General features: G+C 36.6%; 2 protein-coding genes and 1 non-coding gene across 3 annotated transcripts; all 3 read right to left on the bottom strand.

Moving 5' to 3' along the window:
- Window positions 1–17,982: 17,982 nt before the first annotated feature.
- LOC106059292 (homeobox protein slou-like) lies at window positions 17,983–33,861 on the bottom strand. Its single transcript, XM_013216864.2, has 3 exons — window positions 32,462–33,861; window positions 20,175–20,485; window positions 17,983–18,281 (listed from the first exon to the last, which is right to left on the bottom strand). Exons 1-3 carry the CDS (start codon window positions 33,801–33,803, stop codon window positions 18,015–18,017), a joined length of 1,920 nt encoding a protein of 639 aa, XP_013072318.2. The 5' UTR covers window positions 33,804–33,861; the 3' UTR covers window positions 17,983–18,014.
- An 18,416-nt stretch (window positions 33,862–52,277) lies between these two features.
- LOC129924310 (uncharacterized) lies at window positions 52,278–53,382 on the bottom strand. The gene is made up of 2 exons (XM_056018570.1): window positions 53,285–53,382; window positions 52,278–52,851 (listed from the first exon to the last, which is right to left on the bottom strand). The coding sequence occupies exons 1-2, from the start codon at window positions 53,380–53,382 to the stop codon at window positions 52,278–52,280; spliced, it is 672 nt and encodes a 223-aa protein (XP_055874545.1).
- A 2,270-nt stretch (window positions 53,383–55,652) lies between these two features.
- Trnad-guc (transfer RNA aspartic acid (anticodon GUC)) lies at window positions 55,653–55,724 on the bottom strand. The gene has a single exon. It is a non-coding gene; the product is annotated as a tRNA-Asp (tRNA).
- Window positions 55,725–72,089: the final 16,365 nt, after the last annotated feature.

Raw genomic sequence — 72,089 nt, 5'->3', positions numbered from 1 at the left:
AAACTGCTGAAATGAAGAACTATTAACATTACCTGGGGAAAAGGTTCTTTATTTGGAACTTGGATGAGAATTTCGGTTTTTGGTCATATGTCAGATCTTCATTAAATCGTAAAATGTTTTTCTATCGAATTTAAAAGATTTGCTGAACAAGATTCAAAGCCAATCATTTGTAACGTAGGAATCACTTTTTTTTTTCAGAAGAATAATGACCTATATAGTGACACACTTTAGCATTACGCACAGCAATATGGTTCCTGTCCAGAGCTTATGTGAGCTCTTCAAACCCTCGCTCAAAAGGAGCTCAATGATGATGAAGAAAAAGACTGGGCCCAGGAGCAGAGTTTGGTAAGGGTGGGGTGAAATTGCAGAGAAACTATCAGGAATGATAAGTCTTGTTATCAGGATAATTGTGTTTCCAATACATAATCAGAGGTCATCCTAATTATGCTGAGGACCTTGTCTTTTCCCTCCACGCACTAAGAGTCCTAAAGTATTGCCAAATATCATCTCAGAATGTCAACAGATACATTCGGTGTAGGTGAAATAACAATTGGTGCTCCGCACCTTACAGCTCAGAGTGAATTGGTTGAACCCAGCTGGTTCATGTTCAGACAACTCTTCCTGTCAGTAGATTTACAGCGACGCGAGTTGTTTCTCCCCTAAAGTAGCAAGTGGCAGTTAATTCTACTTTATGTTGTTCTATGTCGAATCTATGAAAGGTCAAAAAACCAAAATATTCGTCCAGTTCACAAAGAGAAAAGAAGAAAATAGAGGCAGAGTTAAACGCTGGAATGAAAGAGTGCATTGAAAGAAGAGTCAAAGAGGGGAAAAAAAAGAGGGGGGGGGGGGTGGAGAATTTTTCGGGGGCACGGTACTGTATCATCGGCTTGGAAACCTGTTAGAACCATCTTTAAGACTTCCTATCCCCTCTGCTCCCGTTCTCACGGAAGGCTTTTGAAGGCAAGTGCTCACTGTTTTCCTAGACACGTCCGTGAGTCGCTCAAAGGAAACTTGCAAGGGTGGACTCATTACAGACAATTTGTTCCGTCTGTGCAGTCGGACGTCTCGCCTCACAAAGCTCACATCATTCGAGGATGCGGTCGAGGTCCCAGATATGTTGAGCTTGTCTAAACAAAACTAACTTCTTTTAATTTCTTCCCTTCGCGGTCTTCTCCTTATACCCTCTCCTCTGTTCTCCCGATCTGCGAGTCCCCCGACCTCAAAAAAAAAAAAGCGGAAATTTCCCCCAGTTTGTTTTCAACCAGAAGGCCATGGTTGGGTAACACAACGTTAGGGCGCCCTTCTTCAAATCTGTTTGGCGTTGTTTGTTGTGTGAAAGCCGTTTGTATCTACATGATTTGGGGGAGGGGGGGGCGTTGTTAGATAGTTGGCCCCCAGTCTTCTACTCGGCGGTGCTGAGAGACACTGGTGTTATTCTGCCTGCACGTGACACGGTGTCCGACACCAGATTGCATGTAACTTCGCCGTGTTCACATCAAAGCTTTCTGTCGGCTCATTTCACCTCTGCTACTTTTTCCCCAGCTTTTTTTTTTAGCATATATACTTCAGAATTTGTCAACTGTTAGTTGAATTCTTCTACCCCCGCCTCCTCATTTTCCCGGTATTTTTTTTTTTTTTAGCTTTTTTAAAAAATTCTTAACTTATTGAAGGACTCGTTTAAATTGTGTGCCGGGTTGCTTGTGTTTTTAGGTTTTTTTTTTATGTTTGTGCATGTTTCTCGACGAGTCCATTTGTGTGGCGTTTATTCTCGGCTTGTCATCTTATCTCAGCAATTAAATCCAACACGTACTTCGGGAGGCTATTCGGTAAAGACGTGATGGCACCAGACAAGGTTCAGGGTTTGAAACTACTAACGATCCACGTGCCGTGGCAAAATAACGAGACGCGGCAACAAGGATAAGCTAGAGAAGGGGAGGGGGTGGTGTAGGCTTACGTGTCAACGAGACAACCAGATTGACAAATAATTTTTAGAGGCCCCGATCCCTCTTTGGCGAATAAAAACATTCTCTTGATTGTTATTAATTGGATAATTATGAACAAGTACTTTATTTTTTCAAATTACAAAAAAAATTTTGTATTCAAAAATGTTACTAGAATAAATGGGACCAATGTTAGAAAGTAATTTCAAAGAATCAACTCTGTAGGTCGCTTTTCTGGTACATTTATTTACTATGAACATGTTTCAAACCCTTCAAACGGAGACTTTTACTTTAATTTAGTCTGTGCTCATGAAAGTCGAAATATCATTTTAGATTGTTTTAAATATTTCAAATTCAAAGTAGTATTTTTTTAAAGTGTTTTAAACTCTCTGGTAGAGACAGGAGGATCGAGAGTCATTTAACTACAACAACAACTTATTGTTGTCCGCTGACTGGCCCTAAGAAAAATCTTCTGATGATAAGATCTCCAACAGTGCTGCCATCTGACAAGAATAAAAATCTTAGGTGAATTTTCAGGGTATCGCGGATGTCTGTGGGAGATATGGAAATCTTTCATTGAAATTATTCTTAAAATGTTCCAGAATTCTGATCATTTGTTAAGCCTTCCCGTCTGCTAATTGAGGAGTTGCAATTTCAGCTCTTATTGTTCATGAAACGGCATGTCCCTTGCAGCTGGAGTTGATCTCATTCAACTGTGGCGTCATGTCTTACAACACCGTCCAATCCGACGACCATGAGAGTCCTGTGCATCACTGTTACATAATAAGGATCCAGCTTCCACCTTTGATCTGTATTCAGCTTTAGGCTTGGTTGCATTTCTGTCTTCGTCTCACTGGACAACGTATGGCACGGGGATAGTTGAGTTTAAATACATCATTTATAGTTTAAATACATCATTTATAGTTTAAATACATCATTTATAGTTTAAATACATCATTTATAGTTTAAATACATCATGTACAGGTTTTAACACGTCAGGTAACATTCTGTTTTATTTTATTTTAACTCTTTTCTTTTTTTCCGTCCTCAATTCCATCAGTTTTGGCCGACACCTACCGCCGATATTAATAAGAAACTGTTGATATGGTAGAAGTTAAGTGGACATCTGGAAGTCATTACAAACACATGGATATTTAAAATACGTGATGTCAACAAAAAGTGTAACATTTTAACAGGTAGAACTGAGACAAATATAAGTATTGTAACCAATAATTTATTGACAGTAACTTATCAATTATTCTAAGATCTATATTTTATATTTCATTATATAAGTAGAACAATATAATTTTTTTTTTTTTTTAAATAGACTTCAATATTTTCAGAAAGAATATCCGAAACTATGAACTACCAAAACTATCAACAACTACATTTCCCCGCTTCGAACTCTAGTCTCTGGTCAAGTACAATGAAGGACCATGTAGTTTTGGGAACACTACTTTTGGAATTATTTTCTTTATATAGCAATCGGGAAGTTTGTGTTTTTGTTGTTTTTTGTTTTTGTTTTTAACCTTAACAAATGAAAATTATTATAATTTTTTTATATCTCTTTTAAACTTCAAATTAAACATGAAAATAACTTCATTGGTGCTTGAATAAACGATTGAGCCATTACAGACAATTACAGTTCATATTTAATACTATCGAATTGATTGACTTTCAATTAGAAAACAAAAGAAGTGAACTCTTAGTTTTTAATGGATGTCTGACTCAATCTAAAAGTGCTACCGGTAAAATAAATGAACATAAAATAGCCCGAAGTTCTGCTAATTAATTATTGACTCTTCATCCACACACACAAACAACCAGCAACAAACTAACAACAAACAAACAACGCATGCATTCAACAAAGACAATATCTCCATCGAAGAAATAGCCTCGAGTGTCAGCCATTAACGGACTTTCAAGGGAAGTCTGGACGAGGCCAAATGAAATTAATCTCTGCCACGCATTAACGCGTCTTCATTCCAAATATATTTATATATAAAATAATAATACCTGCGTTTTGACATTGACGTCATCAACATGGAGGCCACAACACCTGAGGTCTCCGCCTCGGGCCGCCTACATTTCAAAGCGACGTATAACATATTAATAAATAGAAAGCAACTTCCATAATCAGTGACATTAGCTTCCCATTCGCACTGTTTCCATTGATCTTTATTTTCTTTCTTTCTTTTTTTTTTTTAACATATACACTTCTTCTTCGTCTTCTTTGGATGATTTAATTAAAGACCAGCCTCGATTTCGTTAATGTGGATACGGAACAGGTGTGATTTGTATGGACTTTGGGGGGAGGGAGAGCTACGAAAGGGGCTGTTGCACACGACGACTGAGGTGCAACTTCTTCTGCTACCCCCTCCCCCAATCGACCCCCCCCCCCCTATCCTTTAAAATAAAAAAAAATCTGTACCTCTTGCACCCTCGAAAGCGGCTTCGCATTTGGTTTTAAAACCCTTGGAGCGGATCGCTACTTCCTTGCATGTAACTGCTGTCTGAATGGAAGGGACACTTACTTCATACTAAGCCTTTCATCGTAGGGCCTCGCGACACTACCTTCATTTAAAGCGGCTTGAGTTTTTACTTTTAACCTTTTCCCGCTGAGCAGCAGGTCCATTATAATTCTAGTCAAACATGAAAAGATCAATTTGTCAGTAAATTGTTCAAGGTCTGACGACTGTAGAAAAGGGAGATTACCTTTATGTCTGTCCATGTATTTTACCTCCCTTTATGTAATTATTTTTGGAGGGAAAATTTTTTTTAATGCAGTTAAAAAAAAATAGTTTTGTTACATAAATATCAACTGAAAGAAACTTCAAAGTCATAAAAATCAGGGAAAGAGTAAAAATCACTCCTGATTTATTATGTTTTTGTGAGATTAAACCTCGACACATTTAGTTCAAATTAGAGTTTCATTAATGCTTAAGTTTTGTGAAATATAAATAGACAATGAATGTCTGGGAATAAAATGATTTTTTTTCCTCTTTTCTTTGAAATAATTTCTTAATTTCTCGTAATGTCTGGTGTTTGTAAAACTTCAGGATTTTAATTACTAAAGTTGCATCTTACGTTCTATTGTTCTCACCTGGAGGGTTTTCTTTTGTTTCTATCCTTTCTTACTATTAAAAAATAATTATTATATAACAATGTAAATAACCTTTCGGTAGTGGCAATGGAAGTTTGGAATTTATATCTCTGTATTTTATTATATAAAACCATAAATGTGGTATTACATAGTGTAATAAAAAGTTCTCATTTGTGCAGATTAGCGATAAGAATTAACGCCCCTGACACTCTCTAAGTGCCACTTCTGTTCCTTCCATCGTTATTGTCCAGGTCTGTGTCTGCGACAGAATTGAAAAAAAACAACAACATAAAGACGAAAGTCTAGGCTCATTTTAAGTGGCCTTATGTTTAAGAGTGACCTAAATAACAAACAGAACAAACTACGCTGGGCATGTCTCCTAAAACAAACAGAAGCGAAAAAACAATGTATCCGCAAGAAAGGCCAAAGATGGGAAAACCCAGAAATATAAGGGCGCGAGATTCGAATGCATTCGCCAAGTAGATGGGCAAGGCGTGGGGACAGTTGTAGAGACTTGCCCAGAAGCGAGTAAGTTACTTATGTCCCAGACCAGAGGCAGAGAAGAGATGATGAAATGAACACCCAAAAGCAAACGACAAAAAGATGTCTTGAAGACAGGGCCGGCCCTAGCCATTGCGGGGCCCTATGCGAAACGGATCGCGCGGGGCCTAGACTGGGTAGGGATAAGCATAATGTCAAAATTATTATTTTTATTAGAAAATAGGCCTGCTTTCGTCTTTGCAATGCAATTTTTTGTTTACTGGCACCCCAAAATGTCAATTTCGTCTATTTTTAATTCTATTTCGTCTATTTTTCAGGATTTTGCATTTTCATGAGATTTCCCGAAGGCCCTGGAAAATCTTATATAAGTTACAATGGTTTAATTGAATAATGTACACTTAGAATTAGCGCGGGGCCTATGAAAGCGCAGGGCCCACTACGACCACATAGGCTGCAGTGGCCTAAGGCCGGCCCTGCTTGAAGATTTAGACAAAAAGTTCCGTGGCTGAAATTAAATAGAAAGATGTGTTGAAGCACGTCATGGCCCGAATAGAAAGGTGTGTTGAAGCACGTCATGGCCCGAATAGAAAGGTGTGTTGAAGCATGTCATGGCCCCAATAGAAAGGTGTGTTGAAGCACGTCATGGCCCCAATAGAAAGGTGTGTTGAAGCGTGTCATGTCCAACCAAGGGCTGTAGGGCCATTTTGTGCTAATTTAAAAACAAAAAATCTGATGTTAGCTAAACAGAGTTGCCAAGCTTTTGTGACCAAATCGCTTTGTCTTTGACATCCATGTTGGTTTTGAGAAGGCTGGGTCTGCTGAAAGATTTGTAACAAGGACGAGAGTTAGTCAAATTTCTTAAAGCCTACCCTACAACTAGAAGAATGACTGTCCGGTGCTATGTTTGAACTTTCCTTTCAACTTTCAACACGATGGTCCTGAGTTCAAACCTTGCCCGCTGCCATCCTCTCTCGTTCTACAGGAGATTTGATCTAGACCCTAGATTGTAATCATCATCTTTTATTGAAGGAACGCTCCAAACTTGTAAAGCAACAACCAACTTTGTGACAATACAAACACTACATTATACACCGGCTTGTTGATATCTCGAGATACCTCGCCAAGAATAAGCCAAGGGCACTAACTCCTAACCTATGCTTGTGAACATTCCCTCAATGTCTTCAGTGACTATTAGTTGCAAATCCATACAACCAGAAGTCAACTCCTTCGGGTAGGGTAAAAATAAAAGAATGGGTCCATGGAAAATCATTTGTCGTAAATAAATTTAACATAAGGGACACATGTTCTTGTTCTAATCTTTTTTGTCGCCATAGTCGTAAAAAAAAAAAAGTTAATTTCAACCTCGATAACACTCAAATTTATTTTCATTTCATTTATTCCATTTAATAACAAACTCCATTTGTGTAAGAAAAAAAATTATGAACAGTATAAAAATACAGTTCTTCCTATAAAGCAAGGGCCCTAAACACCTCCGACATATCTTTGTTACCATGATTTCTTATTCTTTTCATTGGATGAAATAAACTTGTCACTGCCATTAATTGGTCGTAAGGTGCCGTGTGACTGAGTCAGCCAATCAAAATGCAGGAGACGCTAGAAAGACACATTGTGATGTCATCTAGCGCTAGACAATGTGCTGCCACATCAGACAAAGTGTATGCCAGTCAGTTGTCTTTGAACTCTGAAGTGTATTTAGTCTTTAGAACATTCTAGTCTTCTTTTTCTACTTCTTGTTTAAGTGCTGTTTGTCTGTTTTTTTGTTTGTTTGTTTTTTTTACTCATGTTTTTGATCTTGTTGTTCTAGTTTGTTCATGTTCAAGCTTATACAGTAAAGATGTAAATGTCTAATCTGAGTCTGTATAACTTTGTACAGTTCAGCAAATAGGTTGCGTGTTTCTGTACTCGTCAATTACTAGCGAGTTCTTGGTTACAGACATGCAGACGAATAATACAACTCCACAAAAAGCGTGAATACCCAACAGGCATATGAAGTCTAACTGTTTAATTCACAATGGGAGTAGTCTAGTCTCAGTCACTAGCACATACGATGTTACCTTTATGGAAGCCTAGCCTAAATTTAATCTAGGTAGGCTAAAGTCTCGCTTTGGATTTATGTCGTGCGTTGACCATCAGGCACCTAAAGTGAGTCTCTACAATATCAACTCTGTCTGTCTGCCTGTCGGTCTGCCTGGCAAAAAGTTTGTACACGTTATTTCTCCGACAAACTGAAATTTTGCACATTTTTTTTCTTTTACCTGCCTACACAAGAATCAATGAAAAAAAAAAATTAGTTAGTTAACTATTGATAATTAATTATTTTGTTTGGTATTTTGAACATGGGAAAGAAATTGTACTTGACTGTAGTGGTGGAATAAGCTGAATTAGTCCCCTTTATAGGTAGCTGCTCTAAATTAAAACAAGCAATATATAACTATACAATCTTCACTAGTCATAAGTACTTCACTAGCAGAGTGGTTAGCACGTCTGCCCGAGAAGGCTTTAGCCACGAGTTCAGGTGATTGCCCTTTTTTTTTTGTAAATACTTTTAAAAACCAATTATGGTAAAATTCGCCCCAGATATTCTTCCCCCTCCCCCTTCCCATTCCCCCAGCTGGTCCAGACAAGTGATAGGGTCATAGAGAAGTGAGGAAGCTAAAAGCATGAAATAGCACTAAACAAATCCAATTGGTAAAAAAATATTATTAATCTCACAGATGTATTGTTGTTGGTCTAGATGTCTTACAAACGTTGTTACATGACTGATCCAAACTCATTGATATTGAATACATCGACATTTCGTACAAGCTTTGGGTCGTGAAGAAAAAAGTTTTGTTGTTGTTGTTGTTGTTGTTGTTGTTGTCTGCCTATTGTTCGTGTTGTTTTTGTTTTAATTTAACAGACGAACTATTTTAGGCACAGACTAGATTTTCATGGGAATCAATAGTCAAAGAGTTTGTGGGGCGCCTTTTTCAGACGTAGTGTCTCTGAACTCATTTCAATAGCTGCAATAGTAAGTGTCGTATGCAATAACATATCTGTATTGCATTTTTGTTTATTATGTTTTTATGTTAATAATTATGTTAATAATGAAAATTAAGAATTAAGAAAGAACAAAATATAATTATATCACAACAATAATAATAGTAATTTAATAGCATATTAGAAAACAACCAAATTAGGCCTATTATTTTTCCTTAAAAAGAAAATTCAAAGTCTACACTATGGACAGCCGGACTGCTACACAAAAGCGACCAAGTTCTGTCTCTTCTCTAACACCATTAGAACATAGAACGGCTTGTCTGATGTTAGTGGCTTTTCCACTTTTGGGAGACGCTAATTTTCACCTTTCGGGGCCGACTAATCTAAGAACGAATTAGCTAAAATTTCATTTCTCTTTTGACTAAAAAAAAAAAAAATTTTATTCGACCTAATAAATTACAGATGCGCTTGTCTCCCCCCCCCTTTCCTCCGCCCCTAGGCGTATCCATGTGTTACCTAGTTGTTGATTTGAGTCTTAGTTCCATTACTTGTTATATAGACAGTTGGGAAGAGGAGGTACTTTTATATATTGGTCCTAGCATATGGAATAAGAAATATGTCTTTAACATTGTGTCATTGTGTGTACTTTTTGTTTAAATTTCACTTTTTAAAATTTCTCTATTCAGATTTCGAAAACGGCTCCAACGATTTTCCTAGAAATTTGACAGTTTGTGTATATCTCTGGGAAAACAATAACTAGCTAATTGTTCACACATTAAAACTTTGCTCTGACCGTTATAAGTTTTCAAAATGTAATCCTCTTGAATTGAAATGTGTCTTTCGTCTTCTTACACTGAACCGAGACTTTCGAGGTCACGAAGGTCACAACTGAATATTCTTCAGCGGGAATTTCCGGATTCGCCTCAAATGTTTCGTTGTATTCAGTAAGGAGTTGAATGAATACAGAATAGACGTTCATGAATATTGTACGTAAGAGCTAATGTAGAAATGAGCTGGACTGTAATAGAAGAGCTTGATTGTGTAAGCTCATTACAGGAATGAAACTTGACAACAAATCAACAGATTCAGAAAGTCTACACACCACCTTCATAAAGGAAGAAGTGACTTTAAACAAATATGTTGCTTGTTTTTTGTAAATATATTTTATGAAAAACAAAACTGTGTTGGTTGTAGTTTTTAAACCAATCTAAGTTTAGTAGAGGTATGTAGCAACCCTGTAGCATAGGATGTAATGCACTTTCTTCTCTCGACATAAGTCTCGCGTTGCCAAAGTTTCACGGACAGAGCCAGACTTCTCTCCCTTGTCTTGTAAACGATTCGTCACGCTATTTTACTTCCTTGTTCTGGATGACAGCTTGTAAAAGCGAAACAAGAAGGCCACGAGCTTCTGGATATGTGTGTGTGAGTACGTAAGTTGGCTCACACACACACACACACACACATGTGCACACGCTCATAAAGTCCTCCCACCCCCACACTCCCCCATGCACACACGCGCACACACGGACACGTCTTACGAAGCGATCAGTTTCAACACCCCACTAATTAGCCCGGTGATCAAGGTGGTAAACAATCCGCGCCCTCGGGTGTCGGGGGAGGACTACATCAAGTCTGAGCGGATCATAGACTCTCTAGCTTATGTTTTTGCAAGTGATTGGCGCCCTTCTCCTGCTTAGCTGTGTTTCGCCCTTCGTTTAGTTTCGCCAGGCAATAGTGTTCATACATAATGCCGTAACTAATAGACAAGAAACACTCACACATACGCTCTCACGTATACACACACATACACACACACACATATTTAACTTTTTTTTAAACCTCGTCATTACAGCAATAAATAAACAAAATATGTGCTTAATTGAAAACTTCAAAGACTTACAAAAGACTTTTAATGTCTATCTACAAAGAGTACATAAGGGAATGGGGTATAGATTATGTGTTCATTGCAATGCTTAAATATGCCTATAACAAACAAATAAACAGAAGCGATTACTAAAAAAAAATGCATACCAGAAACAGACGCTCCTTCACAGCTAATAAATATAGACAAATATAATAACCAATGAGTCGAGAGCATCACTAGACGTTTCTAATAACATGCTCACACCAGGGACGGTGCAAATCAAAGGGCGAGCAGAAATAAGGAAACAATGAACATGTTGTTAATAACGCAAACAAATTAGGTAGGCCAAAGTGGCAGAGTTTTCTCCCATTAACACGTTTGAAGGTAATTATAGTAACATATCAACTTCCGGAATAGCAGACGTAAACATATTTTAAGGAAAAATGTGGTGTGTTTTTTTTTCTCTCTCTAATTGCATTTTTTTTAAACAGACCATTTAACAGAGTTTAGAGGTGAATGTCTGTTTATTTTTTTGATTCTATGATTCAAAATAATCTGTATTTTACTTTTATTCCAAACAAAAGATGAAATAACCGAGTTACCTCGTGTTGGGCCCACCTGTTCACTCAAACATGGTTCTACAATGTTTTCTTGTTTCGTTGACTAGAAGTAAATTTAAACGCAAAGCCTTATAGAATGGAATTTTTTTTCAACTATTTTCAAGTCTTAAAGATATTTTTTTTCGGCCTATTATTATCGTCATTTGTTACTAATTTAGTTCTTTTTCTTATTTTCGTCTCTATTTTCGTTAGCGTTTTGTTACAGTTCTTTATTATTTTCGTCATCAGCCATGACAGTATAAAACATATAATAGTTTGATCTGGCTCTTTACAGCCTGTAGAATATTAGACTTCTAAAATAATTGCCCATAATCCAGGCACATTATGAATAAACAATGTGCCTTTTCTTTTTGTAGCTTTTCTACAGCAGACGACAAAAAAGAAAAATTACATATCCATCATCTGCATAAACAAGCTATCATCTCGGACGGTGTAACCAGAGAATTTTAATTCCAGGCGCAAATGTACTGACCTCAATGAAAACAACGAAACTCTCAGACAATCGTTTATCAGATTCCGTCAACTTTGACCCCATATGCTAGCGCTAATGCGTTTAATGGAGACTTGGTCGAAAAAAAAATCATTTAACCAGCGGTCAACGGGAAGGAAGAAGAGAAATTTTAGAGGCAGCTTTAGTTCCGAATGAAGGGAACATTGGTAATGTAGTCGTCCTCTCTTCCCCCACTATTTACCTTTGCTGGCTAGGCGTAAGCCGAGAGGCCCTAGTCTCCAGTGAGCAGTTTTTGTGCCGCCGAGATGAGAAAAGGCTGAGCTGAGAAATGCTGATTATCTCCCTCTTATCTCGAGCTTCTATTCCCTCCCCTTGGATGACAAAACAGCTCAGCGTGAAGGCCTTCCGTTGTTCCTCGAAATGGAGATAGTGTTTTTGCTAGTTGGTGTACTGGCGACCCCATCTTCTGGTCCATTGTGTACATTCATAACTGATATTATACTCAGGTTTCCTGTAGTGTGTGTGTCTGTGTGTTTCCACTTTATTTCAGAAAAGTGAATTTGAAAAAAATATGGTTATAGCGCCTCCCGTTTTTTTTTTCTTCTGAGAATTAAGAATCGGTTAAGTTTGGGAACATGTTATTTTTTAATTTATAAGTGGAAAGCAGTTGGAATTGATAAATCTTCAAAGTTTTTTCGAAATCATAACTGATCGACGCCCCTCTTAATTTCTATCCTTTTTCTCCTTAAGTTTTTCAATACGCGTATATGGACTTCTTCAGTCACAAAGCGACTATGGATCATTATAGAAATGAGATGAATGCCTGGGCTTTAGCTATGGTTGGAACGATATCGCCCACACAGCAGTCCCCCCCCCCCCCCTTCTCTCCACGCAGCTATTGTACTAAAAGGAACAGCAAGTGCCGGTACAGTTAGCAAGTAAAACTTATTATAAAAGTTAATATTAAAATATTACTATTAAGAAGCTGTTGATTGTTTGTCTCATTAGATTGTTGCTGGTAAAGGCCTTGTGTCCCAAACATCCTGTGATGTTGTTTTTACTTTGGTCCAACAGGGGTTCCTAACTTCCCATGTGTAATCCTAGTGTATTTTTGTTCCTATAAGATATGACTGCCATGTCTCTTGTTCCTATAAGATATGACTGCCATGTCTCTTGTTCCTATAAGATATGACTGCCATGTCTCTTGTTCCTATAAGATATGACTGCCATGTCTCTTGTTCCTATAAGATATGACTGCCATGTCTCTTGTTCCTATAAGATATGACTGCCATGTCACTTGTTCCTATACACGACGTTCCATCAATCATGCTTCCACTACATCTTAAACAAAGGGGAACGGGGAACGCGTGGAAAAAAAAAAAGGACACGTTATTACATCTTGAGAACATACTATTTCCCCCCCACTCCAGAGCCGCCCCTGGGCTATCATGTTTTTGGTGTTCCGGTCGGTTGAAAAGAAAATTAGCAAATCACTATGTGCTTTAGAGGTGGCTCTCCTCGTCTTCCAGAACACTGGGGGTTTATTACTTAGTATTTGCCTTTCATTACTTAGGTCTGCGTTCTACGAGCCTCCGATAACAGTCAAAACACAGGAGCGCCGGAGATGAGGGAGGGGGGAGGGGGGGGGGGGAAATCTTGTAGCTCCAAGCCAGCATCATGTTCAATGACCAACATTTAGGAAGTTGAAAGAATGAACAACACACAAACACTCACACACTCACACACACACACACACACCAGCTTGTTCTCTACATAAAAAAATCTCCCAGGAAACGTTTAAAATTAACCTTCTGACCTTGAGTTTTGACAGAAGCTTATTTTCTCGCTAGATTCAAAGAAAATTGTTGTTACAAGGGACGTAACTCGGCCGAGTTCCGGTAGAAGTTTGTAACAAATAGTTGTTGTTTTTCATCTCTTCGTCAGAGAGAGAGCTCCATGTCAGGGGAAACAATCTCTCAACAGAAACTAATGCATTTAAGTGTTAATTACCAATAGGTTCTGTGTTGTTGCATTCATTGTTTATGCTTCCAAAGTTATTTTGTTTCTTTTATTTCGCCACTCAAATAAATGTACACCTCTCTCTCTCTCTCTCTCTCTCTGCAAGCTTGCTTCTGTATGAATGTGCATCTCAACTCTGAATAAACAGACTGTTAGTAACGTCTTCCGTATATAACGGCATCGCTATAATTGTTTGTCATTTTATTTCATAGATGTACTTGAAGAATCTAATGCTGTGATGCGTAACAACAATTTTAAAAATGTTAGAAAAATCACTTCATTTAAGAATTGTTTTGTTTTTTGGTTTTACGTTTTGTCAATAGAAGTAGAAAAAAAATTACAAGCGTTTTTTTCCGATTTATTAAGATATAATTTATATATCTAGATCCATATATTTATGATTAACTAATAGTAGTATGACCTATGACCTATTAGCTAAGATGTTAGAGCTAATAAAGGGTAATGCAAATAATGTAGAAAGGTTTTAGCTGTAATAATCTGATTTCACTTTAATGTTTTTACAATACCTCTCTTCAGGTCATTCCTTCTGGGAGGTTGGGCGGACAGCTGGTCTCAAAAAATGGCTCAAAAAATTTTCATAGAAATTTAAAAGTTGATATATATTACTAGCTAGTCGGCCATACGGGAAAAACTCTAGTTTGACCTTTATAATTTTTCAATGTAAGAATTACATTTTTATTTGGCTATAGAAAATATAAAAAAAATATTTATATTGAATGGACTTTACATCTTCAAGTATTTCCGCATGTAGGCATTATATTATTCAAGATTTTAGTAAATTTATGTTCAGGAAAAATGTGTGCATCTTTTTCTGTGTCTAGATCTAAAGACCTATCATTGGAATGTTAATAGAACAATACCTTCGCTTAAAAATAAATAAATGTAAATTTGGCTTGAGACTAAATCTAGGTCTAGATTTTGCATCGGTTTTTAAAACGAATATCGCGTTCGGGAATTTCCGAATGTAGGGCTTTATTGATTCATGAGTTTAATAAATTAATGTTCGGGAAAATTTTGCGCATTGTCTTCCAAGTCTAGATCTAAATGCTTATTATTGGAATATTCTAAAGTGTACTAGATCTATACATTCACTTGACCAGAGTCTTTCTCGGGGAGAAGGTGGAAGGGGCTGGGTAACAAAAAATGTTTTTATATCTAACATTCATTAAATTTTCAGAAAAATACAATCGCTCTTTAAAAAACAAATATTTTTCATGTTTTTCTTGTTTCTTTTTTTCAGATCCATGATTTTGTTTTGTTTTTGTTTTGTTTTTTAAAAAGCTTAGATAAAAAGACAATGTGGTGAACATTACAAAAAAAAAAACTCAACAAAAAAACTTAATTTTAAATCAACAATTTTAAATCATTTTAATCATAAATAATTAAACTCATATTTTGAAAAAAACAAAAAAATCAATCCAAGTGAGAATTAAAAAAGATTATCACAAAATACAAAATGTATAAAACACAAACTATCTTCTAGGAATAACTCTTTGATTGGAGATGTTTCTACTCTATCAGATAGAGCACACTGCAAGAAACTGATACAGCCGATAAGAAGTTATACAAATTAAGTTGACTGATAAATTGTGTTCAACCCAATGCTGATTAGTGGGTCAAACAACTGACCGGAAGACATACAACAGTATTTTTATATATTTTTTTTTAATTGTATCATTTTCAATTATTTTTTAAGAAATTTGCAAAAATATAATTAACAACAAACAAACAAATATATATAATTTTTTGCAGTCTGACGCATGCGCAAGTATTTGAGCATAAATACAACTATTATGACTACAGGCACGCTATGACATATGAAAACACACTCATTTACACAGAGCCATATAAACAATCAATCTTTACTGTAGACTTTCCACTACATCAAATGACCAACTCATGTACTTTTCACAAAATATGCAGTATAAGTATCAATAGAAAACAATATGTCTCCAAAATGTTTGATTTTAATGATTGTTGGCTTTTTCCTTTCGTCATTTTCAGTGGCGTCTCTAGGCTACGTGCCTCGCGGTGCAGTCAACTCATCCCATAGCTCAGCGCTGATATTTTGAGAAAAGTCAACTTAACAATTTGCAGGTGTTATACATTTGAGTATAACATGTTCAACATTTTGATGGAATTTCAATCCAAATTATTTGCACACAAAAAAACGTATTAAACATTTAAAAAAACTATTTTGTATGGTATCTATATAGCTACCGTCAATTCTTGAAATTATGATGTTGCGCGCGCATACACACACACAAATCTTTTTTAGTATCCCCCATAGTGGGTGTCCCCAAGTTCGGAATAAAAGAAATTGTACATTTCGCGCTCTTCCCAAAATCTCACCACAAACTGGTTTATTGATTTATTATTGTTACATGTTTGTTATATCTTCCTTTCCTAGCGTCTTGTCAACATCGGTTGTATGTAATATAATCTGTAGAGGAGTCTAGCTCTTTGACTTAGTGACGGAGACAAAGCTAGGTTGTTGTTTTGTTTTACATTTCATTCCCTAGTGTTTCTTTCAAAGCCTGCATCCCCATCCCTTATTTTGTACCCCGACCCCCCCCCCCCCGGTGTTTCTGTGCTGATGCTGATGTTAAGGCACGCTCCTCTCACTCAGCAGACACACGCAACGTCAGCGTCCTCCGAACAATATCGTGGGACAGAAGTTATGAGTTGAAGTGTTATGATAAGCCAGCCCAGGGGAAGTTAACAGTGGCGCCATCTACTCAGGTCATTGCAACGTTACTGGAGCTATCAGAACCCAGTGTGTTTGTATATGTATATATGTACATATTGTTGATTATATGCTTAAATTCACTGTTGCTAACGACGGTTGGAATGACCTTTGACAAGTCTGGGCATGTTGTGATGTAAAAAAAAAAATATTTATAAAGAACATTTGAAACAATAATTCTCGGACAAGCTAGAACTGTATCAGCTAATTTGTATAAATATTTTTAAAATTAATATAAATAAATATACCCCCGCCCTTTTTTTTTCCCTCTCAACAGACGTAGGAAGCTAACATCTCTCGCAAAAAAAATAAAAAATATGCGCATTCCAAGGCCAACTTTAGCAAACATTTAACAAAAACAAAAACAGAAAAAAAAAACTTTGTAAAAAATCTTCGCCACAAGACATAAGGGCTGCGTTGCTGTCTGAATCCTTCGTGGCTTCACATATGCTCACTACAATGGAGGGGAAGGGAGGAGATAGGGCGCGTGAGGAGAAACATGGCACCCTGTCCAGCTTCAAGATGGAACTGAAAACAAACAGAAAGTAAATGTATTGACTACCTGTAAAGTTACGAAAATGCACACGTTTCGATTCCGTTGTGGAGTTTGTAGTTTGGTGTGAAACCACGGAGAGGTTGAAACAGAAGCTGACCGCGTTCATTACGTCCCCGGCTGCCTTACGTCTCAATATTTGCGGCCACTCTTTGTTGTCCAAGGTGTTTCTTATTGTTCCAGTGCAAATAAATTTTAACACATTTCACGTCAAGCCAGCTGCCTTGCTAATCCCGTCCCCATAGTTAAGTGCATGATCTATGCTAATTTTTGAATGTTCGTTTTCCTGTTATGTAAAGTTTCAATATTAGTATTAAAAATATTATCAGATACCAAATAAGAATAATATCCCTCTCTCTCTCTCTCTCTCTTTCTCTCTCTCTCTCTCATTTTACATCAAAAAAGGATTCCCCCCCCCCCCATCGAAAGGTCGAAAGTTTAAAACAAACAAAAACAAATGCCACACATTCGACTTTGTACAAATGTAGACAAGAAGTTCATATCACAATAATCTATCTTCGATATGCTATAGTCATACAAATAAGAAAATGTTCTTAAAATACTTTTGTGTTCATAGAGTTGGCTAAACAAATACTTCGCAGTACTTCAGAATATGTAGTCAACATTTTCAACAATTCAAAATGTGGACAGACTCTCATGACGATTTCACAATATTTACAATTTTTTAAGTTCAGAAAAACATTGTCAGAACTGAAGAATAAAGTGTACTTTTTGTCTGACAAATAAATCGTTCAAGTTTCAAATTACAAATTTTGATTCAAAAAGCTGTTTTCTCATGAATGCGAACTTTGGAGTCCTGGTGGGTGATTTCAGAAAATTGTTTGAAGGTAGAAAAACATAGAGTTTTTTTCTAAACAATAGTTTCTGAAGATCAGAGATCAGTATTTTGAAACCTTTCAGAAAGTAACGCTCTGCGTGAGATGTCAATGAACCCTTCATGGCACTGCTATATGTTGCCCCTATCCAAGGAATCGCTGCTGATGAGATAGGTATGTACGTTAGGTTTATCTCTACTGTCTGTTTCCGAGAAGCGGATGACGTCGTTGGAAACACTGGAAGCTGCTCTGAAGATGTTCTGTTTTTTTATGTTTCATTCAGCGCCTCAACTCTTCTTGAAGAAGCTGACTTAACCCGACGACTTCATCTGAGACTTACTTTGACATGGGGAGGTCAGCTCACGTCGTCTGGTTGAAGTAGGGATAGTACACTGCAGGGTTTTGTCCAGAGGCATAGGATCCATGTGCTCTTAGTATGCTCAGTGGGCTCATAAGTCCGGCAGACGGAAGGTAAGGGTGCAGGGATTGACCGTACAGCATGCTAGAGTAAGGGCTAGAAAAAGATCCGAACCCTCCAGATGACGGTGGTATGGTCGGACTATTCACATCTAAGCCTGGGTTCTGCTTCTTCCACTTTGTGCGTCTGTTCTGGAACCAGATTTTTACCTGTTAGAAGAAGAATGCAACTTTCATCAGAAAACAATATGACGTGTATAAGATAACACAAAAACTCATATTATAGAATGTTTATATTTTAGGTTGCAAACGATTTGTGCTCATAATACTTCGTTACATGTTTTCATTATGACGTTGGTAAAGTATTAATGTTGACCATAAATAGACTAAATAGATAATTGTGCTTGCATAAAACCTTTGGGAATCAATTGTTATTTATAGGTGTAGAAGGAAGACATTTGGATGTATCAAGACAGAGCTGAACCTGCAGGGGCATCTTTCGTGGTTCAACGTCTTGATTGAGACCTTCAAATAGCGGGTCAGCTTGGCTTCTAATTATTGAAACATTAAAATCTCTTTTCTCTTTACACCCGCCGTCACCTCCCTCTTGCCCACCACCCCCGCTACAACATTCTGTGGAGCCCGCGTTCCTTGTGTTACGATGGTTATGTTGGTGTCATTTATCTCCCTTGAGCATAGCCGGGTCCGAAGAATGAACAAGGCCTCCCGATGGAGTTTGTCACATTCATTATTGGCGGGTTTTGTGTTGGTCTCAATTAGGTCAGCCCCCGCATCATGGTTAGGTCAAAAAGGGAGCCTGGGTCTGTTTTTATGTAGGGCTCCTTAGTGTACACAAAACAATCAAACGCTAAGAACATCACATCACTTTTAATATAATAGTTAAGTGGGAATACTTTTTTTTCGTTGATTGTAATAAATATGAAAGACGATGGTTAAATTTCTAATGTTGAAAAAGAATTAAAAAAAAATGTTTTTTTTTTAAAACGACAATACATCTTACAAAGCGTCTTTGAATAACTAATGAATGTTGGATTTTAAAACATGGAACATTTTTATACCCCACCCCCACTCTTGAATGCCTACATGCGGAAATACTAGAAGACGTATAGTCCGTCCAAGATATAAATATTTTGTATTTCTTTAGCCAAATGGAAGTTTATTTCTTAATTTCAAAAACTATAAAGGTCAAACAAGATTTTATCACTGTGGTCAACGAGCTAGTCATTATTTTTCCGATAATATATATGAACTATCAAATTTCTCTCAAAATCGTTAGATAAGTTTTCGAGAACAGTTCCCAGGTTTCACCCAGAAGTTTTCTCCATGAAGGTACAAGTTGAATAAAGATAATATTAAAAAAAAAAAACTGTGACATACCAACACGGTGTGATTATTAGTTGACCAATGACACAAACAGCATACAGACAGACATACCAACACGGTGTGACTATTAGTTGACCAATGACACAAACAGCATACAGACAGACATACCAACACGGTGTGATTATTAGTTGACCAATGACGCAAACAGCATACAGACAGACATACCAACACGGTGTGACTATTAGTTGAGCAATGACACAAACAGCATACAGACAGATATGTAAAGATTGTGTTGAAAATAATTCGGAGACATTTTCTTTGGCTCCTCTGACTCGTAACTTTATATCTTGATGTGTATATTTCATAAAGACAGGTGTATTGTGCTAGATTTAATTAGATTATTAGAAATATTTTCTAAGTTTTAAGATATAGAAGATGAATATCAAAGCAAACATTTCTGTCTGGTCCTGTCATATGAGTTCTGGTCTGGGGCAAAGGTGTATACAAACTCTAAACTAATCTACGACTGTTTAAAAAAAAAGGCGAAACTTTCCTACTCCGCCTTCAGCTTAGATCTAGATCTAAAGTTTTCATGGACGGAGTTTTGGCAGCATTATTTTTAATTCGTTTTTTTTCCTTAATATTTTTTCCCCAGCTTGTCCCCAACCTCCCCCCCCCCCACCCTCCCCAATTAGTCCGTCAATAAATCTCAGTTGACATAGTCATTTGCTGTAGAATGAAAGAATGGTCATCAGTTACCTGTGTTTCCGTTAGGTTCAGACTCAAAGCCAGATTCAGTCGTTCACACACGGAGAGATATCTTGTGGTCTTGAACTTATTCTCCAGGGCCACTAGCTGCTCATACGTGAAGGCCGTGCGGGCCCTCCTGGGCTTTCCCTGCTTGCTGCTGTCCCCGCTGTTGTTGCCGCTGTCGTCCAGGTTCCGCTTCTCGTCGTCACTGTCCTCATCCCCCAGCGGTTTGCCGTTTTCGTCGCACATGTCCGCGTCGTCGTCAGGGTCAAAGTTCTCTTGCGAGGAAGTGACTGATATGTCGTCGTCATGGTGAAGACCTGCGTAGGTGAAACAGAGAAACAGTTTAACTTGAGAAACAACGAGGAAACAATTCAATATAAGAAACAACGAAACGAGGAGAAACAGAAAAGAAACAGTTTAACATGAGAAACAAGAAATCATAGGGAAATAAAAAAAAAATAAACAGTTTAATATGAGAAACAACTAATCATGTGAAATAATAAGAAACAGTTCAACACGAGAAACAGTTCAATATGATAAACAATGTAAATCTGAAAAAAAAATAGAAAACCAGTTAAACAAAGAAACAGGCGAAGATTGAAATAGCATGCGAGCTAATGCCTCTGAAGTTTTTGATCGTTTAACATAATTGTAAACAGATTACTTAATATTTGAACATTGAAATACAGAAAAATTGGAAATTATTAAATGGGGATTTTTTTTTTTCCTTTTTCTTTTTTTAAAAAACAATATAACGCCACTTTGTCTGGTGGTCTTGGAATGATAGTGTTACACGACCAAAGTATGTATCAAACATGTAGATCTGTACATGAAGGTAAGTTACCCAGTCAATCAGGAGAATGTATTCGGTCTTCTATTTTAATCTCAAAATCTTAATTTTAATTTTTTTTTATTAGTATGAAGAACATCTCTACTTCAATATTTGCAATCCCCTGACAATATGAAAAGAGAAAAATAAAATTTTATTAAAGGGACTTGTTTTAAGGAATGTGAATCTTACTAAAATGAACCTGATTTTATGTTTTAATTATACAAATGCTAAGGGCAATATGTTTAAATTTTTGTTAATTACTCTAAATGTCTGTCTGGATTATGGATTTTTGTTTCAAAATTTTATTGCAACTCATAAGATGATTTTTTTGGATTAAATAAACTATTTTATATGTTTATTATGAAAGTTATACAAGATACTCTGTGTACATCATATGATGAACATTATATATGTTGAGTTCTATTAAACACTAAAGTTTGAAATACAAATATTCCTTCTATAATTTAATTAAAACTAGTGACGAAAGAGATCTAGCCTAGTCAGCATTCTGTGAAGATTGTACAATTATGCCTCTTTTAAAAAAAAACAATTATACTTATTTCTTATATTTATATAAAAGTTTTAGATGGATCAGTGCAATACCATTATCATTAGCAGCTGAATCATCAAATTCGTGTGTTTGTGTGTCTACATTGGTGTGTGTGTGTGGGTGGGGGGTAACTTTAAAGATTGTTTAATTTATTTGTAATTCATTGAACTAAATTTTAAAATAGGTCTTAGAATGTTTAGAGATACTTTGAGAAACAGATAAAGAAACCAGAAAACCACAGTAAACTAATTGCATATGACATACTATGATCATACGTGTACAATATAATGTTCATTTAACGAGATGGATGACTGGTCGAGACGGTATGCTCATTGGACAGTCATCAAGAAGGTCTAGGATATCAAGTTCGAGCCCGGTACGCTGCAGTTCTGCAAAGGATTTGTACTAAGACAAAAAATGTTCATATCTGAAGGAACATGTTAAAGCACTTTCAATGTTTGCCCACTTGCCTATAAGAAGTAGTGGGCAAATGTTGACCTGAGATTGACTTTTTCAAAGATTGCCTATAAGAAGTAGTGGCTAAATGTTGACCTGAGATTGACTTTTTCAAAGATTGCCTATAAGAAGTAGTGGCTAAATGTTGACCTGAGATTGACTTTTTCAAAGATTGCCTATAAGAAGTAGTGGCTAAATGTTGACCTGAGATTGACTTTTTCAAAGATTGCCTATAAGAAGTAGTGGCTAATGTTGACCTGAGATTGACTTTTTGAAAGATAGACACCTGAGAAGAAGTGAACTGTGTCTTCAAACTACAAACTCTAAATTTAATATCATTTGAACAAAACTTGACAACTTCAAGGTCAAGAGTTTGTGACCTGCTTCTCCGTGCGATAGAAATGTCAGAAATTTAGGAAACTATTAGATCAAAATTCTCGATATCGCAATCGCTCAGATAGGGACTAAAACTATTTGTAGTTTCGTATAAAACTTTGTATTCATTCAATAACGTACAAGCGAGAAGGCAGTACGTCAATCTTCCTTCTTCTTCTTCTTCGTTCTCGTGTTTTATTTTGGAGGGTTCAGTCCATTGAGTTCAACTGCGCTGTGGTTTTCAGGTCTGGCAGCTCTCCATATAGTTTTTGTTCTATGTTGGGGGGTTTGTGCGCCAGTGTCTTGTTCGGGCCTATCGATACAGTACGCAGCTTTGATGGACATGGTCAGCATTCTCTGGTGATGCTCCTCAAGGGCCAATCTCAAAAGTAACTTTTTTTAGCTTTCGGAACATGTGATGTCTCATTCGGTAGCACCCTCTTCTGAGACGAAATGTTGAGACAGCTTATAATAGGAATCGTGTTTCTTTAGTAAAAATGTTCAAGATTTTTTTTTTTTTAAATTTTAGACAAATCTTTTGTTTCACCAGACAGATATTTCACGCTATTTTTATTTGTGGAGTTTCCATAAAAGTTTCATTACAGGAAAGCAAGACGTATAAATGCAAGTCCTGATTAAAGCCAAATTATCTAGCATTGCTTTGTTTTAGTATATAGGATGTATCGGTTAATCAGCTTAATTTTAGCAGTATGGTTTACAATGCAAGATATATTCATTGATTTGAGGATCAAAATTCGTCCCCTACAACGTTTGTTGCAGTGATAAGTGACAGACAATCTTATTTAGTTCCCAATATATAGTCTCAAGATTGAACAATATTGGAGGATAGTTTTATTATTATTATTTTGGTTTACTCTATCTATATATATAGTGTGTAATAATTGTAAGTAACAACATATTTGTTCCGAGCGTCAATAGTCCTTAGTTATAAATTGTTAGTTTTTAACAAGAGACTTTTTAGAGTAATATCAGAAGGAGGCTAGTGATGTTCAACACCTGTAGGCCAGGGAGTTCAATCTATTTCTGTCACGCGGCGATTCAATACTTTTTTTTTCTGATTTGTTCTTTGCTGTGCCCGATTCCTTGGTCTGTGGCCAGAAGTTTTGAGGGCCGGAATAATTTAAAAAAAAATAAAAAATAATAATACTTTTAAGAAAATGAACTAAAACGAATTCTGGCCGATAAGGTCCTAAAGGTGTTCGGTAAGGTTAACGTTACTTTTGTTGATCGTGTGGATTGTAACAATGTTTTACTGCTGCGACTCTACCCGTCCATTAATTGGTTTCCACGTCATCTTTAATTACACATTGCACTGGTATATATGTCCTATGTATCTCTACTAGTACAGTTGTATCTTATCTAATAAGTTAAGTCGGGGAAAAAATGGTATGAAATTTTAAAATGTAGTTTTAAATAAACCAAAACATAAATCAATTTTCTATTTAATGATAAACAGTGAGAAATATTTCGAAAATCTCAGTACTACCATGCAGTGTTATTAAACGTCATCACAGTATATGTCATTATACTTACGTTATTACTGTAGAATGTGTACGTGTAATGTGTAATATGATCAATGTGCAATTAATCAACGATACCTTAAATGTGTTGATCACATATAACCCACCTAGCATAACTTTTCCAGCTTGGACTCCCACGATCAGATGAAATTCTACAACTTTATATAGTTTTTATAAAAAGTATTTTTGTATTATCATATACTAAAGTAAAATTCCTTAAAACACAGCCTTCATTCTAAGATTCCAAGATCGGGGATATTTACTTACTAAAGTATGAATAAAATGCAAAGACGAATTTATTTTCTAATACAGTTTTCTTAACTTTCACTTATAATCCTTATCCCTACCCAGAATGAGCCCCCGCGCAATCCGAGTCGCATAGGGCCCCGCAATCTGTAGGACCGGCCCTGGAGGTACTCTGTCATAGGCTGACATAATATGCTTTGTTTGATAAATAGAGACACACTATTATAATATTTGTTAGCTTATCAGAACTTTAACATTTTGTGGTCCGTAAATTAACAATTTCTGAAGCAGATGGTGGTGAATTCCTTCGTTAATTGTTAAATCTCTAAAGCAGTTTGCAAACATAAATAAAGGAATTGAGGAATGGTAGAACTATCTTTATCATTTTTTTGTTTTGAAGGCTAGATAATGGGCGTGAGGTGAAACAAACGAAAATAAAACCTGGAAAATTTGTGCATCTTTCTTTTTGGGGGCTAATGACGACACGCTGTGGTGTTTGTGTTCCGAGTTGAGGAACCGCAGCACCCACTCTCGCCACTTTTCTTAACACTACGGGCTAATTACTTGAAGATATTACCCTCCCACCTCCACACCCCACACACCCCATTTCTGCTTCACCCTTCTCTCATAACGAGGCAGTAAATCTTCCACGCTTTCTCTTTCCATCGGGAGTCTGCCGTATGGGAAAAGCAGCTCAAAGTTTGCCTAGCCTCCTGCTGAAGATCTCGAGATGAGAAAATCAGAGACGTCCTTAAAGTGGCGAGGCTTTGGGTGGGGGGGGGAGCAAATGATGAGGCTCCTGTGATGTGTATATGCACACATGTGACGGCTCGAGTCATGCGTCGTAAATGGGGAGGCAGGGCACCTGCGCTGACGTTACGCCCCTGCACATCTAGCACGGTGGCCCGGGGACCGTCTACTTTAGTGTGCAGGTAATTACGATTTGTCAGTCCAATTATCTTATATCGTTTTTTTTTTAATTGTTTTTTTTTAAGTCTGTCTAGAGTCTAGGCAATGATAAAGGAAGTGGTAATTTAACACATATACAATTATTCCATTATTTAATTATGATACCTAAAAGTATAGGCCTTGTTTGAATCTTCAATTAATTTTATATTTCACTATTGAGTCTTTTCTTTCTTTCAATCTTAAATGTGGGCGCGGGTAATTACATAAACTCGAGCTGCGAGACAACACAATTTTCTTATTTCAGAAAGATCGCTTAATTAATTACTTCTATTATCAAAACATTAAAATTATGTATTAAAAATAAATACTAAGGGACGTAACTGCGTGGCATAAATATTTGTATTTTAATATTTTGTCTAGGACTCTAAAACATTAAAAGTATTCTCCCTTACATGTTTATGCTACAACGGTACTGAAATGATATCAGTCATAATGAAATGAGTCCTGTTTAAAAAGAAATGAACAGAATGAGAAAGCAAAGACCACTAGCAGCGTCGCAAATTAAAACAAAGGGGGAATAAGCATAACGATAAAAAACAAAAGACAAGAGTTGTTCTCCATGGACAAGAGACAAGTCTAGGAAATTGCATTCTATTTTGTGATATTTATTGTATACTGACGTTGTGTAGATTATCATGCAGTGTATGCCAAATTAAATCTAAATGTTTAGTTTACTATATTATTTAGACATAAACTAATGTGGCTTTATCTGGAGTGATTTTTTTTTTATAAACTACATCAGTAGTTTCTGTATGGGTGATTGCAATACATCAATATATAGGCACATTTACTACATATCTAACCGTTTTTTTATTATTTGTTTTTATGTTTAATGTGGTTTCCATACATAATGGAATAATTGTGGAAACTGAACTTTACAAATTGTAGTCTAGTCCCATAATGAGTTTATATTGAGTTCTATATTTAGATTTTTTTTTATATTCACCCTTCCAATGTTAAGATCCCGAGAGTTATGTGAATGACGATACATCGAGTCAAGAAAAACATTCTCCTGAATTCATGTCATGTCATCGTTCTAAAAAAAAAAAAAAAAAAAGCTTTTTAACCAAAAAGAAAAATGTTCAGGATTATTGTATTTTGTTGTCGTCTTCAAACGTTTTAGGTGGAATTTAAAACTTTAATCCTTGGTTCATTGGCAGAGATTGGATGGAGACAGGTAAGGGAAGGGCCCGGAACATGTGAAATATTTTCTTTTGTTAGTATTTATCTTTCTTTTCTTCACCTCGCCCGTCCTTAACCTTTGACACCGAGCCACATATTGCATCAACGAACCGACGATGTGCAGACGTGAACATTGGACGACCTTGCCAGGATTAACATTCAATTTGACCAGATTAGCCTGGTATGAACTGATTGGTTTCAGACGAGTTCAAAATAGGTCTGCCTTAAATGTAGGCAAGTGACAAAAAAGAGAGTTCAATGTTCCTGTGGAAGGTTTGAAATTATAAAACACTTACGGACAATGCACAGAAATCTATAAGAAGCCCCCCAAAATAGGCCATCAATCACACTATTAAAACCGACACCTTGTTCTGCTCTGTGAGAGGTTTCACTTGAAGGAGATGCCCCGATGAAAGTTTTATTGTACATAAACAGAAGGCGGTTGCAGTGATGTGTTGGAATGTAAAAATTGATTTGAACTGACATCGTAAATTCTTCTTTTTCTCTTCACTTATCTTTCTCTCCCTCCCTCTTTCTCTCTCTCTCTCTCTCTCTCTCTCTCTCTCAGTGTATCTTTCTGTCTTTCTTTCATTTAATCTTATTTTTATGTAGGGCTATGTTACAAATAATTTTTGTTTTTAGAGGATATATATTTTTTTTTTTTTGGAAAAACCGTTAATGTGTTTGCGATGTCTGTCTGTCCAGTTTAAATCTGGTAAACTAAAAGTGAAATTGAAAATGCTATTTCACCATCGCCCATGTCATGCTCTAAATACATGTAATTGCAACCACTACATTTAATTTAAGACTTAGTCTGTTTTATTGATACTTATGGAAATTTGTTGTGATTACAAGGACTCTTTTCTCATTTAAAAACAACAGAACTGAAACATTCACATAAATAGAACAGATATTACATTTGGTCTTCGGAAAGAGATTGCTATCGTTTCTGAACTGAAGTAAGCATACTCTATGCACATACAAATATACCGTTTTTAAAACAAGTTTAAATATCAAGATGCAAATCTACAATGGAGAGTTCTACATACCAAAATAAAACACATTTATATTTTACAGTGCTTGTAAGAGACCCTTTTATTTTTTTAATTTATTGTAATCAGAGTATGTCTTTTGATTAACAGATCAACATTTTATAATTAAGAGTACGTATTGTTACCTCGCAGTTGTTTGAAATTTAGAATTATTGTTGGTATAGATATACGTTTTCTTTTTGTTTTCACTCTCCATAATTTTATGTTATCATTTCCCTTTGTTCAGAAAAAGTTATTCGAATTAAAAAGATCTGATTCATTTCCGAAGCACTCATTACAACGATCTGACTCTGAATCCAGGAAGTTTTAAGTTTAAGAGCATTTTCGATTTTTTAAAAATTGGTTCATTTAAATGTTAAAGTATATATGCGTTTGTAAGACTAGCATAATACTTCGAAAAGAAACTGGTACAGACACAAAATAGAGCAGTGAGATTCATAACAAACGAATATTCACATTTCACTAGAGTAACACCTTTAGTAAAATCACTAAATTTAGAAAGCCTTCAGGACAGAAGACTCAAAAGTAAAGTAGCAATTATACATAAAACACTGAACCATAATCTTCAAATTCAAAAACAAAATTTAATAAAATACTCAAAGACACAAAGATAAAGGCATATTCCTCGTCCCATATGCTAGGACAAATTTGTACAAATACTCCTTCTTCCCTAGTGCTATTAGAGCATGGAATGGGTTGCCTGTGCTAGCCAGGAAAACCAGTGAGTTGGCAGAATTTAAGTCATTGGTTAATATGCATAACTAAATGCATGACGCGTAGGACGTAATCATCTTCTTTTCTGAAGTAACGTCTGTATTATATAAGATAAGATAAGAAGAAAAGAATATAAACTACGCTTAGAGAGATTGGTAAATGATTTTGTCAAATTTGAAGATAAAATAAAAATATTCAAAAGTGCTATATTGATAAAGTTCTGGAGTTATTAATGATAATAACAACAATACGAGCGGGTAACTAAGATTAAACAAATAAGCAAGTTATTGAATAATCCAAATAGTGTCTTGACCTCGACAGCTGGAACAATTGTTACCTCTAGCTGTTCCATATGTCTTTTATCTACAGACATTCAAACAACAATTACTGCTTATAACTCCAAGCAATTAAATAACTTAAACTCTTTCTCTAGAAATAGTGTCACTAGTGTTTCTATTCAAGCCGTCTAGTGATAAGGCTTCAATCAATGAGAATAAAGGTTTTGATGCAGGTTATAGGATGAATGATAAATTTACTGTGTATCTTTTCCATTTAGAGATACGCATTTAAAATGTTTTCCAATGAATGACTTTTTAAGTACTGAGAAATCAACAAGACCTTTACTTGTTAGAAAGCTAATAAATTTCAATGGGCTAATTTTCGATAAAGACTTTTACACCTTTACAGAAATTTATATATAAATCGTCGACAGGCGAAGGCGTTGTCTAATTGATAGACTACCTCGGACTAAACCAGTGTCTTGATGAACAGACTACATTTAGTTTTACCTAGTTCATATCTTGTCTTTATTTAGTTTATGTTCATTGTAAATGTTCCTACTGAACGCTCTGACAGTAAACAGAATGTTCATGAGGGAAATGAACAAGTCACATTGAAATGAACAAATTCCAATATGTCAATGTTGACAAAATAAATTGGATAAACAAACAGCCTAGAGTTAATACAGACCTATATACATTCTGTCCAGACTGTGTATATGTTATACAGACCTATATACATTATGTCCAGACTGTGTAAGTTATACAGACCTATATACATTATGTCCAGACTGTGTAAGTTATACAGACCTATATACATCATGTCCAGACTGTGTAAGTTATACAGACCTATATACATTATGTCCAGACTGTGTATATGTTATCGGCAAAGTGCGAAGATTTTAGGCAATGTAGGCAATGATTTATCCATTTCCTACTTTGCTTAGGCATTGTGACATTTCGCTAAAAGGTAATCTTTAATAATAGAAGTTTCTAGGAATAATATTTCTAAATAATTTAGCCTCGTTCTTTAAAGTGTGCAGTTTGTTTACTTACGAGCGTGTGTGTATGCTGTGTGTAACTTTGTTGTGCAAGTTTAAGTGTTGTTACAAAAGTTGTTTGAAATTGTGTTGTATCAAAGGTGAAAGAATATCTGACCAAAACAAGTACAACTACTAAGAAGGAATCACGTGACTAGAGCTTGATTTATCACCTGTTCAGAAGTTTGGTTGTGATGAGGGTGGACAACGTGTATGGTATCATATAAAGCATGGCCCCAATTCATTTCTGTCGGAAACATTTAACAAATAGTATTATTCATCTTGAAATTGAGCTGTATAATTAACTCTCTGGGCTAGGTTAGTAAACAAGAAATCATGTTTAAATAAGTTTTTAAATAAGTTTACTAAGATGTTTTCTCATTTAAATTCTTGCTGTCTGGTTAATCTAATTGATGTATAAGTCCCATCTAGATGAAAAAAAAAATAATATAGAATAACATTCACCAGTGAAACCCCAGTGAAAAGTTGTTTTTTTTGTTTTCACTAAGTACTTTTGAAAGAAAATGCCAGGCATGGATTCCCGCACGGTCTTGCTTTATTTTGCCTGAATTGTACAGTGACGTCAAGAGTCACTTCGTTTGAGAAATAAAGGCTAAACATAATAAGTCATGTTACAACTTATCATCTACTAACATGTTTATGGAATATTTTCTAAACTTAGTTTTTAAAGATTCCGTGTAGTCCGTTTTTATTTTCTGTCCAATTTTTTTAATTTTTTGTCTTTTTTTTTTAAATTCTCTATTGATTTAAAGTTGTCTGGTAGATCAGTGGGTCTCACGGCGCTTTTGTTTTTCTCACCAAAACATAATCTCTAAGACGCAAAGACCGAGGGAGAGTTGGGAAATGCAATAAAAAGGTTGTGGGCTGACGAGAGAGTGTATGTAGTACTCTTTCAATATGTAAAGTAAGACAACTGATTGAAATATTATTTTATATTTGTATTTAAGAACAAAGTAACTAAAATGTTTAGATATATCATAGGATCGCAAAGAGTATTATAAATTATCTCGATCCTCGATAGCTGTTGCCTGTAGACAGCTTTACCCGCTCAATATGCAAAGTATTTCTGAATCTTTTAATTTCCACTGTAGACTAGTTAGAAAAAAAAAAACCTAGACAAAACTATATTTATTAATGTTTATTACTATTTTCAAATATGATTACCACATTTAAATAATTATTTGATTAATTACAAATTGAAATAACTTTTGCTATAGGCTAAAGGTTTATGGACCTTTAAATGTATTTTTAGAAATTCTGTTGTTCATTTTTTTCCCCTCATTTATTTATATTTATTTATCTTTCTAACTAAAACATTTTCTACTTTGCCTGACGTAGATCTAGTCACTCTATAGAATACGTGCCTTTCACACTTTGCTGGTATGTCTAGACTGGACACGCTGACCATTCTTGTAAAAATGTAATGGCCATTGCGTGTCTTAAAAGTTTTGAAATTAGACTTTACGCATTTGTTTAAATTACTTTAAAAAAAAAAAAAAGAAATTGTCATCAATCAAAATATTTAATTATACATACATATCTATTTACAATTTGTTCCTATTAACTTGGGATTTCTTCATAGATTCAAAAATTTAAAAAAGTTGTAAACTGGATGGACGAATATTTCGAAAACGGCTCTAACCATTTTCTCATCATGGGCCACACAGTGAACACTCTAGTTTGACCGCGTTATACTTTTTCAAAACCTAATTCTCTAAACATTTAATTTAGCCTTTTTATTTTGAACGCGGCTCCAGCGTGAATTCCCACACTAGCCTCAAATGTTGCTTTGTATTCAGTAAAGAGTTGAATCAAGAATTAGACGTTCATAAACATGTTGCGCACCACCTTCTGTAGAAATTATTAGTCGGACTGTTAGAAGAACTTTATTGTTGAAAGCGCATCAGTAACATACCTTGCAATAATGAAGCATGGCAAAGAATAAAAATGTAATGATTGTTATAGACCACCAACAGCTTTATAGGTATTTCATACATTGTACCCCATTTATAACCTGTTCTAGAGCATAAATGTAAAACCTTACACACATGTATATATTTTGGTCTAGGACAATATACATATATTGTCTACATTTATGGACTTTACTATTGATTGACATTTAAATTGTTGTGTAAATTGTATACTTATTAAATGCTAAAAAAAAAAAGAAATAAACACCTTTTTTTTTTTACTTGTGATAATTACAGTGCGAAATAAGATCCATCTATGGACCTATTTGTTTGTGATAAGAAATTTAGCATTTAAAAAGAGAATGGTTTTAAAAATGGTGATTCAAGCAGACACACTTTGGGATGCATTAAACATTTCAAATACATGTCCCTGTGAATGTGCATATCTTACCAAAACAATGTAACGAGTAGATGAAAAAAAAAACTAAACTATGCATGTGTGACACACTTACATACACAGGCACTAATGTTTTTCTTTGGTCATTGACCCGTGACGCCCACCAGCCATCTAGCCGATCCAGAGTTAAACAGAACAGTGTTCTGTGCTAGAGAACTTTAGAAAGATGAAGAGCCGAATGAAAAACATACAAATGAATTGATTGATCCGAACCAGGCATGAGTTGAAACTGTATGCGGATGTGTTTAAAACTGTAATATTCAAATAACTCAAGACATGTCTCGTCAGACACCAGTACGCTCGACAACTTCAACTTTGATATTCAACTAAAATACATCGTCATTTTTAAAACAACTTGAATTGAGATTTTTAAACCTGTTAGGAGGGGAGTCAGAACAAGTGTAGCGCTTCCTATGAAGTCGAATCAAAGGTCACGCTCCATATACCTAACAAAACGTATGTTTAGGGTAGACCAACAGATGTTTGCACATTTTTTTTTTATTTCTGGGCAAATCAAAAGACAAATGTATGTTCGGCAGAACATAAAGCCAATGGATTAGGCAATCATTTGAACATATTAACGTACTGAACTTAATTCAATCGGCTTCTTATATAGTGAGGCTAAATCTGATATTTTGTATTTAATGGTGTTTATAGCAGTTCGTCTTACCTTGACTTAACGACTTCAATGGGGACTTGTGATCGTCGTGAACATGTGAAAGTCCATGGTTAGCAAGGCCGGTCACAACCGGGCGCCATGGGTTCCAAACGGGTGTTTTGGTGGCCCCGTTAAATTTTGAAGGATCCAAAATATCCGCCACGCTAAAAGCGGTTGTCTTATGCGGTGTCCGTTGCTGTGGCATTGCATGGGGTGAGGCAGGTGGCGATCCAGCAGAGGGCGAAGACTGTGGGGTGTCTCTGTTGGCGCCCTCAGGTAACCCGTTGGAGCTGGATGATATTGTGGCCGGATTTTTGACGTCTGAATAGTCTGTCGATTCTCCCTGGACTAGGTCTGATTGTTTCTCTAATTTCTCGTTTGTATTGCAGGCGTTTTCGTGGACGTCCGGTAATTTTCGGCTGGACTGACAATTTTCTTGGGTGCCGGAAACTGGAGATGTCCGTGAAAGCTGTTGTTGTGACGGCAAGGGCGAAGAAGGTGTGGATGTTCTGGGTGGGTACGGTGAATACCTGCTGGAAGAGTCGCTCCTGTCCTCTACCCTGTCACCCGGTCGAAGAGTTGGACTGTGGAACGAGTCCGGACTTATGGCTGAATGTACTGGGCTCCTCCTTTCGGGACTTATCGGTGACCTGGATGAACTGAAAGTCGTCAGATTCAGTTTTGAACTGACCGGAAGATTGTCCGTGAAATGTGTCCCAGGGCGCGCAGACAGCCCCATGGCTTTCTGGTAAAACGCCAGAACGTTGGACTCTGAAACCAGCCCGCCGCCCTCTTTGGAGAATATCCCAGAGAGTCTGAAGTCTGCCTTGGCCCTGTTGTTGTAGTCTGCTGAGATCATGTCTGCTACTCTCAAGCTTCCGTGGCTCGGGAAAGTGTGATCCTGCTCGGACTTTGCGACGCATCCGTGTCGTAACGTCTCGCTGTACGACGACGGAGTTGGCATCATCGCATGCGGTGGCGGAAATGGTAACTCCGGTGTTGACGGTGTGCCTAGCTGAGACGGCGCTAATGATTTGGTGCCCGAGGTTTTCACCACTGCGGCAACGGCTTTTCGCGTCGCCAATGAAGATGCAGATCCGTTCACGATCAGTCTGCTTTCATTCTTCTTGCTCAGCTTGGCCTTCTGTTGTTGGTGTTTATGTTTTAATCCACTCGACCGGTTGAGTTTGTTCTTGTCCTTATTAGAATACAGCGAATGTCCTCCTTCCTCCAGATCAGAGTCAATGAACATGTTTTGTGACACCGTCTTGTCCTCAAGGCGTGAACTCGCGTCTGCCTCATCCGATGACCCGCGACTGTCCCCGCGAACTCCCATCCTCTCAGAACTGTCCATGCGAGAGGAAAAGAAATTAGTCTGGGGGATTTTTGTGTTCCTCCCTCTGTCTGTCCCCGTCTGGTAGCAAAATGTCGAATCGTTTTCTCCCCTTTAGAAATCCCGAGACGCGAGTTGGCCCCGCCCACTCAAGCAGCTTGTTTGCCGATACGATGCTCATGGTTCGGCCTGGCGGCGTTCCTAACCCGTAAAGCCCTCCCACACTGGCCTTGGCACGTTTCATTTGACAGTAATTGAAAGCGAGAAGCTATTAATTTCATCGCCAGCTCCTAATTGGCTACCGGTTTAATTGCAGGGGTTAACAAATATTCAAGGGGAGATGATCGGTCCGAAAAAACAGGTTTCGAATTTAGAAAAAGGGGGGAAAATGTTAATGAACATTTACAGATTTTTTTTTTCTTTTGCGCTTTTCTTAATTTTTTTTCTTTGTTATAGCTGTTTATTCTATTGGCAAGATTACTGATAGATCTATTTTATTTTAAAATAATAATAATATTATTATATAGACTTATGCAGTATAGTCACGGGTTTGTCTTGAATGAAGTGAACTTAATCTACCCCACCTGCTCAAAGTATTGATAGTCCGCGACAAGCTCCGCAACAAATGCAACATCATATACTCGGCAAGGCTTACAAAAGTAAAATGGGACTCTATGGAATGTGAAAGATTTTAAATTGATAGATGTATACGTATACATAATTAATTTATTTATTCATTATTCGATTTGTCATGCCTGGTGATTGCATAATGGCTCAATCCTATAATATTCATTTCTTCGCATTGATTAACATGCATGACTAGATTGACATGTGAAATGTGTAGGGTGTGATAATCATCCTTTTTGAAGTAACGTCTGTAATCTATAAGATAAGAAAAATAATTTCCTTGTTAGAAATAATACAGTGACTACGTGCTGGACTCTTAATATGGATACCTGTGATGATATGATTTAATATGACATCTTGTTTTCAAAAGAAATAACAACAATGATGCTCAAAATTCGCTCAGTGTGGTAAAGAGCTCTCTATTTCTACACAGACTCTGTTGCAGTGTGCACGGTGACCTCCACTTTGTTTCTCTTAAATCCTGTCATATTGTTGATGTCACTTAGCTTGAGTATTACTGATCCATAGGATTGTATTTAGATCTATGTCAAACTTGGAAAAAAACAATTTAGTCACGAAAAGTGTGAAAAATGGGTTTACGCTTTCAGCCAAGATATTCATATCCAATAGAACAGTGATGCCCAACCTAATTCGGCCCGCGGGCCTTTATAATTTCCTACACTCGTCTCGCGGGCCACATGAACGAAAAGTTATAAAATGAAATGAAATTGTTCTGAAACTATTTCGGTAGAAACCATTGGATTTAATACTTAATTAATAGGTTATTTGACAATTATATTTTTTTTTACGCGGTAGACGCCATCATTATCTCTCTACTTCAATGTGAGCAACACCGGCTCATTTTGTGGTCTCTTTTTGATAAATATTTCCATGGATCCTCCAATATCTAAGCATTGTTTAACAATTGTTTATGCGCGGCTCAAACCAAGAATGCCAAAATATTAATTTTATAATGCTGTTTTTATGTTGTTGTTTTATCAAACACTTTCTTTATGAAATAAATATGTTGGCTTATTATCATGTTCATGAACACATAAATGTTAAAGATCATGATACCAATCCATCAGAGAAAAAGTGAGGGCCCAAACGTAGGTAAAGATACATTTTTTCAACTTTTTCGTTTGTTTGGAAGGTAGATTTCTACACTTAGTGCCGACATTGCGGCGGGCCGGATATGGCCCGCGGGCCGTAGTTTGGGCATCACTGCAATAGAAAATACTGTGAAAACGGGTTTACCCGATTGGTCAAAAAAGTTTCGTTCTTTAATAGAGAAACATTCAGGTACTTTTAGTTTATTTTTAAGGCCCTCCGGGTGTGGAAGGGACATTCAACATACACTACGGTCTCCGCCATGCTCTAAAGAAAACTTATGCCAAATTTTATCAAGATTGGTCAAACGGGACATACATACATACATACGCCTTACTTTTTGCTTTGTAGTATAGATAAGAGCTTTCGATTTTTGACTATAAGGATTTATTATTATCTTATCACCTTAGTTAAGGAATCGTTATTTTCTTTGATATTAGTTAACAATTAGTATCATCTAAGGATAACCTTGCCCAGGATCTCTAGGATCTAAATCACATTATAAAACAAATAGCATTTGGACTCCTTGACAACCACAAGTTTTGAAACCTGTGAATTGATTTTCTGTTTGCCGCTGTTTGTATCCTCTACAAATAGTCTCATCATGACATGTGTCATTAGTCACTCGAACTGGCGTATACAAATTAGAGGGAATGGGTTGATCTCTGAACACAAAATACAAGTATACTAAAGTATTAAATAGTATATCTTACATTTGTTTACATCCATTAAAAAAAGCCAACAAAGACGACTCATACTGAATACAAAGATTTTTTTTGTAATTTCTTTTTTTTTTATAATTCAGTATTAATCATAAGCTTACTGTTTATATGGGGGCGCGGTGGCTGAGTGGTTAAGCGCATGGTTTCCGAACCTGAGGTCCTGGGTTCGAATCTCAGTGAAGACTACGATTTTAAATTCCGGGATTTTTAGGGCTTCCATGAATTCACCCAACTCTAATGGGTACCTGACTTAATGTTGGGAAAAGTAAAGGCGGTTGATCGTTGTGCTGGCCACATAACCATTGGCCTAAGAAACAGATGATCTTAATATCGTCTGTCTTATAAATCGCAAGGTCTGAAAGGGAAACTTTACTACATTATTATTTTTTTTATATAACTGGGCTGTCAAAGAAAGTGCATTAAGTCCCCTTAAGCAGGGCCGGCATTAGGCATAGCGAAACTGGGCAGCCATCTAAGGTCTCCGATTGGTGGGAGCCTCGCAGAAGAATGAAAGAAAAATTTTTTAAAGATACAATTGCAGAACATGGATCAGATGTCAAAAACAGCTGAACTCTGTGGCTCTATTTCAACTCTTATCTTCTTATCTTATATAATACAGACGTTTCTTCAAAAGAAGATGATTACGTCCTACGCGTCATGCATTTAGTCATGCATATTAACCAATGACCTAAACTCCGCCAAGTCAGTGGTTTTCCTGGCTAGCTCAGTCAACCCATTCCATGCTCTAATAGCACTAGGGAAGAAGGACCTTTTGTACAAATTTGTCCTAGCATATGGAATGAGGAATGTGCCTTTATCTTTGTCTCTTTCTGAGTATTTTATTAGATTTTGTTTTTGTATTTGAAGATTATGGTTCAGTGTTTTATGTATAATTGTTACTTTACTTTGAAGTCTTCTATCCTGAAGGCTTTCTAAATTTAGTGATTATACTAAGGGTGTTACTCTAGTCAACTAACTTAGCTTGAAATATTTAGTATAATTTATGGTATATTCACGAGTGTTTAGATCTACTTGTTAAGACTACATATAATTGAAGACCATTGTGTCTTCCTTCTGGTGAAATGTCGACACGTTATTTCTAGTCTGGTGAAGATGAATCGCCCATGAAGCACTTTCGTGTTATCGGCTCCTGGATTGACCTGAAACATCGGTTTATGACATCTGTACGAATATGTTTAAGAAGCTTACAGACTCTAATTGAACTCTACGGAAAATGCGCTATATGACTTATTTGTTAATTTAGATGTAGATTCATGAAGGTTTTTAATTTCTCGCGTTTTTTTCGGTCTTAAATTTTATTTTTCTATTTTGTTTGGGGCCACCAATTAACTTTGCCTTGGGCCTCCAATTACCTAAGGCCGGCCCTGCCTTAAGAACTCAAAAATGTCAATTGATTATTTTTGTTATTTAATAGCAGATCTTTACAATTCTTCCACATTACGGACAAGTATATGCACGGCCTCGAAGATGGTCCTACAAAGATGCGAGGTTTTTTGTTTTTTTATTTCTTTGAGTGCATTGGTGTGTATCCGGTTGTCAAATGAACAGTGTCTAGAATTACTTTGATAAATAAAGGTTGTTGAGGCTTCTGTTCATGAGGAAAAATAAATAATTTTTTTTACTCCTTATTGGAATTTGTTTTAGGCTAACACCCCCCCCCCCTTTTTTTTAAAAAAAAAAACAATAAAATTTAAAATGCGAATCGTTTTTTGAGCGACACTGTACACCAGAGTTGATTGAGGCCAGAGAAGGGAGGCCACCCTGGATACGTCTGGTAAAGAACATTGGCGCTCGAGTCCCTGCAGCACCAACATGAAACCCCCGTTTCCCACTGACGCACCGGAACACATGGCGCATCCAACCGTTGCATTTGATCCGTGACTTAGTTTACGATCGTCCTGAAAAATAAAAGAAAATGGAAAGCAGGAACGACCACTCCAAGACAAAAACACCAGAGACTTTGAGAAAACAGAAGTTATGGTTCCTTTAAAAAAAAAAAGACATTTTTTTGTCAAGTGGATGAGGAGTATTTAACATAAAAAAACGCGAGGATAAAGGGCAATAAGCCCGCATAACTGGCCGCCATTTTCATTTTGATAGGGGTATAGCTAACATCATTATTTCCAAAATGTAATGTTTGATAGAATATTGTCTTTTGCATCAAAACATTATCAATGAAATACATCTTCTTTTTAAATAGTGATATTACTATAAGCTTTTAAAATATTGAACCCTTTATCTGTAGAGGAAGTAGACAGCACAAAACATTGATTTATGAACATTATTGGGGATTTTCATTATAAGCTATACAATGAAACGTATGCTACATTATCACTATTGCCAACTAAATAGAAAAATATTTGAGCAAAGATTAAAAGTGTAATTTTGTAAATAACTATTATAGCATATAATTCTAAAACGTACACATATTGATATACAGGTGTTATAGTGAGTGCTTGAAGACATTAATGTTCTTTTTGCTTCAAATATTTTAGTGATAGTATCGAAGGCAAGTAGTTATGTAAGAGTACTTGCCAATCTATTTCTTGAGCAAGCATTGCAATAGCACCTACAGCTACACCCAGCTGATTGTACTTAAGAAGATTTGATGTTACAGTGCTAATCAATACACAAACAAATTACCAAATATTTGTTTCATGATACTAATTGTCAATCACCCACACGCACCACCACCACCAACACCATCTCTGCCCAATCACGAGGAGATGGACGAGTGTAGCAATACATCAATGTCAACAAGAGTAGAGAAACATGTATTTGTAGACTTTAGTGTCGGCCATGCTGATGATCTATCTATCTATCTATCTATCTATCTATCTATCTATCTATCTATCTATCTATCTATCTGTCTGTCTGTCTGTCTGTCTGTCTGTCTGTCTGTCTATCTATTCTTGTATTTAAATCTTGTTGAACAGTCCACTATGACACTAGCCACTCGGGGACTAATGAATGCATTTTATATTCTTTTAGATTTTTTTTTTCTACTTTTTTTCCCTTCCAGTTCTCTGTAATCACTTAGTGAAAAGATTGAATTGACCTCCCCCTGAAGTGGCACGGGTGCAAGACTGCGGGTTGGTCACACAGATGGTATCGGGGCGATTGGTGTCTTGCTGGTACTTCAAGAGGAAAATGAAACAAAAAGGCAAAGAAATTAAACAGAGATTTAAAGTTGCTGACCCCCCTCCTTTCAACGTGAGCCTCCTCCTAGCCAGAACTTTCTAGATTATGTCTCTCAGAATTGTACGTGACAGAGGTGTGGTGAAAATCTCCAGAGATTTGTATCTATTTTGTCCTCATGTGTGTATTTCTATGATTTAGACCTTCGTTACGAGACTCGGTATCTGGTGAATTACGAGACATGCCAGACTTATGTTGTATCTGAGCCAGCATTGAAGTCTCTTTGCTACCTTAACAATAATTCATATAAATTTAAAAAATAGAGCAATGTTAATTATTTAAACCACACTGAGGCTAGATTTTGTTTAGCCTTATTAACTCCCTTGGGCTGTCTGGCAGGATTCTTTCACACATTCTGTGTCTCTCCCGACTTCTCATTCAAGGAACAAGTTGAAACTTTGCTCAATTATTCATTGTTGATGACAGCACAGGGTTCAATAAAAAAAAATAACCAATCAATGAATTAATTAGTATTAAATAAATAATTTTGTTTTGTATACGGAAAAGGAAATAAGAAATAAATCCTGCATTATTGAGAGAAATGACAGTATTTGAGCGTTTTTTCCCTTATATATACACTTTTTTTTCAAGTATTTTTTTGTTTTGCTTGTTTTTCAATAGTCCTACAAGTCATAGTTCTTAGCCTCTGTTTGGTTCTAGTGTGGAATTCACTCTCGTCTTCATCACAATGGTACCTCATTTCTTCAAATTAAATATGGTCTATAGATCTATCAATATCTTAAGCACACATTTGAGTTAATTCCCCAAATGAGTTAAATAAACATTTAGACTTTCAGGAACATTTTGCGCACCGCTTTTGTTAAAATATTTAGCTGGACAAAACCAGAATCTTCCAAATCATATCTTTAACTAGATCCAGTATTCTAGCTTAGACTACTGTCTTTTAATGTTGCCTGGTCTGAATCTATACCACTTAACTAGAATTTTCGTTACCCTGAGTAGATTTTTTGATGGCCTTACCAAGTATGGGGTGGTGTTAGCTCTAAATAGCAATGTAATCGAAGGTACACATAAGTCATCAGCTTCATAACTGAGAAGTTTTTAATTTTTTTGTTTTTACTGGTACTTGTTTAGTTTTGTTGTTTTTTGGTAATATTGAAAACACTAAGATGTTACACATAACACAATAGAGAATACCACGTGATTAAACCTCAGAGGAAGCAGTGGTACTTACAGATTGTTTTAGAATATCTACTTCAGCGTAAACGAAAGTATTTTGAATCACCGCAGAAGATCATGCAGAAGGTCACGCAGAAGGTCACTTGTGATCCTCGAGCTCAGCTTTGTGACCTGCACCAGTTTTAAGAGTTCATATGCTGACATTTGAACATCATGCAGTCTTCTGTGGTATTTGTGGGGCTTGATGTCCATATTTTTTAAAAATTCAGTTTATATCTCAATTACAATAACGCACAAGAAAAGCATGTTAACAGATCCGCTTCCAGGCTATACAACACAGTCTAGCAGTCAAACATTGGCGAGAAACTGTCTATAGTTCAATTTCATTGACATTGTTCCTACATTGTTCGTAGGTACATACCCGCCACAGTTCATGAATTATGAATTAATATCAGGTGACCGAGCCTCGCTCGGATGAATAATTTGTTAAGGAAGGATATATACCCGAAGTCATTTTGAGAATATTTTTGTACCAGGTGGCCGAACCTCGCTCGGTTAAATAATTTCGGAAGGTTATATACCCGAAGTCATTTTGGGAATATTCTTGTAATTACGAAAATGAACGATCGGATAAAGACTACTAATCTGAAGAGTTGTTTTAGTGTTCTGTTAGTTCTAATTGTAGGCCTAATTGAACATGTCGATTAAATTTAAAGTCTCTTAAGTCCTCCTAGAGTCTAGACAAACTACAGCTCAAGTCCGTCTTAAAGTTTTGCAATCCATCTTTTGCGTAAAACTATTGTAGGCTTACTATTATTGGCTTGGAAGAAAGTCTTTGCAGTGTAACTTCTCTACGTTATAGGGTAAAACATGCACTTAGTGACAAAGTAAAATGGCTCATTTTTTCTTATTAGACTTAAATCATTGCATTAGTTTTTTAAAGAAACGTTTCCGTAGGGCACCTCTGTTACGCCGAATAATATGCTCGTTACCCATACGGGATACGTGCCCTGCACAGCATGACTGTCGGACTATAAGAAGTTCATACCGGCTTTTGCCATCCATCCATCCATCCCAGTGGTGCTATGACCTGCTTTTACACATCCCTCCATTCAGATCTCTCCTGGGCTTTCCGTCAACACGCCCTAACTCCAAGCTTTTTACCGAGGTTTATAGTTAAATCAAAAGAGGCTGCAGCGTAAGCAAACTCGTTGACTGCTCGCTAGATATCATGTTTAGTGTGAGCTAGTAAGGCGTAGAGAAGCTGTGTTATGACCATTTCCTTTGTTTTGGTACAGGACAGTAGACACCGAAGCATGAACACATGGTAATAATTCACCAGCAAAATAATAATAATAATAAGGCTTGTCTTAGAGTCCGAAAATTAATGAGGATTGCAGCTGTGACCTACATATCTTGCCACATCCAAGGCAAGCATAACCATTGTCCGCGGTGCTCGATTAAGATTTTCTTTTAGCATCTGCGTCTGTCCACGGCAGCAAATTTTCTTTTGGTCTCAAATGTGTATCCGCGGCCTTTGTATAGAGGGAATTCTTTAAGTCCGAAAGTTACGCTGGACAGAGCAGTATCCTGTATGGGAGACGAATCTCAGACGAACGCATGCCAAAGGCAGTCTTTTTTGGTGAGCTAAAAAGTGGGCGACGTAACACCGAGACGCTTAAAACACCAGCTTATGGCGCAAACTTGACTTAGCTGACATAGAAGAGAGCACATGGTTGCATGCAACCTCAGAACGAGACAGCTGGAGGTCAGCAGCAAAATAAACAACAAAGTAAAAGGTATCTACACCGCTCTACACAATTAAAGTGTAAACAACTTATTAAGCACTTAAAACACAATAACTAATCATACATCGGCACATTTAATTTCATTACTTTTATTTCATAGTTCTATAATAAATCAATCTACAGTAAGATGGTGCGCAAATGTTTAATAAGGTCTATTGATTCTTTAAAACTTGTCCTTGTTTGCAAAGAAATATTTTAGTGTACTGCTGTAAGCCTAGTGACGTAAGCAGCGTTTTTCCCGTTTACGTCATGGAAAATTTTCATTCATAAAACATTCTAGCCAAAATTAATTTTTCGATAATGAGGCATTTTCAAACCGATATAACGGTCGATCTCGAGTTTTCCCAATAAGGCCAATGAGTTGAGAATTTTTTTCTCACTATTATGCACATACCGTGAAATTTTAAATAAAATCGTTAGAGCAGTTTTCGAAAAAAAATTTATATATATATATATATATATATATATATATATAAATATATATACATACATACAAGAATTGCTCGCTTAAGAGTATAGGATTTCAAGTAAACATTGAAGCATATACGAGCTGGCTGTTTCCAAGTTCATTACTTAGAAAGCAGACCTTGGTTTTCTGACAACACTTAAAACCGACATTTTAAAAAGTTTATGAACATTCAGATGACCATAGTTTCCTGCTGCAGACACATCAAAGCAGGGCCGGACTTAGGCCACTGCAACCTATGCGGTCTCAGTGGGCCCCGCACTTTCATGGGCCCCGCGCTAATTCTAGGTGTAAATTATTAAATTAAACCATTATAACTAATATATAATAACAGGTTTTCCGCGGCATCCAGATTTTCCAGGGGCTCCTGTAAATCTACAGTAATTGCAAAATATACGAAAAAGTCATGAAAATCTCCATAAATTATTTAAAATCTCCCGAAAACTCATAAAAATCATCCTGAAAAATAGACAAAGTTTACATTTTGGGGGTGCCAATTAAATACAAAATCTTAATTTTCACTTACTATCCTTATCTCTTTACTCAGAATTGTTAGTGCCGGCCCTGCGTCCAAGTCTCCATCCAGCAGGTAATCACATCCCTCACTAACGGGGACCTTGAACTTTATTTTGTTGGTTACTCTCAAAGCCTCATTCCATTTGCTTCTGTGTAGCATGGTATATTTTTGAAAGCTTGACTGACACACGCTATAGCATTGTATCCTTAATATCTGTAAGCTGTTCAGAATTCATCATGGCTCAACAGCCAGTTTGTAATGTTATATATGAATGTTATATCACGAATGTTTTGGGGCTTCTAAACATTTAAAATGTTTCAAAAACATTTTCTCCAATATTTTTGTTCATATACGTCTATTTGTTTAGGCCAAACTGAACACAAAGAAATATTTGAAAGGACGGCGATGATGACCACTAAAGTCGTTTTCTCTTATGGCCTCATTGGTAAGCAAATTTCATTTGAAAATGATTATAGTTTTAAAATTTGTAACGTCAAATCAGTTTTTATTGTGTCGCCAATCATCTAATAATTTTTACTCAAAGACATAAAATGTCTTTTTTAAAAATAATCTTTAGACTACTTTAAAGGCATTACCTTAATTTTTTTTTTTCTTGTTTTGAAAAAATTAGTAGAATTTTTCTTTTTTTTTTATTAAGTACTGAAGAGATGACCTTGACAACAACACATAAGGCACTAACAAAGTTAGCGGTTTACACAACAGTTCACGTTAACTTTATTCTTTAGAAAACTCCAGCCAATTAAAGCGTGAAACATGGAAACACCCAACAATTTAAAATAATTGAATATTTATATTAATAAATAGTTAAAATTAAATAGGTATAAATGCCAATGCATATTTGTTTTTGTTTGATTAAATTGATGTTTAAAAATAAACTTCCATTCATTTATACCAGTGACGCTCAACTTAATTTGACCTGCTGGCCATTTTAATTTCCGACACTCGTGTCGCTGGCCACATGAACGAAATGGTATAAAATTGAATTGAAATTGACTTGAATTTGAAACCATTTGAAACCCTTGGGTCAAGTACTTACATTAATGAATTTGATATTTGAAGCTTATCTTTTTTCACGCGCCAGAAAAGAATGGCTTGTTATATGTCCTTAAAATATGAGCAACGTTGTAGCTAGCTTTACAAAGACTCATTGTCTCTTTTTAGTAAATATTCTCATCGATCCTCTTGGATTACATAAGATAAGATATAAGATCCTCCAAGCTGTAGGCGTAGTTCAACTATCTTTGATTCGCACCTTAAATCAAGAATGTCACCATAACGCCGTCTACATGTATTTTGTTTTTCTTTTTAAAACAGTCACACTTTCTTTACAAATCAAATATGTTGGCTTATTATCTTGTTCCACAAAAGTAAATATTCGTTCACTTTGTCTGGTAGATTCTACATTCAAAGTCACATTTAATAAGCGTAACAATAGTAAAGGTCATGGTACCAATTAATTAAAGAAAAATTGAGGGCCCTAACGTACGGATAGATACATTTGTCATCATGGGTTTTCTACAATTTGTGCCAACATTTCGGCTGGTCGGATGGAACTTTGCGCCGTATTTTGGGCATCACAGATTTATACTAGTAATATGCGAAGGTTTGAATTTTATACATTCTTTTGTAGGATATGCGGCTTTTAAAAAATTTATTCTTTTTTAAGGGAATTTTGTGAGTATCTGACTTTAAGGATTTCCGTAATTTGCAAGCTCTCTTACTGATTTAATCGGCGACAGTTCAATTTATCCCTGGTCACTTCATCCCCAGCCATTTCATAGTTAGTCATTTCATTTTCGGACACTTCATCCCCGGTCATTTCATCCCCTGGTCATTTCATCTTCTGGTCATTTTACCTGGTCATTTCATCCTCTGGTTACTTCATCCCCTGGTCATTTCTTCTCCTGGTCATTTTATCTCCTGGTCATTTCATCCCCTCTTCATTTCATCTCCTTGTCATTTCATCTCCTGGTCATTTCATCTTCTAATCATTTCATGAACTGGTCATTTCATCCTCTAATGTCTCCAAAACTCAAGAAAGCACACAGAAATAAGATCAGACACAAAATAAACCCGTAAAGGTTTATAGCGCATTAATATTCACACTTGACTAGAATAACACCATCAATAGAATCACAGAGGATTAAAAAGTAATGTGGAAATACCACATATAACATTAAATCGTAAAGTACAAATAAAAAAAAAAACTGAACAGAATAAAGTACTTAGAAAGACAAAGATAAAAGCACAGTTCTTATTCCATATGCTAGGACAAATTCATATAAGTGCTCTTTCTCTGGGTTACCTGAATCACCCAAGACAAACAATCACCAAGCAGAACTTAAGTCTAGATAAGCTCATGGATACGCGTAGGCCGTTATTATCTTCTTTCTGTAGTAATGTCAGTAAGAAATGAGATAAGACAAGATACAAAGTAAGCTCAGGTGGATCAAGAACTCGTTTTAAAGTAAGTTGGTGAGACGTTTGAATAAAACGTCATTTTATTATTTTTAAAAAAAATTAACATCTCTCATAAATAGGTTCATTTTCAGCCCAAAATTAAAAAAAAACAAACAAGGTTACAAGGACACTTTGTGTGGAAACATGAACTCAAAAGCAGCCCCCAAAGTGGTCCACCCTTGGAAAAAAGGCAGGTTTCAATATTTTCAAAAGAATGTTGGTATTAAATTCTATCAGAAGTGGTCCACCCAGGCAGGTAAAAAGGTAGGTTTAAATATTTTCATAAAGAATATCATAATGAAATTCTATCAAAGTCAAATGACAGAGAAGAATGGAGAAAGAAGGTTGATAGATCCTGTGTGGTGCCCCAAAGGTCCATCAGACCAAGGGATAGGTGAATGTGAATGTGAAGTTAGAAGTAAACCTGTCCTAATTGATGTCTTATAATGAGTATCTAATTGATTTAATTGTTTTGTAAAGGGTCAATCTCTTATTCAAAGTCTCGTGAATCTTGTAAATCCGTAAAAAAAAAAAAAAAAAAAAATTCCTTTAGTTTTCTATTTCGAGTTCCTTGGCAGTAGTACAGTTCACGCGATAATATGAAAAACTACTTATTAATTGCTGTTTTAAATTATGTCCAACTTATTTGCATAGTAAATAGATTTTTCCCTTAAAAAAAAAAGTTAACATTTTTTTATGTAAATGTAGTATTTAGTATGACAGAACTTACATAACTAAGCAATACAATTGTAAATATTTTTTGCTCACATAAATGTGTTACAAAATGGTAAATATGTATCTTTCTTACTTAAAAGCCGTTGGATTATGTTACTATTAATAGTGAATAGTTGTTAAAATGGTGTATTTTTATGAAAACAAAACTGCTTGCATAATTGACTTAAAAAATTAGATTTTTCGCTTTCAGAAAAGAAAAAGTAGCCGTTGCATCAGAACTTTGAAAGATTTAAAATACCATGATGTCCGATTTTTATTTTATCTTATAGTTTCTGAGATCTAAACGGGAGGGACGGACGGACAGACAGACCACACAAAACTAATAGCGTCTTTTCCCCTTTCGGGGGTCGCTATAAAAGAAACATGGAAGAGGCATGGGTCTGTCGTGTTTGGGCGGGGAGGGGGGGGGGGTTGCATTTACCGTCCCCCTCCTGGATAAGCTAGCGGTTCGGTTCGAAGATATTTTACTAGTAGGTCATGTCACTACTAATCGCCCCAACCTCAAAATGTAGAACTTACTCTTGAAAATGGCAAGCATCGACAATACAACGAAACTCACATTAATGGGAAATAATTTCTTCCACATCATTGTTCTAACCTGAAAGATGTGCTTAATTTAAGTTGAGCTCTTCCGAAAAAGTAACTACCCCTGACTTCACTTCATTGCCCCATCGCTTCAACGCCTTTACGAGAAACACATTATTTACTTTGTCTATCTTAGTGTATGAATCTAATTCACCGGCTGGTGGTCAGTGTTTGATGTTGGGCACGATGCTTCCCTGAAGATTTGAACACGTTCCAACGGACACCAAGGTGATGATTATTTAATCCCATTATCCTCATTTAGCTCGACATAATTACCCGGCACACGGAGGTGTGGTCAGCCAGCCAGGGGTCTCAAGGGAGGTGAGACCTGGGACTGTTTGGTCAACATATGGTTCCGGAGTTGTCCATCACTGACCTTTGATGAAGCAATCATCAGGTGCTTGTGAACTTGTTGTTAGGCTTCGGTCAGTTTACTCATCAAGGAAACCCGATGTAATTGAGCTTAACGATGCCCGGATGGTCTCGGCGAGAACGGTTTAAAGAAAGAAAAACTTTGCCCCTTAATCTACTCGTGTTTATTTATATGCGCATAGTCTCCCTTTGATAAGGCTGCGCACATCTCTGTGTATAGCTCTTGTTCGCATTCATATAAACGATATTAAATGTCAATAATTCTCGCCTTAGAGACTTTAACATCTGAAACTATTTCGCAAACAACGCAGTCACGTGAAACAAATGTCAATTTAAACTGTTGTTACATAAGGACATAGATTATTTACTTTGTATTGAATTTGTATTTGACGTATGAATCTAATTATAGAAATAAAACTTTATTTCCCCAGAAGATTACGCTTACTCCATAAATTGTTTTCTGTCTGGAAGATGGCACGACTAGTTCGTCTGCTAAAATATACTTTGCCCCATTAACAAATCTCTTTTGCAAAATTAAATATTCATAAGTCTATTTACTCATTACACATGCAAGAGTCAAGAGTTTAAAATGCCATGTTTTAAATGTAAGAAAGAGACGAGCACACTTTAGAAAGTTAATCTATAATAGTATAATTTACAACATGATATCTAAGCAAACAATTCTTTGTATAAGTTTGTACTTTTTAACAATTATGTCCATAGTGACTTCTTTACGAATATTGAAAAAATGCCACCACTATCCGTATTGTGCATACCTGTGCAGTCTACATACAAATATATTATTTCTTACTACCTTGCAGACGTTTACAGTCTATACAGATATTGTTTTTCTTCTGTTGTTCTAATATTGAGCATCAACATAACCTCATATCTCAACAAGCTTCTACATCAAATTGTTACATATGTCAAAGTTTTTACTATTGTTAAAAAAAAATATCCTCCACCACCATTGCCAATATTGCGCATGCTTGTGCAGTGTACAGAGAAATAATATATTAAAGAGGGGAAGAGGAAAAATAAAAAAAAGGGTGGAAAAAGGGGGAGGGGGAATATTCAAGAAAAAAAAGTATATATATACACATATATATATATATAGATACATATAAAATAACTTTCAGTACGACTCTAATTGGCCCCTGTGACCAAAAAAAAAAAACAACAGAGAAATTGTCTCTGAACAGAAACTCCCGATATACATATATATTTTTTGTTTGTTTTGTAGCTGATGAAGGCCTCGTGGCCCAAACGTCCTTTGTTTTACTTGGTCCGGCAGGGTCACATATATGCATGTTTTTCGTATTTTCTATACAGTCGTTTACCCCTGCAGCAGTAAATCTTTGTTTTATACGGACTCTAGCAGACAGGATTTCCACCTTGATGATGAGGAAGTAGTTTTCCAAATTTCAAGGGAAGAAATTGTCATAAAAAGGGAGACAACAAAAGAAACAATATAAATGTTTAAATGCCTATGTTCACATAAGTGTGTACACACATAGATGTGTATGCACGTTTGATAGAAGTTAATATAAAGATATGGGGTAATGTAGCAAAGCACAAAGGAAACAACCATAAGCAATGTAGACAAAGTGGAAAAAAATGTGACTACGATGTTTAAAATGTTTTAACATCATTTAAGTTTCTACTTTCACTCTTTGATTGTTTCTATTTATTTACCTATTGTTGACATTCTCACCACATATACTGTAAGAACCTTAAATTTCAAAAAATTCATTATATGCTATTGGAAAAAAACAACTCCATATACAAAGCAATTTAAAACGTTAAAATATTATGACAACCTATATGTAACTATATGCATTGCTATGTTTTGCAATCATTGTACTTTAAAACGTATCTACTTAATTTGTACGCTTACTAATAAAATATGCATCTTTTTGTTATTAATAAAAAAAAAAAAAGCCCAATAAAGAGGCCAATAGCCCAAAAAAGAGGCAAAGAAAAGAGGCAAAGGCCCAAGGATTCCTAGGATGTAAACAGCTCGACAACTGAAGTCAAAAGCTAAAAAGCTGAGGTATCCTAAAAAAAAAATAATAGTATAATTTACAATGTAATTGACCAGTATAATTTACTCATTTATTGAGATAAAAGCACTTATCACTGATATGACGTTATGTAACAAGGACCAAATCTACTTTTTATATAACATTTTGATTAATTTTTCATGTTTTTTTAATCACCATCGAAGGATTTCGAATTAATAATGACGTTGATGGCTGTCTGGATGTAAGGTTTGCTATCTAGACTATCGTCCCGATTGTTCCGGAATCGATCTCTTCCCGTCTTCCGGGATGTTTCGGGCTAAGATGTGACAAACTTCAAATCTGAAGAAACATATGAAGCATGTAAAACACATGAAACATGTACAATAAAAAGAAAAACAAACAAACACCTCAATATCTTATTCACTTGAAGGTCGCAAGGAGAGGTCAAGGAGAAGTCTTCTTGTAGTTGTTTATTATAATTATATAAATTGTAAATCGTGTCTGTGTATTGTACACCAGTGTGTAGAGTATTACAGTAGATGTATAGACTGGATGTATCTATCAAGACTGCGAACTAAATCAGATGATAATTAAGACAGACGAGGTCACAATGATCGATGCATACCAGAATGTTTATGTTCCTGTGTTTCTTGGGTTTAAATTAAGTGTGTGTGTCGAGAGACGACCTCAAGAGACATTCTTCTGAGTTGGCCTGGGACATGGGCTGTATACCTTGTTAGTTTATAGCTTCGCAATGGTTTAGGTTCCTGGTAGGAGCATCCAGCGATGTATCCTTCTTGTTATCGACATCATGCCGGCATTGATAATGAAACGAAAAGTGAGAGATTGAGAGAGAGAGGGGGGGGGGGGGGGGAGAAACAAAAGAGAGCAGCTAAACACTAACAAAAAAAAAAAAAAAAAGAAATAAAAAGCTAACATGGATTTCCAAACTGTTCCTAAACTATTTCTGGGTTACTTGAGTTCAACATAAAAATTAAGGTTGCTGTGTAGGACAAATGTCCATTCTAGTACTTCCGTTTCCTTACCAAACAAATCTATTTTTAGTACTTATAAAGCAATATATTTGTCATAGACACTGTCATATTTGTTAGTGACATTTCGACTATTGAGATAATTACTTTGTGTTTGTATGTCACAGTGTGTGTGTGTTTAATGTGTTATTTTTTTTTAATTACTAATAACAATATAAAGAATTTTGTGTTTCCACTGTGAAGTAGCCACAATGTGTGCGAAGTCAGTAATACTGGATGGCTTCATGATCATGTTGTTTGAGTCTCAGACTGTCGTCCCAATGCTCCTGAGTTTGAAACTGTCCGCCTCTACCCCCTGACGTCATGCAGGTGAAGGTAATAACCTTCATTTATGAAAGAGCGTCCGTAACTTACATTACAATAGTCACTATTGCCCCCTTCTCTCTCAATCTGGCTCTCCCCCTCTCCCTCTATCTCTCTCTATCCCCCTCTCTCTATCTCTCTTTTGTTTGCTCTCTCTTTCATTTTCTTTTTCTCCTTACCGCATCAAATTCTGTTCAATTTATATTCAAAAAAAAAAGTTTGTGTTGTAGTTGTAACTTATTATAAGAGAATCCATATTTGTAGCTGTTGCTGTGAAAGCAGATATGTGTGCTAGTGTGTGTGTGTGCGTGAGTGGGTCCTCGATAAGGAGGTTAAATGTAAGTGGGTCCTCGAGAAGGAGGTGCATAATAAGCCGCTTTTCAAGACATGTCTCCCACCTAGCCTCTAAGCCGCCTAGCGCCTCCAGAATACGGGCGTGAAATTTACCATGAAATAGCCACTTTGAGTGGAAGCCAATAAAATTTCTGGACAGCGGCAAGGACAGTTAGTTCAACTGGACCTAACCCCCAGCCATGAAATTGGAAAATAAAAAGATAATTGCCTTCTCCAGATACGAATCTGCTTTCTACAAAGGCCGTGCATTTCTCCAATGTGTTTTCGGCGTTTCCGCCTTTGCTTTTGAGTTTTAAGTTACCATCTGCTGGTCACGCCGTCGGCCAATGGTCGAAAACAAAAAGCATATTTTTAGTGGGGTAGGGGAGAAAATCTCTAAGTGATTAAGTTTGTATGTTTTACTTTCTTCATCTTTCCTTCCTTACATCAGATGATCAGACACATTTAGATCTCTGCAATGGCTCAGAAATTGTTAAACTTAAAAAGTGTTGTGTTTTTGTCAAGCAAACTTTTGACATCTAAATCTATTTTTTTTTGTGTGCTGTATATTTATTTGTTCTTTCTACTTCATATTTTTTTCCTAAACCTCTCTCTCTCTCTTTCTCTCTCTCTCTTTCTCTCTCTCTCTCTCTCTCGCCTTTTCCTCTCTCTTCCCCTCCCGCTTTCACATTTAATGATTTTAAACCATATAAAAATGTTAGAGAAACAGATTTACACAAACAAAAAGTACTTCTTTTCAAACAATATCACAAACAGAAACTGTATACGGAATACACCGGAAGTAAAAACAAACAAACAATATCACAAACAGAAACTGTATACGGAATACACCGGAAGTAAAAACAAACAAACAAAATAACGTTGAAACTTTTAAAACGAAGAGTTTACACAATAATTCGAGAAAGATCATTTTTACTAACTCTATAAGAGGGACTATTTGTTTAGTGTAAATGACAGAGCTAGGAACTAGCATTTATTCACTACTGTACCTCTGCCTCTGCCTCTGCCTCTTCCTCTGCCTCTGCCTCTACCTCTACCTCTACCTCTACCTCTGCCTCTGCCTCTACCTCTGCTTCTACCTCTACCTCTACCTCTGCCTCTAACTCTACCTCTGCCTCTACCTCTGCTTCTACCTCTACCTCTGCCTCTGCCTCTACCTCTACCTCTGCCTCTGCCTCTACCTCTGCCTCTGCCTCTACCTCTACCTCTACCTCTACTTCTGCCTCTACCTCTACCTCTGCCTCTACCTCTGCTTCTACCTCTACCTCTACCTCTGCCTCTAACTCTACCTCTGCCTCTACCTCTGCTTCTACCTCTACCTCTACCTCTGCCTCTACCTCTGCCTCTACCTCTACCTCTGCCTCTACCTCTGCCTCTACCTCTGCCTCTACCTCTGCTTCTATCTCTACCTCTACCTCTGCTTCTACCTCTACCTCTACCTCTGCCTCTAACTCTACCTCTACCTCTGCCTCTAACTCTACCTCTGCCTCTACCTCTGCTTCTACCTCTACCTCTACCTCTGCCTCTAACTCTACCTCTGCCTCTACCTCACAACTTCATGAGGGGAGGGAGGAGGGTGGAACCTGGACACGGATCTTAAAAACGGCTCTAACAATTTTCCTATAAATGTAACAGTTGATTTATATCGCTGAGACAAGAATTACTAGCTCGTTGGTCACACGGGGAACAACTCTAGTCTGACCGTTATAATTTTTCAAAGTAAAAATTTTTAAAAAATTAGCTATAAAACATGACGTAGCCAGCCTTAGTGTAGCAATAACTGAATTGTTTATTAACTTTAAATTTGATTTCAGTTAATTGAAAAATTATCTCATCTTCGTTTATATTTCTACGTAATTCAAATCTAGATTACATATAGAGTCTAGATCTAGAAGTAGATCTAGATCTAGACTTGATCTTAAGAGCTCTAAATCAGAAGTTTGGGTAGATATAGTTGTAACTTTAGATGTCTTTATAACGAAAGTACCATTTCCACAACTGTATCTTAAGCTCAGTGGCTAACGTCGCAGACATCAAGTTGATGGCGCTTAGTATAAGCTCGTTATTCAGCTTGAGCAAAGACATGTTATTTATTCATTTATTTTTATATTATATTTTAATTTGCATGCGGTAGATATTGTCGTCTTATAAATATTGTTTTTTTTAATGTATCTTCTTTTTTAGTTGTGCTTAAAAGGGTAAACAAAAGTGTGCATACCTTTTCAAATAGGCCTACACAAGGTTATTAGCACAACAACGCTTACTCTATTCTGTACACCGGATATACTGAAATAGCCAGCTGTTTCAAACTTTCCCCAATGTGAATCTTCTGTACTTCAAACTGGTTTGAACTTTGAACCATCTAATTATCTGGCAAACAAACTGTACTGATAGTTGAAAATGTACATCAACAGTCTTCAAAATAATAAAGAAACTATAGCACCAACTAACTCTAACTGCAGCAGCCAGAATTAGGCCAGATCCGACATTATATGACGAAGAGGTCAGCAATAAAGTTAGTTGTGGCAATCTGTGGCATTCATACTCTCCAGCCTTCACCGCTGCAATACCATACTAGAAGATATACCTGATGATAAAATCGGTAAGCTGCAGCGATTTAGAACAAGCTGCATGAATATTCCTAAGAAAAACAAGACGTGATTCTTGCACTTCATTGGCTTCCTGTGAAAGCAAGAATCGACTACAAGGTGGCCACACTTTGTCATCACTGCATCTTCAACGAAGAAATGCCCTTGTACCTTAGTGAACTGATCACTCCATATGTCCCTGAGAGAGCCCTGCGCTCCATGGACTCAACCCTTCTAGTGGTCCCCATTGAGCTCAGACGAACAAAATGCTTCACTAGATTCAAGAAGAGCCTCAAGACTTTCCTGCTTAAAACTGTTTTAGATTACTTTGTCATTTAAACATTTTAACTCTTCTGTTCCTGTCTGATGGTCTGTTAGGTTATTACAGCTCACTGAGGCTACCATATGCTTGTTAACATTGATTTATAAATGAAATTATTATTATTATTATATTAGAAACGAACGAGTATTAATTCTCTGGCACTGCCAGGCTAGTGTTTCCTGAAAGAGAAACAAAGTCCATTGTGGTTCCTATATCAGTGTTTACTGAGGAATTTTCTGGTGATGTGGCAGGTCTGCAGCAGTACTGCCCTCTGACAGGCAACGAAAAACTTCTTAGGAATGTTACTATGATTATGATTATAATTATGAATATTTACTGAACCTTTCTTGACCATCTTCCAGAAAGGATAATTTGCAAAAAAAAAATAATAATAATAAATCTAAATGGACGAGCTAATCATCCCTTCCTCCAAATACCCTCGGAATAAGGACTCCATTACACTTGTGTTAGAGATCATCGATGATCCTATGTTATACCAACAACCTCACCACAGTTTTACAGTCTCTCAACAATAAAGACTTAAAAAAAAAAAAGAAGGAGTCCTGCCACGGCTCGCCCCTCTTGTCACTGCTCGTGGTTACGCTACCGACAGAGAACGTTACATCCCAAGGCTACACCCAGGTCTTGTGCGAGTTCCAGAAGCTAAGAATGCGGAACGTGTCGGCTGGCAGGATAGGAAAAAGGGCGGTCCCAGGGGGGACGGCCCCCCGGTACTGTGAAATTTGTCAGTTCTCATCTGAGGAGCAAGCGCAGGTTACCCACCTTATCTTAATGATACTCTCCCTTGTTTGTTCATTATCAAGCGGTGAGATAGTTCTGACAAAATCGTCAGTTAATGGTTTCTATAGTCGAGAACAGGTTAATGAATTAGTCACATATAACGAAAGATGGAAGGTTACAGAAGCTAATTCGTTTCGAAGTTGATATACGTTGATATTGATTTAAATTATTTAGAAACACATACACAGTTATCTTATTTATACAGGCGTTACTTCAAAAAAAATGACAATTACGTCCTACATAGGCCTACATAAACATAAACCATTCACAAACATATAGAAAATCATATTTTTGTGTGATTATGTCTGTTTATGTGGTTACTAGAAAGTGATGGAAATAGAGAGAGAGAAATAGACAGTGTGTATGTGTATCTTTATTCAATTCCCTTGCATATGTGTGTGTATCATGTGTTTGATGTTATTGCTTGACAATTTTTTTCTATTTAAATGTCATCCTAACCTAATACTCAACAATAAGTGTAGCTTGCACATTTCACAAATTAACAAAAAATTATTTGACGTGTATCTTTGCTTTGGTAAATTATATTTTATTCTGAAATAAAAAAAAATATGAGTATAAATGCATTTTTAATTAAATAGGCAGAAAATGATTTAGGTAAATTAGAGACATTTAAAAAAAAATTCCTCCCCGGCGGGGAATCGAACCCCGGTCTCCCGCGTGACAGGCGGGGATACTTACCACTATACTACCGAGGACATGATAAATGAGTAGTGCTTTATAACTAGTTATCTACTATATGCAAGCACACGACAATATCACTGACCTATCTAGAGATCTCTTCATCTATCGCACGAATACGTAAACGCATCAAATTTCTTGCACAGGTTCCTATTACCCCCTAGGTACTCAGTAAGAACACTTTTTGATGGATACCAAACCTGACCGCCGCAATTCGCGTAAAACCTCAAGCTCTATCAAATCTTTGTATTTTATTTCCAGTATTTCCCCAACCGCCCGCAGTCTAATTAGAAAGAATTTTAAAAATATCACCATATTTTTAAAGCCATTTTTTTCTTCTATTTTCCAAGGTCTACTTTTTTACATTTTCAGTTCCTTTCAAACGTGTTCTAAATATAGTATAGTTCCATGTTCTAAATATTTTTTAAAAATCCAAATAGCATTAAAAAATAGATCTAGAGAGTCTTATTTTTTTTTTTTCGAGAGAGAGATAGAGACAGAGACAGAGACAGAGAGCAAGTAATGGTACTTTGTAACACTGTAAAGGAAAAAATAAACTAGTCCTAATAGCACTGAAAAGATAAATCTAGATCTAATGTCATTTCGCTAAGTTTAAATGAGGTCTAATAAACAATTACAATTAATAAAACCGAATTGATATTTCTTTTGATTTAGAGAACAAAATACCAAGAGAGAAATGGAGAAATGTAGAAAAGGGAATGTGTACGGCGGTGGGGGGGGGGGGGGTAGGGGGGGGGAGATAAGTAAAAGCGCTGCTAAAATTAACGGGCCCAAAATATGAGAGCGTGTCTTTGTCGGGGGCGCATCATGAAGTGGGTCTTTCCAAATCAAGTCAAAAGTTCATGTTGGAGAAATTACGATGTGCAGACAGGGCCGGTCTTGCAAAATAGCAAAATATACGAAAATGTCATTATAAAAATGTTCTGAAAACTAGGCCTTAAAAACAGACAAAATGTCTTTTCGGGGTGATTTTGTACTTAGTAAAGTATGAATAAAATGCAAAGACGAATTTATTTTCTATTACAAAATCTTAATTTTCCCGTATTATCCTTATCCCTGCCCAGACTGGGCACCGCGCAATCCGTTTCGCATAGGGCCCCGCAATCTGTAGAACCGGCCCTGTGTGCAGATAAAAAAACAAAAACAAACAAAAAATGGGGGTTCCAGAGAGCAAAATAGAGAGAGAGAAAGAGAGACAGAGAGAGAGAGAGAGGGAGCGCGGGCAGTGAAATTTCATTGTAACAGTTGAAGGACTAATTGTTAAGTTGATCGTTACAACATGGCCCGTTTAATTTAAAAAAAAAAAAAAGGGGGGGGGGATGTTCATGCAAGAGAGAGAGAGTGACTTGAAATTTCATTGTAGAGATACACTAATTCACGGGCTAAAAAAGTAGGTTAGGTTGGTCGTTTATATGAGGTCCGTTCATTAAATAAAAAAAAAGAAGGGGGGGGTGTTCTGGCCATAAATAAACACTATAAAGCCTGGGAACAAATCAACGGGCGTGGCCGGTGTATACTGCTAGTACAAAATAATGTTTAGTTTGTGAATGCATGAAATAATGTTTTCTTTAATTGGTGAGTCTATGAAAGTAATTGTGTTACCCTGTGAGACGTATCGAGGATCTAGAACTTCTACAAAGCGGTAACCACACGATACTAAAGCCTAAAGCTCATCAATGTCCCCAAAATGGCTTATTCTGGCCAAGCTACAAATGCATTGAAATAAAACTTTCTTTTTTCACACATTCATTATAAAAAAAAAGAACAATGAAGTAAAAATTTAATTTTTAAGAATGGAAAAAATGAGAGGTCAGAAAACTAAGATGTGAGAACACCCCAGCATCTTGTGAGAACGAGGATGATTGAGATCACTTCGTCATGGGAATATTAACTACAGAACTACATCCATAGCCGACATGCAATGTTTGGTTTCAAATAATGTGTGTGAGTTAGTGTGGGTCTGTGTGTGTGCGTGTGTGTAGCGCAGTGATTTTCAGTTAGTGTCTCTCTTTTTTTTTTTTTTCCATTTCAACATCTCACACTTTCTTTAAAGTCAAAACATAGTCAACACCTTAGGCCACAAGTCAATACATGGTCAACACTTTAGATCACAGATCAAATATTCGAAACCTCTAGTAAAAAAAACAAAATTGATCATTTATTTCAAGCTGAAGTTTCGCACTTAGTTTGTATGCTCGGCTAGTGAAGTTGACCTAGCGTAGTGCTAATAACACGAAAGTCCTAGGTATCATTAATTTGTATTTTTCAACCATGTGATCATAGTAATAATGTGGTCATTCCGACTTCTGACTAATTGCAAGAAACGAACTGGTAGTAATTATACAGTAAAATAATAATAATAAGATAATAATATACCTCAAAACGCCATTAAAAAAGCGATACTATAGAAGCACTAAGATGGTAATAAATGACATATACACACCAAGTCTGATAAACCCAGGACCATTTTTTCTCACCGTCTCACCCTTAGGATTTGGTAATGTTGGCCAAGTTCCAGAGTTCCAGGGAACACTACAAATGCACACTTCCCATGAAGACCGAACACGAAGGCTCACTAACTGGGCCGTGTCGAAGTGGGGGCTGCAATGGTTGGAAACATGGGCGATGAAGGTGAACCGACATTTTGTAGCTGTAGCCCCACATCGTCATTAAATGATGGCACCTGTCATTGTCTGTCTGATCTGCAATCATGGCAGTCTGCCAATGACGGGGGGAAAAAAAACAGAAGGAGGAAAGATTTTAAGAGGCGATACAAAATTTATTAATTACATTTTATTTACACAAATATTTATAGCTTATTGAAATATATACTTGACATCCATTGTATTAATAGAGATTTTGTTAAGGAGTGTGTGTGTGTGTGTTTCTATGGTGACTGTGGCGAGAGGTTAGCGATTGGTTGTGAATATGCAAGATCGGCGGCGTTGTCGTCATTGGTCTTAGCAAGGGGAGACGACTCCAGAACGTGAGACCGAAAGACTGTGTTATTGTAGTGAGTTAGATTTTGTTACCGATATTATTACTAAAGTCTAGTACATTTATTTTATCTCCTATCAACTTGATTAAGTCTATATTTTAATAAAAGTTCTATTTAGTATTGGTCACAAAAGAAGCTATTCAAGTTATTTCACGTTGTATTACTTAAGATCTATTAGGCCTACAGCGGTTTAGTTGTCTGCCAACTAGAAGTCAACGATCGTCAATAATATCTATGCTGTTCTTAGTCTACAAGTATGAAAGAAATGTCAGCTTGCTGATTCATGGACATTTCTAAGTCTTTATTCAAAATATAAAATAAATAATGATAAAATGATCAACACATTTGAGTTGAAATAGAAAAATACAAGCTTTAAATGTTTCATTTAAAATAGTTTACTTCCAAATCCTTATTGTATCTCATTATTCGGGACTATTATTCTGTATAGTTCTCCTCCCCCCTTTTTTAACTTAATAATAAAAACGTAGAAGATCAAAAATTAAATCAAACTTCTGCTCTCAATACAGTATCAAATTCCTGACCCCAGAACAGTGTGATCCTTAGTAATAATAGGTGCATCTAAATGACCACAAGAAATCACCCATATAATTCTAAATGCCCTTATCTCGAGCTCTATGTCAGAATTAGTGAATTGTTTTAATATTTTCTTTTCTTTTTTTTTTTATTGAGAACCCTCCTTTCTTAACACGATTTTTTTTATTGCCACAATTTCATTCGATTTATATGATGTTTAGAATTAGAATCTGGTATGCGTCACTTGGGCCCAATGAGAAAGAGAAGAGAAAAAATTAGGAAAGGCTTTTGTTTATTATTATTAGGAGCAAGATTCAGGTAGATCTGAGTCCAACGTAGACAAACATTCCCGATATAAATTTAAATACTTTTATTTACGTTGTTGGACAATGTGAAGCAAACACGCAGACATCAATAATCACACATTAACTGTCACAAACACACATGTACACATACACAATCTCATCGACACACACACACACAGTCACTAAGAGAAGAATCTCACACCAACACTCATACACATGAATTCAAACCCATCGGCGAGTCTTTAGTCAATTGGGTGGTAACTGTAGATCTTCCCTTGCACTGACATCTCAAGATGCAAGAGAAAACGCCAAAACGATCACATCCCCTCCCCCCCCCCCTTTTTTTTGGGACTCCACTCACGCTCCCTCCCCACCTAACAGAGCAAACAGATTCTTGCTATAACCTCCCTGTCAAGTCGTGCCCGTGACAAAAGATTCCCCGACACTTAAATTTTTGGGGCCGGGCCGCGCTGGACACCCGATCTACGAAACTCGCCTCATTGGAGGTGGCCACACTGCATGCAAAGAAAACCATCTCCACTTTATAACATCACTGTACGTTACTGCTAATCCTGAGAAGAGGAGAAGGGGAAGGGGGCGGGGGTTGATAGACCGAAGAAGGAGGGAACAGCTTTAAACATTCTTACAGCGGCGTGTCCGAAGTTCTCCTCTTCTATTTCAAACCACATGGAAACTATTTCTGAATCAAGGAGGACATTCCAAATGTGGGCATGAACAGAAGTTGTTGTTTTTTTATTTACTGCTAGCAGGGTCAAAGAAAATGATAAAAGAGTTTAGTAAAACAATAATATATGAGACAATACCAATAGTAATACCAATACCATTACTTATGCCAATACTAATAATAAAATGAATACTAATGTAAAGACAATTTTAAACTCACATCCTTACCATTCAATCTCTGATAATAGCCGGTTTTCCACCAACCTATATCTTCAGATATATTTGCTAATAATGTTTGCTTCAGATGCATTTGCTAAAAATGTTGTTGCCTAGAGCCTCGAGATGGTGTACAGTAATTGGATCTATAATTAGCCGGTTACCCGACAAAAAGGCTAACGATAAGGTTAAGTGGACAAAATAGCGCGGACTGTATGTATGATATATAAGGTTAGGTGTGTTACACATATGTTTTATAATGTAACCTGAAGTCTCTTTCTAGAATATGGATGATTATCCGTCAGCTGCATTGGCATATCGAGGGAATGATGCCTTCCATATTGTGCAGGGGGTGCTACACTAAAAAGAAACATTACATAAAATAGTAAAAATTTCTGTCACTAAGTTGGTCAACATCGTTTACATTATTTAGAAATTTAGCATTGCTTCCTAGTGACTCTTTTTGATCAAACCCGTTCGACAAGATTATACTAAGACAAGACTATACTAAGACAAGAGTATACTAAGACACGACTATACTACGACAAGACTATACTAAGACAAGACTATACTAAGACAAGACTATACTAAGACAAGACTATACTAAGACAAGACTATACTAAGACAAGACTATACTAAGACAAGACTATACTAAGACAAGACTATACTAAGACAAGACTATACTAAGACACGACTATACTAAGACAAGACTATACTAAGACAAGACTATACTAAGACAAGACTATACTAAGACAAGACTATACTAAGACAAGACTATACTAAGGCCCTAAAAGAAAGAAAAGTGAGCATATATCGGACATTCAGAGACTCACGTCCTCGGGTTTTCTAGATTTGTTTGTCTTCTATTTTAATGTCCCTATTTGTCCCGAATGACCAGTCAATTGAAATCGGCAATAACAAAAAGTCAGTTATTTTAATGTCGTTCTAAGCTCCTTACTCTGGGCGGAGCTCCTGGGATCCACCTCCGAGGCGTGTTGTCTCTGGGTTAAAATTTCTTTGCAGCAAATGACAAACTTCCATTACAAAGAATGGCATTGTCAAGTGCTGGGAAAATATTAGGCGAGTGTCATAATGTCTCAATAGCCTTTTATGAAGAATACACACACACACACACACAACTATTTGTCTCCTTACCGCTGTCATTTCTTTTTTCTTTATTTGGAAGAAAAAAATCACGCGGGGTGGGGGGACAGTTATGATTTGGAAGGGATACCAAACGAATTGCTGATAATTGAAACCTTTCCACTCGCTTCATTTGGGGGCCGATTTGGCGCCCCCGGTCTATTCTCTTCTGGGCACAGCGCTTGTAAAACATGCTAGTAGATCGTGCTAAACGCCCCGAACGGTGTCCTAAGGTGCAAACGATACCGTGGCAGAAAACAGGTTTATTGTGGCCAGATTTAACTCAATTACCGAGTGTCATGGGGCCCCGCCGGTGCAAGCCCCTGAAAGTTTGCTGAGCCAAAGTGCTAGGCAGCTGAATATCACCGCAAGCAAAGTGAGTGATATTTTTTTTGTTCTCTCCCTTTCTTTCTCATTTCTCCTCCCGACCAAGAACATATGATTGTCTGTATTAGGGTCTGGGACGAGATGGAATTACAAAGAACCGATGGACACTAATCCTTCACTAAGCTGTCAATGACGTTTTGAATAGCAGTTCCATTAGAGGCAAGTTGATATTGGGCCCCAGGCATTTTTGGGGGGGGGGGATTGATTCGAAAAGGGTTTGATGGTTAAGGGTTGAGGCAATTTCCAAAGGTAGATGGGACAGGTGTGACGTTCACAGATCGAATGACTGACATATTGTTCTAACATGACATTACCAATAATAATAACATTGACAACATGACCAATGTAGATGTGCTAGTTGGTGCTGAGTGAAGATATCAATATTGGGCTCAAGACCGACTCGTTAACAAAACCTGCTCAGTGTCACATTGATTGGGTGAATTGATTTATATTCTTTACATTATGTCATTTGTAAGTATTGGATACAAAATTAATCCACGAATATAAAGAGAATGCACAATTTTACATCCTATCAGCTTATGTTTCCTTGGCTAACGGTTTGCGAGGCCAGTACTACGATTGACCATCTTTCTCTTATAAATGTCAAGTATCACATTAGAATTGTCTTAAATTTCAAGACATAATCACGAATTCTACTGATATGCAAACACAATACATTGGTACGACAGCGTTTGAGGTTTCAATGGATGCACCAACAAATAGTTGAGATACTGGCTACATAAGTGAATTTCACTGCTTAAAATAAGTGAAGGCAGCAGTTATTACAAATATAGACTAAAATTAAGGACACACCAGATAATTAAATATAGACTAAAAGTAAGGACACACCAGATATTTAAATATAGACTAAAAGTAAGGACACACCAGATATTTAAATATAGACTAAAAGTAAGGACACACCAGATATTTAAATATAGACTAAAAGTAAGGACACACCAGATATTTAAATATAGACTAAAAGTAAGGACACACCAGATATTTAAATATAGGCTTCATAGGTGGATGCAAGAGTTATTAATTTAAATGTAGACTACATACAGATAATTTGTAATTTAAATGTGAGTAACATGTGTGACAATGTCTGCTTATTTATCTCTTGGTAATGTTTCTTATAATAATTGTTGATCAAACAAAATCATCACACGCCGGAGATTATATGAATAATATGATAATACATTAAAGAAACATCTGTGTTCTCTTATAACTTCATTAATTGACTTCTTCTAATTACATCTAGAAGTAGATTCTCAATTCAATAACACTTGGATTAAATATTTTCATAAAATAAAAACTTAAAGATACAACAACTTCAACTAGTATAACTTTAACTAATGGGCCTGCAAATGTTTAAACTCATTCTAACACAAGACCGTTACTAAGCAAAGACGGTTACAATGCGAGGACCCCGACTAACTAACTTTCCCCTAATTTATACTTTTCTCAATCGTATTTTCCAGAATCATAGAAACTTCTCCCCTAATTATTTTATTAACTGTGACCTTCTAGAAGCTGACGTATGCTATTTTTCCCTTAACCTCTTTCTTTGATTGTATGACTAAAATTAACTTGTTTACTCTGGTCAACTCTGACTTGACCTGGGCTTCTAGAAACTAGTCGAAATAGGCCACAGTCTCGACTCATGACACATAAAACAGTTTGAATTGAATGGTAGACTCCATAAGTGGATGCAACAGCTATACATTTTATTGCAGTCTGCGTAGGTGGATATGACATTTATTACTTTCAACGTAGACTACAAGTGTTGATACTTTCATTTATGTGTTAAGATTTTGGCTGTTTCTTATTATTATTCTTGTTTCAGTTTAAAAAAACAACAATTTCTTTTTCTTTTCTTTTTCAATACATGTACTAGCCTTATTGCCTTTATTCGACATTCAAGCTTTGATCTGAGCACGGGCCTACATAACCTTCCCCTTTTAGATATAAACTCAGCAATTCTTGTAGTTATCTTTTCCTTACTGCATAGATAGCCAGAGTACAGGTTGCTCTGTTTCATCAAGTCTCTCCAACCAAATTTACGATGAACATCATCATCTTATCGCTCAAAGAATTCAACGACCTGTCTTATTACAGTCTTTACCAGGCTGCATAGCTCCACCAGAAGGTCATGTCATGTGATTGAACGGCATTTCAAGCCAGGAGCACAGTGACAAACGGAGACGTCACGTCCAATCGTCCCGCTCCTTCAGAACACTTCATTTCTGCCATTGTTTCTCTGGGCAGCTCCAGAATTCTTGGCCTGCCGGGGCCGGGAGCGAGTTGATCTTCTTTCGGGAAACTATTCACACAGGACTCTAGCGTCACTGGGAGAAACATAATCCCTCAGTAGGTCATGTGATCTATGTTTTGTTTTACATGTCATGTTTGCTAGCATTACAAAGCACTTGTTTTTATCCACCGACTACGCCCCCGGAAATTAGAAACCAATGTATTAACTGTTTAAATGTTCAAGACTTTTTTCGAACTTGGATCTGGCGGGAATCTCTCACCGTTGCATACAGGCTACTTTTGAAAGAACAAATTATATACCATTTAGAACAAAAACCTAAAGGAGATAGGAATTAGTGATTTATATATAAGATTTGTACTTACATCCTTTAATTTTAAGAAATTGCTCAATTGTTGTCCAGTCTAGTCCAGTCTAGTCCAGTCTAGTCTGCTGTTTTATTTCCTTACAAAACTTGAACGTTCATTTCTACAACTTGATAAGGTTTGAACTTTCTGAAAGTTGTCAATGAGATTTTAACTCCCCAGAAGTTCATCCTTGTGAGACCAATTGAGGTCCGTTGTAATTCTATGGCGTCCTTGAAACTCAGACACGTACTTCGACCACAACAATGTCACGAATTATCATTCAAGTATTTTTATTTTTTGGACCTACTAACTACTATGAAATGAATAGCACCTCTTTTTTTTGTAAACTCGTATTGTACAAGATTGAGAGGGGGCTGAGAGATATGAAAGTAGACTCCCCTTTATGTCGTGTATTATTAGATGTGCAGTACAAAAGGGGGTTTGAGAATCTAAGACATATTATGTCTAACTAATTACACAACAGACGGCTGCAAATGTTCTATCCTAGCCTATAGATAAACTCTTCACTTGTTTTGTTCTATAGTGCACGTGTTTTTAATGGCGACATGCGTCTCGGTGGTGATAATTGTACGTAAGTAATAGAACGCTAGGTCAGAGTGAGTAGAGATCTCTGTACGCAGGTAAATGAATGCACTTAATGAAGACGAAATGGGAGATATACATATCTAGAGAGCTCTGGCTGAAATTAATCTTTCCTCATTAGCTTAATTATCATTCACGCACCAGTAAGAACGTACACACACCCCAGCCACACACACACACACACTATCACACATACAAGCAACCTATCCCACACACATAGACATAAACTGAAAGGCACAAGGAGAGCACTGACTGAATTGAGTGTCATGATACTAGTCTTGTAAAGAGGAGGGGGGGGGGAGGAAGGGTAAATTTTATGAACATTTTAAACTAAAGTTGTGATGCTTCAAACATTTATTGTTTCCCTTGAACAAACTTCTCAAAGGTTAATCAAGTGCATTAGACTGAGGTAACTGTAGCGTCACGAACTCAGACTACAAACTAGCTTCAACTACTTGGCTGCACAAGGAAATAGTCAGGAAAGAAAGTGATTAGGGAGAGGAGGGGGGGGGGATAAAAACAGATCCGAAGAACATTGCAGTCATTGATCTAGGAAGCAAGAAACACAAGATGATCTCTGACCTCCCTTGTTTACAGCCCCAATGGACTTCAGCATGAAAGTTTGGTATATCCGAAGTTAAAAATTTCGTTTATTTTCGGTATGATCACTGATCTACACAAACAATGATTCCATGGACGATACTGGTGATGAATTCGTGTTTTCAATATTAGCTTTATAAGTTTTTTACTGACGGGCGGACAGCATAAAACCATTTGCGGTTTTTTTTCCCCAAGGAGTCTAGTAAAATATCTAGAACTGCAAAAAGAGCATCAACGATCTAATTTATTTTATTTTGTTTTAAAGACAGAATTGTATTAGATAGATGGCAGGTAGAGGTTCCTCCCATGGTAAAAATGTCAGGAAAGGGGAAGAGCACGAATATGAGCTCAGAATGGAATGTAAGACACCCCCCCCCCCTTTTCCAAACGTCTTCTATTTTGTGACTCACGTTACGACTCGGTTTGTGGGGGGGGGGGGGGGGGGGAATCACTGGCGTTGCGTTTGTGAAATTTAATTGTACACTTGTCACTTTACAGTGAATGACGTTTTGGTACGCTGGGAGGGCAGGGGAGAATAGACCGATAGATAGATTAGATAGATAAAATAGATAGATAGACCGACAGACATAGGATAGATAGATAGATAGATAGATAGATAGATAGATAGATAGATAGATAGATAGATAGATAGATAGATAGATAGATAGATAGATAGATAGATAGATAGAAAAACGGCTAACTAAAACAAGAGAGATGGGAGGTTTAGGCTCTGATAAATGGGGCTCTGCTATAAGAGTGTGAAGTATTACTCCTGGCCACTTTTGATGGCCTTGGTTCAGTAGAACGTACGTACTTCTGCTATTCTAGATTTGTTGACTTAAAACACGATACCCGGGGACATTTTTCTCCATTTCTCTGTTGACACGCGGCCATTCACACTAGCTGTTGGTTAAATCTGGACAAATTTTATTCATTTTTTTTTTGCAATCTAAATATATGAAGCGGGGAGTCGATGTTCTTTTCTGTTGAATACAATGTTTGTCGACGTCCAATCCATAGATAGCAATTCAGTCTCTTGCCAAATAGTCGGAGAACTAATTGGACCGAGGAAATCTCGCGTTAGCTTTACAGGAGTTATGAAATAACTGTTACGTTTTTACGGGGGGAGAGCAGGTAGAAGAGATATAACGAAAGAAAAGTAACAAATACAGAAGTAAGAATGAAATGTAATGAACTAGGAGGCTGGATTTCTCAAGCACAGAGGTTTCTCCTGAGAACCATTAACGAAATCCTGTGGGCTAAAGAAAAGATGGAACTCATTATGTATACGGTGAATTTAATGTGTACATTATAGACGACCCACCCTGAAGCAACATGCACGTAACACGACTGGTTCATGTCAAGTATAAACTTAATGATAACTCCTCCCTGCCCTAAAAACCCCTTTCCTTTCAAAAAAAAAAAACATTCCTAAATCCATTGAAGATGTTTGCGGCCTTGTTCAACACGTCAGGGTATCAAACAACAGACTTGGGAACACTTTGATCCACCGAGAAGCAAATTAACTGAGCGCATCTCGGTCTAACACTTAGAAAATTTAATACTTAGTTGGTAAAAGCTACTTGTTAAGTCAAAGATAGTCACACCTATTCCCCCCCCCCCCGGCCTCCTATATTTTTTCCCCATTAACCTTAAATCCACAGTTTTAGTTGCACAATTCACACTCGGTGTTAGTTGTTAGCATGGCCTCTCATATGTATATATTATATACCACCAGACTTTGTCATTGCTTAGGGGGGAGGGGAGGGGGAGAGGGGAAACAGGGCCGGTCTTAGGCCACTGCAGACTATGCGGCCGCAGTGGGCCCCGCACTTTCATAGGCCCCGCGCGAATTCTAGGTGTAAATTTTTAAATTAAACCATTTTAACTTAAAAGGGTTCCTGGAATTCTTAAATCTTAAAATATACGAAAAAGTCATGAAAATCTCCTGACGTTTTAAAATCTTCTGAAAACTGATGTAAATCTCCTTAAAAACAGACAAAATTGTCATTTCGGGGTGTCATTCAATATGGCAACACCGATTAAAAAGAAAACGGCTTTGTCAGATTTCGTTTAATAACAATGTAATAATAAGGTGAGTATTAAGCAAAACAAGAAGTTCAAATACTTAATTTACTTTAATAGTCACTGGCATACAAATATACATCAAAATCTATCTCGACTTCTTAAAAAGAAAAACAAAAGCGATATTTTGCTAGTCGATAGTTAATCTAAAAGGCAGATCTGAATTTTTATCGTTTTTTTTTGTTGAGAAACTACTATCTACTGTAGATGGCTCGTAAAGTGAATTTGACCTGATTTTGTTCTAAGTAAAGTAGGCGAATACGAATTTTTTTTTCTAGTAGAAAATCTTAATTTTCACTTATTATCTTTATCACAACCCAGAATGGACCCCGCGCAATCCGTTTCGCATACAGCCCCGCAATCTGTTGGACCGGCCCTGAGGTGAAATCAGGCCTTTAATTTCTTTGCTGGACTGTGACCTTTGTGTCGAAGGTGCCGGCTGGACAACTAAATATATGAACAATAACAAATTTCGACGGTTACACTAAAGTTTCAATTGGCTAAAAATTGCGCTACTTCAACATTTTTGGCAGGTAAATGTTCAAAGCCACGCCATTGAAAAAATCCAAGTATTAATAGAGAAATTGTGGACGAGATTTCTTTCTTAGTAAATCTCCACAAACACTTGTATGTGTCAATACATTTGTTTTCAACTAGCAGAGTCCCGTGTTTGACTACGTTAGAAAAGCTGTACAAGTCTAGCCATTTTATTTCACACATGTTCAAAATAAATTAGGAAAGCTTTAAAGATTATCTGAATTGCAATTATTACATCCTAATTCTAAGTGGAGTATAAGCATTATATAAAAAAGCCACGGCTTTAGCACTTTAAATGTACATTAGTAAAAATAAAATAAAGTAATATATAGTTGTTATTTATTAGGTTAAATTGCATTTAGAGTTTTATGTGTTATTAACATTTGTTTTGGAAGCTTTTTGTCACCAGAGAACTGAACAGATATAGAACCAGAGAGAGAGAGAGAGAGGGAAGATCGAAAGAGAAAGAGAAAGAGATCAAGAGAGGGGAGAGAGAGAAGAGGGAAAGAGAGAAGAGAGGAGATGGGGGAGAGAGAGTGAAGGGGGAAGACAAATGCAGATAAAGAGATAGCATTATAACGAGACGCACAACCGTACAGGTAAACATTGTTTACCAACACATTCATCTCGTGCACGCTCCTACGTACGGACAGTAATAAACAAGTATTCCCAAGAGCTTAGACAGAAAGCCACACTCACCAACATCACACACATGCCATCCTTAGCATAATAGCCAAAAAATGAAGACGGCTCCATCTCGACTTAATGTCACCGTGTTTTTGATACAGACTTTGAAACCAAAAAAAAAAACAAAGAAAGAAAAGGGGGGGGGGGAGCGGGGGAGAAGAAGGGGTAGTTAAACCGCTCGTCTCTTAACTGGAAGATCAAAGTTCAATTCCCTCACTCTTGAAACAAACAACCTCTCTCTTATCGCGATCCCTTTCAAGCAACGCCGCAAAGCATGGCTAGAATAATCAGGTAAATTCAGATAAATATATTGAGGTTGTTGTGACTATAGATCTATAAATCCACAAGTTCGTCTGTGCATTTGAATGCAGTGAAGAATGGAAAGAGCCGGGGAAAGAGTGGAGGACGCTAGAACAAAGAGAAAGAAGAAATCTACATTCAGATTTATTGTATCATGTTTTTACCTACTTCTGATATCTACAGCACGCATATTCTCCTCGACGTGTGCAGGGGCGGAATGTTTACGAGCAGCAGTAAGGGAGATGAAGGAGGGGGAGGACATGCAAAGAGCCCCCCGTGAGTGTTGGGTGAAAAGACATGTCAACGCCCACAGCAGATCTCACAACCAACGGGCAATAACTGTAATCACGAAAGGATTTCTCCACTCGCACTTGACAGTTAGTTCCCCTATCCCCATCCTTTTGATCCCACTGGAAGACAAACAAGAGCGTAAAAAGAAATGGCCGACTTATAATGGGGCTTCGTTTGCATGGCAGTAACAATTGTTTCCGAGTGCCCTGCAGAGAAAGGACTAATTACGGATTTAATTTCTTCAAACTGTGCCCCTGCAACAATCAGTACTAATAAGGGATTCAAAAGGCAACATTTTCTTCTTCAGAGCGTGATAGGAAGTCATCTCTGTCTTAAGATAGCTCTCAATTCACAACGGATGCAGCTATTCTCATTTAAATTTCCAGCCTTCCCCTCCCATACCCCAGCGAGCAAACACAAGCACAATCAATGATACAGAGAGAGAGAGAGAGAGAGAGAGAGAGAGAAAGAGAGATTTAACCATTTCACAATTGATAAGCATTCAATATTTAAACTGTGTTTTAGTTATTGAATGTCGTTGTAATTGAAGTGTTATTGATCTCTTATCTACATCCAGTTGTTAAGTGTGTGCTTGGAGATCAATAACGTTAGACCGATCTCATGACATGAATCATCCTTAGATCATTAAGTTGGATATCTTAGCATTCAGTGTGCATTTATATAGCTTTATAGTATCATTCTATTACATCTGAGAATAAACGCAACCAACGCAGTCTATATTCTATAGTTAAAGCAATAAAAACCCCAAACTTTTTTTTTAGCATTCATCAATTGATTAACTCCTCACTAGACAATTCTCAGCTTTTTGAATTCTAGATAGTTTCACCATTTTTTAAATTATTTACATCGTTTAATTATAAGCCAAGCAATCAGCAATGTATATCACAGATACTGCAAACACTCATTTAGAGCAAGAGTTTCAGGCCTAGAGGGAGAAAATGTATTTTTCAAGCCCCCAACGTTGAAGAATGTATCTTTACCACGTTAGGCCCTCAATTTTTCTCCGGTTGATTTAACATTTTTGCGTTTATGAAATTGGACTTTTAATGTAGAATCTACCAAAAAAAAAGAGAAAGGACCTTTACTTCTATGTGGAATATGATAATAAGCCAACTTATTTGATTAGTAAATAAATAAATTAGTAAATAAACGGCATTATAAAACAAATTTGACGTCAATCTTGGTATGAGCCGCGAATAAAAAGATTGTTAAACTACGTCAATAGATTGGAAGATTAATAGGAATTTTACCAAGAAGAGACAAGAAAAGGAGTCGCTGCTAAAGCTAGCTACACTGTTGCTCATATTTTTAGTAGAGAAATGAAACCGTTTTCTGACGCATGAAAAAATGAATGCAAGTACTGATTCACGGGTTTCTAATCAAATAGTCTAGGGCCAATTTCGTTTTTGTACCTTTTCGTTTATGTGGCCCGCGACACCACTGTAGGGAATTAAAATGACCCGCAGGTCGATTTATGTTGGGCATCACTGGCCTAGATCTATTACAAATTTTAAAACATAACTGATCCTAACGCCACTTAATATAAGCTTTAAATGCAAGAAAATGATTTTTATTTCTTCTTAGTTTTTTATGTAGAACTTGATATTTCTCCTGATATGTTTAACTTAATGCAGAGTTAATCAACACTTTTTTACCTTTTATTTTCCAAAAGACACATTGCAAAAAAAAAAAAACAACTAATTTCATGGTATCACAACAACAAATGTAAAAACTTTGTGCAGAAATTGTTCATAGTTCTTGCCTTCATTTGCTTGTCCTTTTTCCTGCCCTAGACGCGCGAAAGTCCGCATACAACCCACATGGGCTTGCATCTCACATGAAATGCATGATCTCCGAAATTTTGAAGGTCAATGTCTTTATTTACTAGTAATGTCCAACAGTTCTGGGACACATACACACACAGAAGTTTTTATGGATGGTGTGTTGTCAGTACTCAGTCATTCTGAAACTGTGGGGGAGGCTTGTGTATACAGGCTCTGTTATCTTGTAGTCGAAGATATAGGAGCTTTAGAAAGTGGTAAAAAAAAGTTTATCATGTTCATTACAAGGTCGAAGATACTTTAATATTCATTGTTATTTTTTTTTGTTGGAGCGAATGAATTTATTCGGATCAAACAGAATTTTAATTTTAAGACTAAATAGCTAAATATTCATTAATTTTAAAATAGGTAGCATTAAGTTATCATGGGCAGAGCACTCTTTCTGTTTGTCAGTATAGTAGAAAAAATAATGATCTAGCTCAGTGATGTCCAAAATACGGTTCGCGGGTCACATCAGACCCGTGACGTGGTTCTATCCGGCCCGCTGAAACGTCAGCACAATGTGTAGAAAAT

This window comes from Biomphalaria glabrata, chromosome 1 (genome assembly GCF_947242115.1).
Source record: "Biomphalaria glabrata chromosome 1, xgBioGlab47.1, whole genome shotgun sequence".
Taxonomy (NCBI): domain Eukaryota; kingdom Metazoa; phylum Mollusca; class Gastropoda; family Planorbidae; genus Biomphalaria; species Biomphalaria glabrata.
This window is presented reverse-complemented; position numbering and strand designations above follow the sequence as displayed.

Coding starts and splice junctions, on each gene's coding strand:
- LOC106059292 (XM_013216864.2), bottom strand. CDS start 33,803: ATGGACAGTTCTGAGAGGATGGGAGTTCGCGGGGACAGTCGCGGGTCA. Junction 20,486..32,461: donor ATTGAAGTCGTTAAGTCAAG/GTAAGACGAACT, acceptor TCACCTACGCAG/GTCTTCACCATGACGACGAC. Junction 18,282..20,174: donor TGAACCTAACGGAAACACAG/GTAACTGATGAC, acceptor TTCTTCTAACAG/GTAAAAATCTGGTTCCAGAA.
- LOC129924310 (XM_056018570.1), bottom strand. CDS start 53,382: ATGTCTTTGCTCAAGCTGAATAACGAGCTTATACTAAGCGCCATCAAC. Junction 52,852..53,284: donor AAGATACAGTTGTGGAAATG/GTACTTTCGTTA, acceptor CCCCTCATGAAG/TTGTGAGGTAGAGGCAGAGG.